Here is a 72,089-nt window from a genome sequence, read left to right on the forward strand (position 1 = left end):
TAAAGCATCCCACTCCCTGTCTACTCGTATACGGTAAGTTTTGTCCCTTGGTATAATAAAGAAACCCAAGATGCCATAACTTTGTTGAGTTTTCTTACAGTCTCCCCAAAATGAGAGCTATGGACACAGTACAATCCTATCTTCAGGCCATGAGCCACGTCTCGCACTGGGGTGGGTGTCAAGCTTTATAGACATCTGATGCTATCTATCTGGTGCTTTCGGAAAGCCTTCTAAAAGGGCTTTTTTTTCTCCACTGCTGTGACCCTTAAATAAATATTTACTTCTGCTAAAAAATGCATCTCACAATGGTTATTTTCTGTGAGTCCATTACACAGGTGTAAATAATGACAAAGGTGCAAGACAAAGGAAGAAGCTACTCCAATACCTCTTATTTTGTGTAATACCAAATTTGCAGCTACCAGCTGCCCTACAGCATGCAAGTTCTCTGTGTTGCAGCCCAGAGCAGTCTTACACTACAGAGAGAATTATGATGGCGTATAGGCCACTAAATACCATTAGGCTTCTTGGCATCTGGTATATGACGCCACCATAGGTTGATCCCACATGCTGAGACTTTTCCTTCATCTAATATTACCTTTTTTCCCACTGCTGCCTTTGTAGAAGACAACTGATCTTAGTGCAGTAGCTGTTTGCATTTGTTTTGCCAGCCCTATTTGCTGCAATGGCATCATTATACATCTCATTAAATAGGCAAGGTCAGCCCAGATCTCCTGTATGTGGTTCTCTGTGAGTGGCACAATAAGAATAGCTAAATAAATGAAGATTTCTATAAATATTTGATGTCCTCCAAGAGATGAGAAGTAGCTTTCTTTGTTCTTACAGAAGGTTTTATGCTAGCACTGATTTTTAAGGAAACAGCCAGCTCATAAGATGTGTTGAAAGGCAACTGTCTTGAAGCCACATGCTACCCGAGTGCAACACTGGCAGACCTTGACTATAATGACTATGTTCTTATTCATACAATTTGTGGCTCCTGATTCATAAAGTAATTTTACTCTGGCAGGAGCATTCCTATTTCTCTACAGAGGCAAGACTTTCCACTTCATTGTTTGCATAAGATCTTGTGTGGCTGATCATCAGCTCATATTAACATTCATCTCATTAATAGGTAATACTTGCAGACCTGCTACTTGCAGAGTAGCAAAAATCCCTGAGCAGATATGTCCATGGTTATGTCATCCCACTTCTGTCCTCAAGGACCCCAAAAGGGTACAATCAGTTATCTGGGAATTCCCTTGCCTTGCGGGAATTCTTTGATAGCAGAGACATGGCAAAATCATCTCCGTGATACCCAGTCTCTCCTGCCCAGCCCTCTGGGTGTAAGCCACTATGGCTGTGCCTGAGGCATTACTGTGACTGTAGTCCTGCCATACTTACAGGTCTCTGGTCATTGTGTTTCCCAGAGGGAACCATTATTGGGTGAAAAAAGCTGGAGCAGCTTAGGGCTGCTTGGATTTAGGTGTTGATTCGAACCATTTGTCAAGGGTATGAAATGGCAGTGTACAGTTGCCATTCTTCCCCTTTCTTCCCTAGTATGCTTTGTCCAGGCTGATACAACAGAGCAGTGTCAGTGGGTTCTGACCATGTCAAAATACAGTCCTGGCCAGGATAAGGATTAAAGATTAGTTTGATTTCTACTGTGCTATCAGAAACAGAGACAGAGCTCTGTTCAGATACAGAGCGTTCTGATAGATGTTGCCTGTTCTGCTTGATAATTGGTGGCAAGAGGTGGCCCATACCGTGCATAGAATCAGCAAGATGAAATTCTCCAAAATACAAGTAAGTTTCCACTTCTCTTCTCTCCATCCTCCAAAAATAATGGATGTAGAGGGTCTGTCCACTGGCAGATTACAAGACGCTAGATGACATAGCTGTCTTTAGGGTGCAATTGTTCTGAATTTCAAAACAGGACAAAAGGTGCTAATTGGATGGAATTTGTAGTTGACCTTTGTAGCAAGAATACCTAAAGTAGGTCAGTAAGAGGACTCCAGACTGGAGCAGAGGAACTCCAAAAGTGTAACATATGAAGTAGAGAAGACAGATAACAAGATTTCAAAATATCTGAAGCATATTTATAAGAATGCCCGATATATTAGGAATCTGAAAAGAAATGTAATGAGCTGCATGGAAAGACTTGCAGTAATGTCATGCCCTTTCCGTTTGTTCAAGCTGAAAGTGTTGTTCCTTTCATTTCATGTTTATTCCATTTCTAAAAGTAGACTCCTTGTGCCGATTTACTTAAGAATTATGAGATTTTTAATGATTTCTGCATTGATACATTTCTGAAAATTGCCGTTCAGCTGCAGGACTCAGAGTGAACTGAAATTGTTTCACAGCCTCCCTGGTGTGTAGGTTGCAAAAAAAAAAAAACCTCACGCTGCAAAAAGGAGGCTGAATCACAAGCAATATCAGGCAGCTTGTAACAGACCTTTGAAAATGAGAGACGTCTTGTACCACTTGCCAAACAGTGGGGAAAGTGTGAAGATGACTAAGACGATTCAAAGCCCTTTTAAAAGCTCTCACATGCCTCATCATGTTTAATTTTACAGAGAGTAATTTACTCCCACCACAACTTTTTGCTACATTTAAATGAAAACTTGAAAACTAGCGTTTAGTCAGTGTAGTACTAGCAGAAGATACTAGACCTAATCTTGGAAAGCTTCACTGGGCATGAAGTCTGAACAGGATTCTGGGGGGGAAAAGTTTGTTGTTAGCAATTGATTTTATGTTCATCTCAGGAAAACAGGTGATGAGCCAGTCTCCATTTTCATTCAGAGTGAGGGCACAAGTCTACTTACTTTAATGGATTTTTGAATTAGAATCTCAGTCCTTGTCCCACCTCAGGAATTGTCATCATAGATGTGAATTAATATCAAATAGGATTATGGAAATTAGTCTAAGTGATGAAGGAGGACCTGAAAAACTGTAAGATGACAAAAAATGGTGTTGATTGCCAATCTAGACTATATTTAAATTGGTAGTTTTCAATAAGGGCTACAAGGCTATATTGCTCGTTACTACATGCCAGTACAGCAGTTACTCCAGCTCATGCGTTTTTTAAAAGATAAGGACAAGTAGTATGGACAAAGCAATTGATAGATTTTGTTATCAGCTCAACACATAGGGGCAATATAATAGTATCAGATTTCCCACTGAAGTCAATGGGGAACTCTTAAAAGCAGGTAGTATGATAAGGTCCTTTGCAGTTTTATTCTTGATTTCTGGGATCAATGCCATCCAGTACTGATGAACTGTTGAAAGTTAGTCTCTTGAGCTTTTCACAACTCTGGTAACGTTTTCTCTTCATGGCCAAAAAAGAATAATCTCAGGGTAGATATTTTCCTGTTGGGCATGTTGGAAAAGTAATGCAGTTATTACCATTTCTTTTTCTTTTTTGATTCCTTGATGTTTGGCGTGCTACATTCGAAAGCTTTTATTGTATAACCAATGCACTTAACACGTTTCTACTTTTCTCTCTATAGCATACATTATTCTTTTGTTGACCTCTTGAAAAAGGGGTTTGAAGTTGCTGCAGTGTAAATTTTTTGTTCTTGATGCTTAGGTATAGGACCCTCTCTAGAAAGAGATTTAACTAGATGGGTTGAATGTGGGAGTGACAGTGGGGGTGGGTGGCAAAAAACACTCAAAAAAATATTGGCAGACATGCATGACAACACAGCTCCTACCAGAAGATCAGCAGGAGCTAGAGCAGGAACAAAGCTGCTGTCATATGATGGCCTTAAGATGTGTATGTTTCCCTGACCATGTTTTAAAGCCCTCATGCAGGAGTACTGCGAATGGCTCTCTGTGAAGGAATTTTGTAGAATCTTCTTCTGTGGTTTATGGTCATCGGAAAAGGGCCAGAGTTTGTATGCAACCCCCCCCCCCCCCCATAATTCATAACTGGGGAAGGACTAAATAAAGGACCTTTGATTGAGACGTGGGAATGGAGGTAGACAGAGCTTTGGGGCTAGTGACAAAAGTTAAGGTTGTGACTTAATACACTAGGAAGTTCCAGATAATAACTTGGACTCCTTGCTTATCTATTAACCAAAAATTTCTGAAGAAAGTCCTGTTAGCCTTACAGCACCATGATGTCTCTGGACCCAGGTGCTCAGAGGAAAGGTTAAATCAAGTCAGAGAGTGGCTATACTCACAGACCTCTCTCTGAAAAAGAACCTCTTTAAAATATAGGCCTAGGCCCTGGTATTGCAGATAGGAGCACCGATACTTAACTATTTGACTGCCAGTTGTCCCATTATTTTCAGGGGACCTTATCTCTCATATAAAGTCACTTGCCTGTGACTCTAATTTGGCCATAGGATTCTTTATTTGCTGTCGTTCCTTTGCTACAAATCCCCATTGTGTATCAGTTTTTGCTGTTAAATCTGCTTTTATTAACATGGAAAATGAAATAATCTCAGGGCCCTGGAATAATCTGTCCAATGTTTCACATAAACATGTATCATATTTTCAGATTTGCCAAAAGAAAAAGAACATGTACTTATCTGGAATGCTCTCTTGCCTAGCTTCATCCTGGATGATTAATTACAGCTGAATTTCAATCTCTTGGAACTGAGGATTTATAATAGAAATACTGCATAGTGTGCTACTCCCGTCAGCTCTGCGTATCCAGACTAGACTTGTTGCATTAGGTTTCACTTGCATCTTAAATGTCTTGCAATAACTGAAGCTGTTGAGGATATTTTCAGCCTCAAAAGTGTGCAGAAATCTTGAGTCAGAGTCTTCATAAGCTTGGTGGTCCATACAGCAGCATGCAGGAGAAAAGCTCTGTGCTGCAAAGCTGACTGTTTAAGTGGAGGCTGCATGAGCTGTGCAGCCTGACTGACTGTCTGACTGTCTGACTCCAGCCCAGATTCCCGTGACTGTTTCAAAGGGCCGAGAGCTCTCATTCTCTCAGGCATGTCTCTATTATTCTTGCAATCAGTAACTCATTTCTGAGTGCTGAGAAGTAAGAATAGCCTTGTAGTTAATGTATAAGACTTAGGTTTTATTTCTGACTATGCGGCATGTGACTTTGGAAAGTCTCTTTTATTTCTGTGTTTGCTTTAGTTGCCTCCTTTGTAAAATGTTCATAATAGGTGTCTATTCCAAATATTTTTATTTCATCTACACTACTGTCCAGAGCACTAAAGACACTCATTTAGACAGGAAAACAGAAAAATGCAGCAAAACAGACCAGGAAATCTGCCAGCTATGACACAGGAGGAAGTTACTATCCATCAGCTGCTGGATTGTAGGTTGTTTCTGCATTGCTTTGGCAGCAGCTCTTGAGCTGTAGCACACTGTGACAGCTGCTCCACAATGTCCCAGCCAATCCCACGTTCTGTATTTCTCAGACAGGGAACATGAACACTAGGTTGCAGACACGGGGATCTATATTGAGTGTATCTAGCTCACTGAACTGGGGTTCTAAGTGAGGATGGAGGTAAGCGGTAGGAGGCTGCGGGAGCGAGAAAGTGAGGGTTGTTGTATGAGACCAGAAGAAAGGTGCAAGGAGGACAGCGTCTGTGGTATCTGTTGTATGAATTTTGCACATAGCTTCAACGACGGAGGGATGAAAGACCAAGGTATTGAGAGAGACCTGAAAACTGCGGATGGCAATCATCTATCTCATGAACACTTCTCTGCCCTACTGGTGCCTTGACATGTAGTCAGCATTAAATAAGTTTCAGCAGTTTCCCTGCTGAATCAAAAGGAAGGTGCTAGAGGGTTTTTAAACTTATCTGAGAAAATTGTCTCTTAAAAGGAAATTATTTTTCCCAATATTAGGAGAAAATATTTTGGGGATTTAAAAAACTGAAAATGTTCTATACTTCACTTGTATTTACTTGTATTTCTTTAGCACTCTTTTACTTGGCTTTTCATACCAATGTAGGTCAAAACCAATTACTGATTCACAGAGGTCACTGTGAATATTCACTGATATCACCGGGGCTCCTCAGAGGCGTAAATAATCTGTCTGCCCACACTGCACAGTAGAAATAATGGCTTTAACCAGTTCTATTTCTTTCCTAATTATTTTGTAGCCTCTGCTTACACGATAGCATAAGTTTTAACAAAATGCTAAATTTTCTTAGCTGAGGGAACAAGCCGACATCAGATTTTGAAACTGGATGGAAGAAGTGTGACAACTTTTTCAGAGACCCATAATTAGCTAAGTCACAAGACATGCACAGAGCACGTACCTATTTCTGTCCCTACCCTGCTCCCTTAACTTAGGCTCTTAGAGTTCTTCCTGCATCATTCATTAAATACAGATTAGACTTGCTGTCTTACCTAATCAAGTTTGCAGTCTGTGAATTTCTTAAGAGTCTGGTGTCATTAGCTCTTCAGTCACTGGGAATGCAAAGACTAGGAGTGATGGCTGTCTACGACAGGCCTGCTTTTTACTTGGCTCCATATCCCTCTTGGGCAATTAGTTTCATCTGAGTCCTTAAGATGCCTTTTAATAAAGCCTTTTTCAACCGTAGAGGGAATATCTGGTTCCTGTAAGCAACCATGGGCAAGGGTATGGTTTTTGAAATGAGCAGTATTTTTTGCTGGAGCACTCAGACATATGACCCAGTTTTATGTTTTTTCCATTTCAATTATTAGCAATGAACACTTTGGAGGGTATCATTTTGATCAAAGTGCAAATGACTGAAGATAGAAAGATAAAGCAACTACTAACTGAAAACAAAATATTTTTCTTGGCTTGATGTGCATTATTTCTTTTGGGTGGTAATTGGTATATTGGTTTTCTGTGTTATATTCTCTCTAAGTCAGATGTTCTCAGAAAGACAAAAATAAACACTTTTCTAAAGGTTTATATTGCTGAAAGCATAACACACTGAAGGATGAAAGGCTTTTCCTTCTCATGCATTGGGGCTGACATTTATTATACAGTCAAATACATTGCAGAAGATAGATATGAGGCCCAGGTTCTAATAAAACAATATTACTATATTATTTTATTAACATGTAACTTTATTAAATACAGTATGGTGGTTGTGTGACAGATCAGGTCATTGTTACACTAAGATAATTATTCCTCAGTATGAAAATCCTCTCAGTATGCCGAAGGCTTAGAGTTTTTTCCTGTATGCTGTTTTTCTTTCTGAAAGGTAAAGATTTTCTTCATTGTCAAATTCACATCTCTTTCTTTAACCTAGATAGCTGCTCGGTGCTTGCGAAGTCCTCCGAGAAAAAGGAATGGATTTTCACATGGGAATGAACTGTCATTTCCATTTACCTGGGGATTTTCCAAGGTTTAGACAACTAGATGGAAATAGAGCTTTACTCAACAAAAATTAAGGCTAGCTCCCACAGGTCACTTAACAGCATGGTGAGCTTCCTTCACAGGAACAGTCCCACCAGCTCCTCTTGCTCCCATTCAGACAGCCGCACTGTCTGCAGAGAGGGAAAGAGACTGGGGCAAAGAGTAGTTTATCTTGCTACCTGTTAGACTGTGAGCTTGGAAGATACTTGGAAAGTCAGGGTTCTGTATGGAGGCTCAGGCCATGTGGAGATTACATTACACATCGCTGCCTCGGCAGTCTCGCTGGTGACTCTCTAGAGCGCTCCTGCAGCCTTGAAAAGCAGGAGTCGGCACCATTTATCATTTTCTTGCCCCTTAGCCACTATAGTGGTTGTAAACTTAAAACTGGCATTTAGTACAAGTCCTGAATATAGCTCTCTGTGCATCTGCCTTGGTAATATGAATAGTGCCATCCTAGCTGCATATTCTTATCTTTAGAGATCTTTTGGGAAGTAGGAAGAACAGCAATAAAGAGCATTTCCTCCATCTGTGATTCCTCCATCCTATCCCCTTCCAATCTCTTCCTTGGGATAAATTCCTAAACTGAAATCCAAAGATGGAAAGCTGACCTTTCAGGTGTTCAGTCTCCTAACTCCACTCCCACATGGAAGCAAAATGGCCTTCCTGTGCTGGAGTGTGAGAAGCCAGTTGAATTTCAATTAATGGATGGGATTACTCATGTCGGTGATTACTCACATATATCAGAGTTTTCATAATTAGGCCCTAATTTTGTATATGCCTTCCCCCATATCCTTGACAAAGTGATGAGTTATTCTCCAGAAACAGAGAACATCATTGGGGAATGTGGAGAGCAGAACATGATATTTAAGAAGTCACAGCAGGGGCAGATTCATTCATTCTAGGATTACTGTAGGTTTTATCATTCACTGAGTGTTTGCCTATGTCTCTAAAATCACTTAAAATACATCAATTTAAAAAAGCCATTTGGCTGTGATTTCCATTACTAGTAAAAAAGTATTTAAGCGAGTCTGATGCACTTCTAGAGAGAGTAGGAGGAAATTATGTTTATCGCCTTCTTTTAAGTTGATCTGCAAAGTGCTGTCCTTTCAAATCTCTCCCAGAAATGCATTCTGAGTGAGATGTTATTTACAGTTGTTCACTCAAGCCTCATGTTTCTCTTTTGTCTGCAAAATGCTGCTCTTGTTTTCTTTATTATTTCCAGCTTCCTTCTCTGGGCATGGTTACTAATGGCCCTAAAATCAACCAAAAGACAGTTTTAGTGTGGATTTAGAGGCCTTTCAGTTCTAATTTTGATTCAAGGAATATATTTTTTAACACTGGCATTTGAGCATAATGTAATCAGCCAGATTATTTATAGCGACTTTTTGAAGAAATACAATTAATGAAGTGTGAAGAGATGCATCATCGAAATTGCGATATTTATCATAGCATCGCCTGATGTATTGTCCCCTTTAATAGTCTCATGTGCTCTGGTATCAAGTCCAAGTCAGCTTGCCGAAGAGGCATTTAGCAGAGGAACGAAGTACTTCCCTGACCTTGGAGTAACTACAAAAAAAAAAATCTACAGCCACACAGTTTGGCAAAAACAGGGTTCCTGGCTATCCTTCCTCCTTTGTTTTGGAAAGGGCAGTCCATTTCCACTGTCCTTGCCTCCTCCGGGTGCACTGGCAGAGTCTAGCTGTGGAGCAGGGTGGGACAGAAGATCCTGTGAGTCCTTAGGCTAGTCTGCATTTGTCTTTATATATTTGGTGCCACATGATCAGCTAACCGTCCTTCCTTGAGCAGGCCAGGCCTGGGGCATGGGAGGGCTGTGGGTTGCAATTCTAACACTGATGAACTCTGCAAATGAAGTCCTCCCATGTTACTGAGAAGATGGTAGAAGATTACTGCTACTTTGTTTTCTGGAGTGAGCTTGTCCTTTGGACCTGACCTTTAGCTGGTTATGGGCTAGGAGGTTAGTGCCCAGAAAAGAGAGCCTAGCTCTGCGCTCTGTGAAACGATCAGCCTTGGCATGCCTGTTGTGCATCTCAGAGGCACCATTTGTGTAACTCTGTACTTTCGTGGTAACTTTGCAGACAGAAGAAGCTTTCTGTCTGCATTATACCCAGGTCCATGGGACTTCTTAGCACCCACAGGAACTCCTTCCATGTGAGCCTAGCATGTGAGCCTAAAAGTGACTACTGCTTGCCATATACATATACAATGCCTCACACAATGCAACATTATAAAAATAGTGCTTAGATAGTGCCTGTTTCAAAATATCCTAAGGGTATCTTGGTATTGTGTAATATGGTGCAGTGCAACGATAGCCTAGGTGAACAAAATTTGGTGTATTCTAGGATTAGGAGCAACACAGCTGCACCATGCTAGCACTAAGCCCTGCTGAGAATCTGGGTCTATCTGGTCAGGTAATGTAGCTATCTTGCGTTGGCAACAAGTAGGCATGCCTTTGCCCTCACACTTTTATGCTGGTGGCTGAGCAGTTTCCTAGCCTGAGGGAACCGTCCATGGAGTCAAGGCAGCAGAGTTGCCCTTCAACCCATCCCTGTCATACTGAAAGAGGAAGGGGGGCAGCATTGGAGCGTGTGGTTGCCAAATAGATTAAAAATACATCAAACACTCACAGTAAGCAACTGTCGCCAGGTGCTATGTGACTGTATGTGACACTGTGGTTCAGAAAAGGAAGTGGCTGATGCTAGCGGGTCCATGGGAATCTTTCAATAAAGCCATTGCCTGTACTTTTATGCTTGTGCTTCCTTCTACAATACTAGATTTGAAACAGCTGTTGCTCACCAGAACTTTTCTTTGAAGGGTTAGAAAATCCTAACGCTGTCATTTAGTGAGTAATACTCTTCTACAAACTGTCCTGACTTCTATAAACATTGCAGACTCCACGTAGGGAATTATTATCTAATCCCTCTGGGAGCATCTCTAATCACAGTCTACTTGCCCATGTCAATCTAGGATATATCCAATCCTCAGAAATAGCAGTGGAGAAATCAAAAATGTTCTGACACATGGAGCTGGCAGACAAGCGCGAGACAAGACCACAATCTGTGCAAAATAAACAGTTTACGAGTGAACAAGCTTCTCTCCCCCATCAAAATGGTAGCCTAGTATCTTACTATGGCAGCATTAACACACAAGTCTTCTTTCTCTCTTTTTCTTATCTAAATAAACTGCCCTTTAATCAGAGCTGCCTACTTGGCAATAATATAATTTATCTACACTGTGTGAAACACCAGCTTCTGCTTTGTGATTCAAGTGGTCTCTTTTTTTTCCTCATGAATTCAAAAACAGTTCTCCAATTGAAATAGGTGAGACTGTGATGTTACAATGGGTGGTGATTTGAAGTCTACTATGAAAGAATTGCAAGACATAATTATACTCTCCTCATATATGCAAATAATGAAGGAGAAGAGAGGCCCGAAGATGAGCTGGATGGCTGCATTCACATTTATCTTGATCAAATTTGTCATTCAGGAAATGACAGGAATGCCAGGAAAATTGTTTTCTTTCTCTCCAAGTCGGCCTTAGCAAACAAGACTTCCTTGAAAAAACTGCACATTGTGCAAAAGTCCAACTGCAAAGTGGTGTGAGTTTGTGTACAGCCCATATGCTCTTTTATGTTGTAAAGGGTTTTTGAAAGGATTTGAGGGGGAGGTTCTCAAAGTTTCTCCGCTTAAAATAAAAGGAAAAAAAGAAAAACAAACAGCGAAGTTCCCTGGTACCACACACAGGTAAGAAAGTCAGCAGGCTCTTCATGTGCACCATGTATATGACTTATAAACACCAGCTTGCACATTGTCAGGCTGAATATAAAAGTACCTTATATTCGGCAAACATATGCTATTGGCAACATTCCAGGTAAACAGGCTCATGCAAACAAGATGATAAATACATGGCTGATGTTGATTGTCGTTGCTAACTGTTACTTATTTATGGAGCAACCTTGAAGTGTGGTGGCAGTTTGTCAGAGGAAGTACAAAAACGTGGAGCTAGATTTTCAAAACTTTTTGGTTGTTTCTGTGCAAGCTAGACCCACCCCTCACCCCTAGTTACCTTTAGAAACCATATACTCAATATTCCTGCCCTGGTGAGCTGATTTTTGTCATGATGCAAAGGATGGGCAAAATAGATATGATCTGCCATGATGATGGATGGTTACAGAAATTGAATTGTCCAATCTTTCATTAGAGGCAAAATTACTTTCCTACACACCCTATGGGAAAAAAATGTTAGTCAAAAATTACTAACAACTATGGTGCCCTCATTCTCAGTGTTTAATTCTGCACCTTGACCTGGAGAAGCTGCATTACTACCCTTGCAAGCAACAGCTCTGTGGAACAACTGTTCTGTGTTACATCACCCATATTGAACTCAGTGTCATGTAACCTCGCTGATTTGCCCCAAGGGCACATTCCACAGTCGTCTTTGTACATCTGCGCCTGAGCTACAGTCTCTTCGGTTCCTCATCACCTCTTTGGAGTAGCTGCATGCAAGTCTGTGGGAAGGCCCACTCCAGTAGGATTTTTAAATAAAATCCTTGTTGTTGTTGTTACTGTTTTGCCTAACATATTAGAAGAGCTTTCTGGGGAGACTGGAATACCAGTCTCTGCTACAAAGAATGTGTAATATAAAAGACTGAACTAGTCATTGAATGGAGACAAGGATTTCCAATTTTCACCTTAACACCCAGATTAGAAGCAGATAACACTTAGCATAATATTTACAAAGCACCCAAGCTTTGATACTGGAATTCCAGCACGGTTCAGGCCATGGCTTCAATTAATATTTGAGTATTAAATAGGAAGCTTTCTATTGCAGCAGTGGTTAGAACTTCACAGACATTCCCAGGTTTTTACCCTGGCCTTTTGGAAGAAGTTCACATTCTCTATCATATAGTAGCCTGGATACTATTTAAGCAGCACAGGTACCACTGGGAATACCATCTCTCAGTAAGCCCTATTACCTAGTAATCAGGATATCATATCTGTCAAGATATAAGTTCAAATCCCTTAGGCAGAGGAGAGACTTGAAAATCTAGCGTTCTAATATTTTTTAGGACTGCCATAACATGTAGTCTTTAAGAAGAGAACAAGAGAACAATCCTCTTGGATTGCTTCAGCAGCATGAGCCACAGTGTATTGGATCTATCATTCACATTCTTAGAGGTATAACCTCTCCTGCCTTTTTAAGGGACATCATAAGTGCACAACTCAGGCCTGTGGATGACATTCAAGAGTCAGAAAGGTATTCAAGCTATTCAACATCAAGAACCTAAATTAGCCAGTGTAGTTGGTTTGGAAAGAGATAAGCACCCCCAGAGATCAATTCAGGGAAGCTGAACTAATGACCTTGGTGAAAGACAATTTTGTTTTTCTATTTTGTTTTTTAAACCAGTGGAAAGCTTCTCAGGCAGATCTGGCGGAATTTTCTGAAGATTTCTGGACGCAAAGGTCACCCGCAGGCTGAGAGTGCTTCATTCCCATCTCACATATTTCAAGATCCCAGCTTCAGGACGCAGCCTGCCCAACTGATCTCTTATAGACTACAAAGTGAGCCTTGATGTGGCAGGATCACACTGATGTTGCATCAATTAAATGCCTTAAAATTTAGGACCAAAATCTTAATCTCATATCAGAATCCAATCAGAAGAGAGATTTGAAGATGACTTTTCTCACAACAACCAGGAGTCTGGGAAGGAGGACAGCCCCTTATGGGATTGCTTGGATCCTGTGTACTTATATCAGATATATATTCAGATACCTATTACATACGTGTTCAGGAAAGCACAAGAAACCAGCAGAAACAGATCCAGTAATGGAAGTTATTGGAAGCAACTGCCTGCCCAGCAATTTCTCTGTTTAAAATTTTTCTGTTGAAATCATTCACAGAGATGCCTTACTGTGAGGCTAAAAAACAAACTTTGGACACACAGTCTTAAAAGATTTGATTTTGTTGGAGAAATGGTTTGGGTAGATGTTCTGCATAAACATATGGCACTTTGCTTTTGGGCTGTCACAGAAAGGCAGTTTTCAAGCAACCATTTTAAAAAAGCTCATTCTTCAGTATGATTTTGTTCAACATTCTTGTGAACGTTTTTTTTTTTTTTTTTTTTTTTTGTTACGTAGTCAACTTTGACAATAAGTTGTAGTGGTTGCTCAAAACCAATACTTCCTTCTGTTGTCCATCAGAGAGATACTTACGGAAAATTCCCTAATATATCCTATGGGTTTGCATTCATCTTCAATGTCATTGAAATTGATTTCCTTTATACTGTATGTTTACTAATTGTGTTTAATATGCAAGGATATGAACAGGTCAATGACTCCTTTCCTGAATTAAAGTAACAGCTTGGAAGCAAAAGAATAAGTATAGTTTTATTAGAGAATTTATCTAAAATACAATATTATTCTCCTTTTTAAATTAGAGCATATATTATTTCAATGAAAAGATACTTTATTATTTCTATGGCAATAACAATTTTTAAAGATAATATTTAATTTAGGCCATTTTTTAATTAAAAAATCCAACACACTACCATTAAGACATAATCGAGGCTGTTGATAGCATGGGTAAAAATGTAAAACAACCTTAAAAATATTTACATGTCAGTTTCTTAAAATCTAAGAAGACTATTTCGCAATATTCGCTTTGCTTTTCACTATCGCAACACACTTTTTTTTCCTAAGTCATACCTATGTTCCGTATTCCCGTGCTTTTGTGAAAGCTTCAAGTTATCAAGTTAGTTATGTATCCTATGTATGTGGATGAGGTTTCTTAAAATGGCTTATCTTGCTATCACCATATCCTCTCCCAAAGAGCCAACATACTGTTACACCAAAGTGTCAGTCGCGGTAACAGTCATCAAAACGCACACAACCCCCCCCCCGCCACCTCCCCCAACCCCACACGATAAGAACCCCTCTCCTGTTTGGCTGAGAGCCTTTCACATTCCATTAGCTGGCATTTTAGACACAGAGCAGAAGAAAATCATGGATCTGGGAGACAAGATGTTGCCAGGGCACACATGGCAAAGGTTTCAATTGTGCTTAGCAAAAGGGGCTCCTCGTAGACACACTCAATTTCTAACACGCTCAGTACGGGCGTTACTGGAATGAAGCTCTAACTTCTCTGCTCTTCAGAGGCTGACATGGGCGCCAGTTGTCCACCATGTGGCACACAGGCTCATTCTCAGCACTGAAGCAAAGGCCACGGAGTTTGCACATCTGTGGAAAAAAGCACAGAGATCCTCAATTGCATCTCCCTGTTTCAATGGGACTATTTGAATTATTCACCTGGGGCCAGAGCCAGAGGTTCAACTTAAAAGTTTTGCCAGCGTTAATGGGCTAGAGACTTCATCACCAGCCACGTGATGCACCATCCACAGCAGACTTCATGCACATGTACTGTTTTGGCTCTTTTGAAGGCTGGACTTTTTTGGGCACTTGATATTTTGAAATAAAATTGACCTGATCCTTCGGTACAAATTAAGATGGCCAAATTCATTCAAGAGATCTTGATTTTCAAATGGTGTGAGAGGGGAAACTCTTCAATATCTATAGGAGCATGCTGTAAGGTTCTAGTGCTTGTTCCTAAAGTAAAATTGGTGCTCACAGAGTCTAACGTAGTAACACCATCACATTGTCTAAGGGGGAAGCTGCAAAGCTAATAAAAAAGACTGTGCCAAAATAATAATCTGCTCCAAATGTGATGTCACAGAGCCAACTGAAACTGCAGACATAAATACGTAGGAGGGAAACAGGCTTTGTAACAGGGTGCAAGACAGGCTTCTTTATCCAGGGAGGACGGCCACAGGCAGCGGCCAGCTCAGGAGAGGCCTTACCTTCATGAAACAACAAGAACAAAGTTCAGAGCTCGACCTCTTCCAACAACTGCTGTGTCAGTATAGCACATGATAATGGGCTTGCTACACCCTGCTGTAATATCCAGCTTTTATCTATCTTTAAAAAAACCAATTCACCTTAAATCTAGTGGCAATACTCTGCTTTATGGCTTCTTGTTTTGATCCATTTTGGAATGAAAAGGCAAGCTGCCACACACACTGTTTTGATCTCGAATTCGTCTTTGAAATGTCGATTGTAATATGGAAGGGTGTGTGTGGGAGAAACAAGTAGTGCCTTTTACCACTTGTAGGTGGTGAAAGTAGGTGTAGTAGGAAAAACAGTCCTACTTTGATGAATATGCTCCTGCTCCACAAAAAAAACTACATTTGCATACCTTGAATTATCAATAACAATGCCAATAGTATAAAATAAATAAATAGTATCAACTTTAAGGCTCCCTTAAAAGTTACAGTTTATTAATGGCAATGATTGCTCTAAATTATGATTACTTCCAGTAGTTCTTCCTCTTCATTTATTCTACCTTTTGTTATATTATGTCCCGGAACAGATCAGTTGCATTTTTTTCATATCAGCTGAATAAACCCCCTAGAATTGTGTTAATACCATTGCCATTGATAAAAGATTTAAGAGTTTGAAGGGCAAACTAAACCCCTTTAGATCTAGTTTATATGTATAAGCTTTATATTCTGTTTACAACTCCCAAGAACACAAATGCAGACCCAAGGACGGAATCTTGCCTCTACATAATTTCATTAATGGATGGGGCACAGAGCTAGGACTGGAAATGATTCAATCTGCAAGAGCTCTGTCCTACTAGGAAGTTCCTATGCTCCGCAAGCTGCACAGTGGAAAGAGGAGTGTTTTTAGATAGCAGACAGACTTCTGGAATTTGCAAGTTTTCTCTCTTCCAACAACAGAGTTTTGTTAGAGTTATCACATTACTGTGTGGGATTTCCCAGTCCATTCTTTTGGGCTGAACAGTCCTTGCACTACAAGCTGTGTGTGTCCTGGAGGTGCTGGAAGATCTGGTAGAACTACAGAACATCTACAGAGCTACAGTGTGTGTGCTCCAGATGCAAAACAAATGCTCTTCAGATTCTCAGTAAATCCAGTATTTTCAGGGTAAATATATCCAGATAGGTGGTTTGTGTGTGTACAGCAAACCTACTGATGCTTAAAATACATGTTAGACTTACTGTGCATGTGCCACACAAATGGCCTTTTCATGCACTCTACAAACTTCCCATATTTTTACCACATGGCAGCTCCAGCCATGTATCTGGAAATCCTGATCAAAATTTTTAAAAATCCTCAAATTTTTCCTGGACAATAGTCCAAAGAGAGGACAGCCTTACATGTTACAGTAAACTCGGCTTCCACACACAGAAGCACAAATCTTGCCAGAAGAAGATAACCACTTCAGATATATATTTTTGACATCTGACACTAGCTAATACTCTGTGTAGCTCTGCAGCAACATAAGCTGCCAGTTCAGAGAAAGATCACCCTGAGGGCTAAACCAGAACAATCAGTGTGATTCCAACACAAATCTATTGGCACTAACCACTGAAGACCTACCTGCTCTGCACTGACAGTGATGGGCTCCTTCAGAACATGCCAGACAACGCACTCAAGCAGAGGAGGAGTGGTCAGTGAGCCAGGATATGTCCAATACTCTCTAGATGCAGGAAGCAGTCCAGTAGGGTCAAAGTTCGTGAAGGAAGCTTGTTTCCCCTACAGTAAAGAAAGGAGTTGGGTTAAGGTCCCAGCTGGCATACACACACTTGGCTTGTACTAATAGTCTCTTGTGAGAGGTTCTGTGTTTGGAGAAAGAAAGAGGACAATGGAGTTCGGCACACAGTGTTGGGAGCCTCCTACAATATATTTGAGGTTAAGAACTTTCAGCACCTCATTTCTTATTTTATAGGACTTTCAAGGCCTTCTTTCTCGTTTCAGATGTTGAATTCACATCCTCCTCTCTTGGAGATATGACTTCTCTATAGAAACCATGTGATTGATTTCAGATGCTGTGTACACTGATCACAGGGGAAATATAGAAACTGCAAGGTCTGTGGGAGTGTCCACCAAAGTAAATGGCAACAGCCATTGACCTCAAAAGGAAGCCTGATGACAAAAGTGGCAGCGTAGTCTCATTCTCTACCATTCTTATCCGCATTTCTCACTGGCATGGGCCTTTACTGACTTTGAGGGTACCTGGTTACTCAGTGAGTATTTTTAATTACTCATTACTCAACTCATTAAGATCATATATACATTTCACACAATATTTAAAAAACAGAGAGGCATTTTTTTCCCTAAAGGTTACATATCCTGTTCCAACTTCTTATCTGGACTCTTTCTGTAAATAGCCAAGAGGGAGGCATGCCCAGAAAGAAATTTATCCCATAGGCGCATTTTGCCTCTCTCTTGCCACTGACTAGAAAGGGTGCATAAAAGAGTAGTTCAGATCAGGAAACTGAATGCTACTCTATAGGTTTAAATGCAGTTGAAAGACAGATAAATGTAGTCACAGAGATATAAAACGATCACAGTTTCTGAGTACTCCCTGCCCTCTACCATAACTTCATCTGAATCACTTTCACATTTAGGAGTACCATGGCATCAGTGCTGATGGCAGCGAGGCTTGTTTTACTCTCATAAATGTAACAGACTGGGAAAAAGTAAATGATCCACTTTCTGGAGAAGATGACACAACACAGTTGTAATTGGAGGCAATCGAAACAGATAGCATGTATTACCTTGGTTTGAATGGAGTTCAGAGCATCAACAACTTTCTGTATTTCAGGCTTGGCATTCCCCACCTGTAATATAAACCACACAAAAAGAAAGTAATCATGTGCTCTCATATGTTACAGTTCTTGAGGAAACTTTTTACAGTGCCTTTTCACAGCACCCGTTGCTTACATAACAGGAGTACTATGGTGAAGGGACTGGAACAGGCCCTGTAAATAAAAACATGCCAGCTGACAGTCAGCACAAATGGGTCAGCCAAGGACAGTGGACAGAATAAAGTTATTTTCATTTACAGTGTGGGGATTTATTTTTGGACTTGACCCATTCCTTTTCCGTAGAAGTCACCCTCCTAGCAAAATACAGCGAGGCCAGAACACAGGGCACAGTGCTGGGGCACAGTCACCTTCTTCAATGAGCTCTGAAGATAATTCAATCAAGACAAAATACTCTGAACGTTTAACAACGACAGGAGCGGGAAACAAAGGTTATTTAGGCCTATCCTACCTGCATATTCATACATATATAACTGTGCCGTTATGCACATCATCTTTTACTGGGAGAGTTATGGCAGTACCACTGTTATAGTGGAGGCAAGTATGCTGGAACAGGGCAGCCACACTGATGAAAGGCAGTCATATACCACTGGTGATACAAAAATGTACGATTTTTGTATGCAGAGGAAGTCAAGAATTTGGAGGATCATCTAGTTTGCCCTGGATTTATATAGTGTAGCATGATGCTGCCTTATTCTATATTTTTGGCTCTAAGGTCCCCCTGCAACACAGCGAGCATACTGGACTAATCCAAATAATATAAAAAAGAGTTTAACTAACCTTCATGAAAATGCCTACCACAGCCAAACCATCAGGATGCTTCACAGCTTCAGCAAATGTACCATATTTTGCATTCCAGTGAACAATATGGAGCTAGGAGCAAGGAAACAAGAAGCATTATGAAGAATATATTCCATCCATAATATTTTACAAACAAGGATGCAGGAAAGTCATTTATTAAACATTAACAGCAGATGGTGTTTTACTGCTGGGATTTTTACTGCTGGAAGTTTTGTGTACGGTTAACAATTTGTTGAATCTACTTTCAGGTTTCATTAATGCAAAGAGGTTTCTGTCATGCATTATATTTTGCTTCTCACTCTTATTCCCAGATGAGTTTTAAATGCAAACCGTGGGCTGCATCCTCCTGCTTTTAGTCTGGTGAAACTCCTGTTTTCTTCAGTATGAGCTTTCTCTGCACGCAGTCTGCAGGATTTTGATATAGAATTTCAATGCTATGTATTCTGGAGTTCTTGTCAACCTTGAAAGACATGTTTGTCCAACATCAGGGAAATAATGTCAGATATTAACATCAGCGTCTACAGGTCTGACCTGCAATCTAGAGAGTTTTTAAAAAAACAGTCCTATCCTTTCCTGAAAAACCTTTGGAAAGAATATGAAATGAATCTCCAGGTCATGTTAGCCAGGATGTTCCTTTCTTTTTGGTTTCCCAGGTATTTCCAATTACAATGAAAACAGGACTTTTTTCCTCCTCTGAAAGTTCGTTTGCTCTTGCTGTTCCCCCTCTTTTGAAATGAAAAATATTTGTACTATCGTAAGTATTTTCAAGTCAAGCTGAGCAAGTCATTATGATACTGGGAGCAGATACAAGGTGATGGCAAGTTTCTTGGATAAGATAAAAGATATCCTTATCTCAGTAAAAAGCAGCAAAGCAGGTGAATTTATAGGGCCATTTCTTCTATCTGTCAATGCACATCACACCTATGTTCAGTTAATGTGTGCATTTACGGCAAAACTTAAAAAAATCTGCCACTGCATCCAGTGAGAGATTTCTAAAGAGGGGACAAGGAAGGGTGGGATGCAAGTCACTAAAGTCACTCCATTTTTGTGCTAAGATTACAATACAGTCTTAAGGAGTCCAAGGCATATCCAGAGTCATAAGGATATTCAAAGAGGTCAGCCAAAGTGCCTCCTTGGTATCACTTGGCTACCTGCCTTTTCCCTTCCTTCTTTGCCACCAAAAGATGAAAGGATCTACTCCAAAATAATTGTATTTTTATATAAATGTCTCTGATATCAAAAATCGACGTGAGGAAAAGTGCGCATGTATGTACAGAGGCAATGCAATTCTATTTTTTCTTAATTTTCAGGAATCACTGAGAAAGCAGGAGAAAAACAGGGACAATTAGTGTGGGCTTTTCTGCTTCTGTAGTTTCTTTGACATGAAGTAGCTGAAAAAAATTACAAGGAGTGTTGCATTTCTAATCTCTGCTTGTGGAAGAGGTAGCTCCTGAGGTAGCATTTTACCAAAGTCTTCCATAGTAAATCCCCCCCCCCCCACCCCACCCCAGTCTCTGGCTCTATTAAGATTTCTAGGGCTGCTGCAACCATGGTAGAAGATTAAAAGAAATGAAATGCTAATATTACTCAGAAGAGTGAAGGAGGCAAAGCATGTCCTACCTCTGCATCATACTTCACACCATCCACAGTGTGCTCAGACCCCTGGCCCTCACAGGATCCCCAGTGAATGTGAAACTGCACCAGCCTGTAGACTCCATCCAGCGCTCCACCTTGCAGCACTGCAAAGCAAAGAGCCTGCATTAGCATCTCCCACAGCCTTTGCTACTGAGTCTCACTTCGACTGGAACACCCATCTCAAGTCTTCCAAGTGAATGACAGGTTATTGCTCTGCATGCTGCCATGCTACTCCAGTTCATCTTCAATGGTACATTGCTGCAATAAGCCAAAATCAATAACAGACATATAAAAATGTAAGTGCCTTTACAGTGGGTGTCTCATCAGCAATTTAACAGGCATGCTAATACTACAAGGTAACAAGGGTTTTAGGAAGAGCTGAGGATGTAACTTTTCTGTCACCAAATAAATAAGAAAAGCCAAGCAAAAGAACAGCCATTGTGAGAGGCCTACGTAGAGCTATTCTACGAAAGTACACTTGAAGACCAAGTCATCTTTCACTTACTTATATACTCTGTCCTCTCATTTTAGGTACTTTATCCATTTAGGCCTTAATCCTGCAAATCCTGTAGTGGACTGGATTGAGTAAAAAGCTTTTGGCTTCAGATTAAACCTAAGCACCTGCTATCCATGGGTTCCTGCAAGGCAAAGTGCTGGGCACAGCGCTACGCACTGCAAAGACATGAATTTAAAATCTCTTGTCTGTCACATCTTTTACTCCTCGAGAATGAGTGGCTTAAAAAAGGGTAGTGAGAGCGGTAACACCTACAGAGACAGATTTTTAAGAGCAATCTGGTCTGCAAATGAGGTGTTTACTTATGTTCTCTGCTATTTGGCATTATTCCTGCTATGTGACTGATGTAATTGGAGTGCCCAGCCACACTTTCAATTATACAGGAGTGAGCTCCCCTGAGCGCCCTTATTCCGCTTGCTAGTTTTAACCTTGTACTTAAACTGAGACCAATCACCATTACGATATGCAGGATCAAGACCTAATACTGCCAAATGCTCAGGGCACAGACAATGTCTTCTCCGGTGCGTCATAAAGCACAGAACAATGACAAACGGCCCTATTAAAAAGAGCTATTTGTCTAAATTATTAGAGCAAGGTTTCACACTGGGTTTTTTTTGCTTTGGTTGAACATGTCAAATTCATACTTAAATCTTTGTTTAGGGTGTTAATATTTGAAAAACAAATATATTTTTAAAATGTAATGTGAAGTGTTAAGAGATCAATCTCTCTCTCTTTTTCTCCCTATATAAACATATACATAAATATATATATATATATATACACGTAATAAAGTGACAGAAGAGTATTGACATCAGACGTTACAGGTAAGTGTGCTCTGGGTATGTGCCACAAACAAAATGGTTCTGTGGAGTAAAGATGCTTTCCTCTCAGTCTGCAAATAGTGTAGACACATAGCTATCACAGTACGTGCATGTGTGAAAATGTGAATCAAACACAAATAGGAAAAGTTCACTGACTGTTCAGGTTTGAATAACCCTGATTATATGCAAGCATGGACAATAGCCATGGATACTTGGCAATGGGGGGAACTCGAACTGGCAAGAAAGATTTGACTAAAAATTGAAATATAAGAAAATTAAATGCAAGATACATAAAACACATTAGTTTCCACTGCTGTGCCTTATACACACAAAAATTGAGTTTGGTGAACAAATTTAGCATTTGCCTGGGTGTCCTTCTTTGGCAAATAAAATTAGAATTAGAGGTCTCCCAATACGTATTTCTCTTTGAACAATGTTAATGTATGTTATACTACAGTCTCTGCAATTTCAGACACCGTAGCCAACATCAAACAGACCAAGACTTACCCTACCTATTGCCAAGCTATCTAATGTGAAGAAGAATGGCTGTTTAAAGAAATTAGACAGTCACATATGTTATTGTACTTTTACATTTCTACATGTACTATATGCCCAAGAAGCATAGCTGTTTCAAGTACAGCACTACAAATGAGAATAATTTTTTTCATAATGGCTACTGCACATGTGTATTGGTTTCTTTTTCAAATGAATTGGTTGCTATATCTTCACAAATGCAAAATCATTTAGTCCACACAATATCATATTTCATTTAAAAATGATGCCATGGAGTTTTAATGTTATAGTTTCAGTTCCTTTGGCTAATGGACTAGCTGTTGCAGAAATAAAAGGACCGAGGTTTTACCGTCCCTGAACCTCAGAAGGCACTAGCATAGCACACATTAATCTGCCATTATTAATCAATGGAAAGCATGCTGAAAAGCAGAACCATGCAATCTTCTTAAATCCGTTTGCAGTGTTATTTCTACACAAAGTTTGCTATACTTTCATAAAATTAAAAAAATGCACAAAAGTCTCTTTGCAGTTTTTGCTTACTTTTCTCATTCTGTGGTTTTCAAATCCAGCACTATTTTATTTTGACTCACAGCAGAGCATTCAAAGAAAGTAATAATTAGATTAGTGTGAATGAATACAAATTCAGCAGGCTTAATTATACAACAGCCCTTCTTATGCTAGCCTATATTAAGCAGTTATTATTTTTTCTTAATACTGCTCAGCTTTTCCAAAGAACTAAAGTTTAAAATTAAACTTAAAAGGCAAAGCAGAAATGTTGGAGCTTAATTTTATGCAGAACAAGCTCTTTTAACCATGAACAAATATTACCAGCTTTTGGAAAGTAACAAGTCTTTGAGAAACAGAGCAACATTCACACTGGGAACCTCCCTATCCCTGTCCCTGTCACCTGCACATCGATTCAGCCTCCATTAAAGACAGAAGTCCAGCCTTTATGGAATGTACTGTTCCATTAATGTCTGTGGGATTTCTTGGATAAAGAAGATGAACTATATCTGTCTCCATTACACTTTCTTAGGATATTTGGCAACGGACAGAAATCAAAAGGGTGTTTTGTTGCATCTGGGATGGCTGTTTACTGAGGCACACCACTTCACTGTTCTATTAAAAGGTAAGTCACTGGGCAGTTACCTTTCCCTTGTAGAACAGAAACAGCTTTGAAAAATATACTGTCAATCACATCATATTATTTTTAGGTGGAGGCAGCATCTGCATGTGTGAAGTTTTGCAGGAATACTGTGGAATTACTGCTATTATAGTTACTTCCCAGGGGGTGTTCTCTCTATACAGAGCAGAAGACTAATGTACTCATCAAGGCAATAAACTCGTCAAAGAAATAATCCAAATGGCTACACTACAAGATTATTTCATGAGTTAGAATGAATTCTTCCCCGCCATAGAAACTAGTGTGATAAGAAAAATCACTCTGAGAAAATGCAGACTGAGAAAAGGTTCTTGAAATGGAAATCATGACAATACAGCTCCTTCTAATAGATGAAACAAGGTATCCACTACAGTATGACAAATGTCCACAGTTCAAAACTTATTAAATTTAGTTCTAATTCAGATACCTCTAAAAAAAAATATCTAATGGCAGAACAATTCTGGTGTCCACTGTTGAGGACACTCCTCTTGCACACACTCTGCTTGTGCATATATATGCACAGTATATACATTAGCGTTAGTGTTGTGCAGGCATCTGTTTCTACAGACATTTACATGACAGAAAACAGGCTTTGATGAGATACAATAAATAAGCATTACTTGGAAAAAAAAAATCCTGAGCACCATGCACTATTAATGGCACAAGGAGAGCTCTTATGAGGATGCTGAGGGATTAGCCTTGTGTTCTTATGCAAGGTTGGGCTTCCCCATCTGACAGACTGGGGAGTTCAGCCAGGGTGAGCTGTCATTTCTGTGAAGCATAAAGTACAGAACGTCACGTTTTGGGAGACGTTTCCTTCTTTACGTTATCTCTTTCAAACACTCCTCTGAGGACACTACATCATGACAGGACCCAAGTATCTGACTGTAAGGATCATACTTGTAGAAAACGTCTGTAACGGGTTTCACCAAGAGAAAAACTACGTAATTGGTATCTCTTAAGAAAAAAAAAACCTACTCTGACCTGGCTAAAGGGGTAGCCTGATAAGGCACCAAGGATGTTCCAGAGAGATAGACCAGAATGAAACATCTGTCAAAATGTATCAGGCCTGCACAACGTGTGCCTCAGCAGCTGGTACGTGATTCTAGCTCAATCCACCTGAACTATTTGATATAGACTGGGTACCAGCCAGAGAGACTGACCTGCCTAAGGACACAAAGTTATTTAGGTTCTTGACCTTCCTCCGCAGTCCTTCACACCATTTGTAAAGGTCCATTGTACACCTCTCATTCACATAGGTATATATGTGGGAATGTTTGTGGCACATCTGAGTGTAAGTGTATGTTGTAAGTTGTGTGTATGTACTTGCAGGAACACAAGCAACCACTGACTACTTGCAGTGCATTAAGGGGTGATGGCAAGAGAAGTTGCTCTTTGTGCATGAAGAGCAGGCAGAGAGCATTTTATTCTTAACCTACTAACAGATGCAGCTTATGAAAATTAAACAAACATGAAAAATAGGCATTAAGTTATAAACAATTTGTTCACATAATGATGCAGGCTGGGAAATATTGCTCCTAATATAGAAAGGGAACTATTCAGTATTCATTTCAATCAACCACAGTGAAATACACTACTCCCTGACACCAGTGGAATTTTATTCTCATGTAGTCCCTTAATGGGAGATTTCTGGGGGTTATAAGGCGCTGTAGGAGTCCCTGATGAGCCTTCAATCCTGACAAGTTTCACCCTGGAGGATCCATCAATGACTTGGTAAGTACCAAGCTGGAAGCATTAAGATTCTTTTAACAATAATAATAAGCCATTGGCTTCACTTGTGGTGGTGATAACTTTCATATTAATTGCAGTGACAGCTCACAGCATTGGAAATTGTAGTGGACATGGTCCTAATATTACTCTGAGATCTAACAGAGGATGAATAAACTCAAGGAAGGTATAGGAATTACCTTTAAGTACACACAAGTTCCTCATGCTTGTAAGTAAAGGAATACACACAACAGTTGGGAAAAAAAATGTCAAATAGAGTAGTTACGGTGATGCCTGGCACATAACTTCATTACATTTTAAAAATAAATTTTCCCTTAAGGGGCCCTTAACGTAGCTGATAACAGTTGACAACTTTCTCCTGGTTTTGTAGTAAGTGTCTCTAGAACCGGAACTAGGATGAAGGCATGGAAGTCAACGTGCTTTCTGTATGCACAGTCTGAGTCAAATATCTGCTTGGAAGTCATATTTTAAAAACAAAAAAACAAAAAAAAAAACCAAAAAAAAGCTGCTGCTGAAAGTGAAGAAGGTGTCCTTTGAGCTATGCAAAGAAATGAAGGCCTGAATCACGCAGGACTAATCTCAGGCTTGTCTTCCTTCTCAGTTCCTTGAAGCACTAGAGCTACACTCAAGCCCCCTACTCACTTAGGCTTTGTAGCTTCTAGTGATATGCGTTCCACAAAGAAATGACTGAATGTGATCTCACACCTTCTGGGATCTCTGACTTTCTAGTAAATTAGTGGAGAAAAGTACTCGTGATATACAAGCAGGTGACTGAATGAAGTCCCCCAAGGCTATAAACAATCAGTTCCCTGGTTTATAATTCAGAAGGGTTAGAACATTGGTTAGGCTATACAGTATTGTGGAGCTTCAACCTCTTACTGTACACCGGTAAAGTGCAATATTATTCTGGCATAGCTAATGTTACATTTTGAAAGCTGGGAAGCCTAAAAATAGATGTCCTGTGGCAGTGGCTTTGATTAAAAGTTCTGCCTTAAGGACAGCAGATCGGCATGGCTTTTCCTCAGTTGATCCACTGTGGTGGAACTGTAGTAGAGCCACAGTGGCACAAATGTGCACAATGAGTGCAACTCATTGCAAACCAAGCAGTGCTAACACACTAACTGTTGGATAACCAATATAACAAAATATATTGGTCTGTCTATAGTGAATCATACTTAAAAGACAGACTTTTGAATAGTATCCTTCCATTAATATTTACCACTGCAGGAAGAATCAGGTGGAAAAATATTTGATTACAGTTACTGAAAGTCTCCTAACTGGTGCTAGTGCCAAGATCAATCCAGTATTTTGATTTCCCAATGTCTACTCCTAATTTTAATGGTCCATTAATGTCAGATTTACTTTAGACTCTATCATGGATTTCAATATTATTTCTAGCTCAACAGCCATGGAGGAAAAGGAAACAATTAAGAGACTCAGCCATGAGGATAAATTACTAGTATATTTAGTAATGGCTTACATCATAAGTTGCAATTCACTTCTGTTAGTCTACAGCTAAAATATGATATTTAAATATTCTTGTTTTAAAATAAATTGCTGATGTATTTTTTCTTTTTATAAGCTCAGCAAATACATGATCAGAAAACCCAGAATACAGCGCTTACCGCTGTGAGCACTTCCCAGTTGAATTTCAAGTTTTGTGCGAATCATGGAAAGTTTTCTGGGGAACTTGCATAGAGAACAAACATATGCAAGTAATAATCTTATTTTGTGTACTTCGGGCCTTCCTGAGTGAAGTTACTTCCTGTGTTTTTTCAGCTCTGATAAGCTGCTGTTTACTTCTATCATTTATAGTAAGTGAAAGTATAAATATTTCCTTGTGGTAGACTTTAATATAAAATGTCTAACATAGCTAAGTAGTTACCATTAATGAGATACAAATCTCTACTTTACTAAAAAGTTCCTAAAATCAGGTGCGTTTATTACAGTTCAGTGGTTATTTCTGAATGCACCATTTGCTTCATGCGTGTGTGGAAGAGTCGGGTCCCAGGATATAAGAACGGACAGACCTGAAATTGTACTTTTATTCTGGGTGACGCTTTTATCATACAGAATTTGTGTCCTTATTTAAAGTCACAGACATTTTAAACACTAATGCCTATAAATACTTACATTTTCACTATTATTAAAAGATAGTGGACATGAGAATTTAAAAAGGAACCACAAGAGATGAAGCAGATGAAGTGACACTAAGTAATAATTTGCTTTCTACAAATAAGTCTAAGGAAGCATTCCAAAAAAAATGAAAGGGGGAAAAAAACAGAAGACAGCCTTTTACCTAGGAGAAAATCATGGAATTTCAACAAATAAAAGGTCACGAAAAAAATGACAACACTGATTTATCAGTGTTTCTTTCCTTACATCACTGTTACCAGCTAGCAACTGCTGAATATGAAGAGAATACACTTCATGAATTGGCTTAGCCTCTGAAGTGTACTCTGGCACATCAGAGCTGTCACATAACCCATGAAATTCCAAGACTGTACCATGAAAACCGAAATACAAGATTTGGGTGTAATTGCTTAGGAAGAGGGTTTTTAAGCGTTACGCTCAGTACTTTGTAACATTTAAGTAGATAAAAAAATTAAAAAGAAAGAAAAACAAAGTCAGGTTCTAGAGCTGTCATAAAGATCTTCATATCATTTCACTTTTGAAACATCATTATAAGACAAAAATCACATAGGTGATAGGGTATAGCTGGAATAATTATAACCTGAAGCAACACTTAGGTGTGTAAAGCTCCACCGGTTAGTATAGAGATCTTCTAAAAGGGCAGAGAAGAAGAGAGTTTCTTCTGCAAAAATACATTAGTCATACAAGCTTTTATGTTCAAAAAGCTAGTTTTTATTTTACATCCTTACTATGCTAAAGAATATAGACTGGATATTATTTTAAGAAATACTATTTTTTCCTCTTAGATTTTTCATTTCTCACTGATACGAGCAGAAGTTAAAGAGCATATATTCTTGTGTGCACATACATAATACAACAAATACACATTCCTTAATTTGGGAGGGGAAATATTTTTATCTCAAAATTTTGAATATTCTGATATCCACTTATTGTTACTTCTGATCACATTATTTTCTGAATCAAAGAAATAAGTAACAGTGACTTTCACAGGGTTTTATCCAGTCACGTATTTTAGCTTTTGTACCTATTTTTACTATACTATTACTACCTGTATTTTTATTACAGTAACTCATTTTATAAACCCCTAAGAACCAGAGTCTTCAAATAGACATTAATACTCGGAGCTATAGTCCAATTGACTTTGGTGTCATTATATATGTGTCTGAAGATTCTTAATGAATGGATCTACTTCTTTGTGTAGAATTACTCATGTGTTCAAGATTATTCATGAACAATGATCTTATTACTTCATTTTGTGCCTACTACTACAGATAATTCATTTCTGTATACGGGACAGCTCAGGGGATAAGGACTGTGCTTTCCTGTGGGAAGTATTTACAAGATTTGGTTTGATTGCCTTCTGTAAAACATAAGAGAATATCACATAAATTCATACAGTTTCTCCTTGTGACTGTTGCATGATGTCTAACCATGGTAGATACATTACATTGTTAGCATCACAATTCTGTAAATAAGAAGTGAATCAAGCACAGTCAAGTCAAGGACAGCTTTATTCCGTGCAATGAAAGTAGGTTACCTAGTTAACTGCAGACAAATGAAGCCATTAAGTGCGCTGCCAGGTAGATTTTATGCACTGTGATTTTCAATAGGAAGAAACATACTGAATAATCCATCCTTAGGTGGACTCAGAGATCTCTAATGCCTTTTTTTCCATTTAATATTAATCTGTTTCTGCTGCACTAATGGAGTTACTGTGAATATTCCTACTTGCATTGCCTATCCTCCCACTCTGAGAGCTGTATCTCTGCATAGCTGTCAGAGGATCCCTGTCACAGATGTTCTAGTTCTGCACTGACTTTTCTCCTTAGGAGCATTCTTCCCACAGACATTTCTTCAGATTATTATATGTTCCTGCAGTTTTTTTCCCCTCCCAAGTAACCAGATACATCTTTCCAAACATATGCGTGCACAAAGTGGATCCTGATTTTCATATGTGCTGAATATCTTTTCTCCCATGAGAACTGAAGTTGTACATAACACCATTAAAAATCAAGACCAAGGATCAGAGCCTGTAATAGTTTTGTATACTGTGAGGACCTGAACCTGTTTCCTTTGGGTTCAGTGAGAGCTGACTCGCATGTATCTGGTGAAAACATAATCCATTTCTTCTATATTTAGAATCATTTACCTTATTCCTCATGACATTGTTATAATTCACACACTTTAACTTCAGCTCCTCGGTGCTTCAGAAAAATAAACACTATGAAATCAGAATACCTTTTTCCTTTCTTTTTCCAACTATACAGCTCTTTATGTGGATGCTCTGTGTAAATCGTATACACAGACCTATGCACATCTATAGAACTGTGAACTACTTAGCTGACCATTTAATACTGTTCAGTATAAACGTCGTCACTAAAAATATGCCAAATTCATACAGTGATGGTGAACATGCTGCTGTTATACTGTTACGTTACTTGTATTTTCAAAAAGAACAAGATTTCTGTAGGCATAGTTAATTTGTTTTCAGCACCATTCCCTAAATGACATTGCCAAGGAAATGCTCAGGAAAAATAGGGCACTTGCTCAAGCAAGTTAAATCAGGCAGTGTCTAGAGAAGGCAGTGACTATCTCTGCAATGGGATTGTTCTTACTTTCTAAATTAAAAATAGAGGCACATTCATCGTAGTAGGGTGATGATTTCTGCAAATTTAGCCAGCTGAGAAACTACAATTAAAGACTGAGCCTACAAAACCCTTGTTCTGACTGTAGCCTTGATTCACATCACTTGTCCCCTCAGTGCAACTATTCCTCTCAGCAACGATTATTAAGAGGTTTGCAGGACTTGGTACTTAAATTGACTGTAGAGTACACTGAATAGTAAGACGCTGTAGAATGGCTGTCTATTAGCAAATTTTGTAGGAATGCGTCACATACAGTCCTATCTTTATCTAGATAGTCCAGAGTCCAGAAATGTCAGGGACTATGCTTCTCTAAATTACCTAAGAGCAAAGCAGCATTTTCCGATCAGTCCTCTGGTCCTGTACTAAACCTGGGAGGATGTCACATTTTGAGGCTTATGGGCATCAGAAGTATGAAACAATTTCTGATAACCAAAGGAACTACTTCCAAACTGTTTCCATTTCAAGTTAAGTTTAACCCTTTGCTGTTCTAAGGCCAATTTCTTCCTTTCGTCTCTTATTTTAATAACTGGCATATAACTTACAGTGAGTTACAATATTTTACAATGCCTAAAGTCATTCTTGTCAAATTATGTTACTTTTTTCTTTTGCACATCTGAGCCCCCATCCAAATCCTTCTGATTTAAACCAAAATAAACCAATTCGCTTCTCTGGCATTTTGAGCTGGGTTGCTCAAAACTGCCCAGATTGGCTCAGTTTTCTTCTAAGAGGAGCTTGGTTTTCTGAGCACGAGCAGTGTGTGATCCTGATTCCTCATGGGTTGAATCCTGACCTTTCTGAAGCCAAAACACCATTGTCTTCAAAGAAGCCTAAAAGCTTCACTAGATATTTGAGTTGCAGCATTTAGTACATTAGCAGCAGTTTTTCCCATCCCTACCCGGCAATGTCAAATATAGCATCGAAGGGAAGACACAAAGATAAGGTCTCACCTGACTTGTCGGAAGAATCGTCAAACTCCACGTTGAATGAGTGCCCATTATTGACTATGTTTCTAGCTGTGGAGGCATCATAGCTGAAGCTGAGAGGCTTCAGTGAGGAGTCGTACTTGGCAGACTTGCTCTTAATATCAATAGGGGACTGGCGCTCTCCATTGGCAATGGGGAAGTTCTCATGCCAGTGAGCGGGTCCTGCAAGGCAGCATAAAGCAGCTCAGTAGGAAAGGACACAAAGCTCAGGGGATATAAACGATAGCCCTCACTCTAGAAACCTTAACGCTTTAAATGCATGAGTGAAGCTTTAACACTAGCATCGGTGTTTAATAATGTACCATCTGTACGGGCTCTTAGAGCTGGCAACACAGATGAGGGGAAATCCCATTGGGGGCCAAGGCAGGCATCAGTCAAGCCCTGAGCATTAGGGGTTCGGGCTGGGGTGTATTGCTGGGGTACCCTTCTAGAGGCCACTCCATCCTGCTGAAGCAGCGCCCTCTCCTCCCCTCTTCCTTGTGTTGCTACACAAGTAAAGGAATGACAGCAGGAAGATGCTTCAGGCAAATTGCGAGGTGCACTCGGCTCGGTGCTCAAAGGCAGGTGGCATCTCAAGGTTAAAAAAAAGAAAAAAGAAAAAAGCCAGGGAGCCAGTTCTCAGCGCGGGAAAGGGCTCGGTGCGGCGCCGTGCGCCCCCGCGCCGAGCGGGCCCGCCGCCGGCTGCCTCCGCGGGGACGGGCCGGCAGGTGTCCCGGGCCCCGCCGCGCACCGCCGCTGCGGCACTCACCGTTGTGGCTGTCATAGCCCCAGTGATGGGACATGGTGCTTCTGCCCCGGCGGTGGCGGCACCGGGCGCCCGGGTGTCTCTGGCTGGCTGCCGCAGCGCCGTGGCCGCGGCGCGCTCTCAGGGGCTTTTATAGGCTCCCGCCAACTCCATGCCCTGCTCCGCGGCCGGAGGAAAGGGGTGGGAGCGCGGCCGGGGGAGGAGGGAGACTCCGCTCGGGGGCGGAGAGAGCGGTCCCCTTATAATCCGCCAGCCTGCGCGCGCCAGCCCTCCTCCGCGGCCGCGGAGCTGCGGAGCGGCCGGCCGGAGCGGCGGCGGCTGCCCCCGCATTGCGCCCGGCGCCGCCGGCACCTGCGGCGCGCCCGCTTGTTCTGCGGGGCGCCGCGTAGCGCCGTGACCTTGGGGAAGAGGCCGGAGGAGCGGGGAGAGCGCGGCGGCCCGCGGCCGGGAGCCGCTGTGAGGCGGCGGTGCGGGGGGCGGCCGGCTGCGAGCGTGCCGCGCGGGGGCAGCGGCGCGGTCTCCTGCTGCTCCCTGCCGGGCGCTGCGGGGAAGGACCCGCGCCCGGGGCCGCTCCGGCTGGGCGGGGGGCGCACGCCGCCCCTGCCGTGCTAGGAGTTTGTGAGAGATGCCGGCTTCTGAAAGGGATTAACGGGGATTTGGGGGCGGGGATCAACTCACTGCGCGGAGGGCATCTACGGTCAGGTTTCAGAGCAAAGAGGACATTACTATTACTTCCTCCTGTATTCTTCTAATCACACTCACAGAAGGAAGCAGCTCGAGCTATGCTTATATTCACTTTCTAGCGTTCAGGAAATGCATGCGTTGAGAGCGGTTAAACTACCACCCCAAGGATGCGCTTGTGAGAATAAAATTGAGCAATACATATTTTAAATGTTTTTATACGCTCAACGCTCTCATGTTTTCCTGCAGGACAGGAAGGATCAGACCTTGACGGTCCTTTCACAAATGACTAAATTTAGTCATATGCTGAGTCTCATTGTCCCTGCACTGCAGTGAGTCTGTTTGTATACGTGTGAAGCAACTCATACACAAGTGGCTTTGCAGGAACCCTTTATCATCATGAATGCTTTTCTGTGTGCTCTTGCTCTGGGCAATTTTTTTTATGGGAATGGCATCGTAAATGTAATATTATTTTATCCCATTTTCTTGTTGAGGCAGTTTATCCAAACATTGTTCTAATTTTATTATTTTCTGAATAAACCACATGGGTCCAAATTCTGTTGTCCATGAGGTCATTGTAAATCTAGAGTAACACCACCAGAATGACTCCATCATTTATATTCAGCATTGCAAAATGTGTGTCATCTGTTTTTATTTGTTAAAAGGAAAAAAAGTCTATTCATGCAATGTGATTACTACTGCTAATAGCAAAAGGAACCATCTGGGAAACCGCTTATAAAAACTGCGGGCATTTCTCAGACTTCTTCAAGTATAAGCAGAATATATTTAAAGCTTATTACTGATTAACACAGTGTGTGTCCTCTCACATTTACATGCATCTATTCAAACTGATTTAGCAACCATGAAATGGAAACGTGAAAGCAAAACCATACACAGAAGTTATTTAGAAGTGGCTGTTGTGTGTGTGATATAGAACAGCAACTGGAAACGTTAGAAATTTATGAGGAATCCCTAGTTTGCTCATGACAGACCCTTTTCGGCAATCACTTTGTACCTTCTGATTGTGTTTTCCAAGTATATTGACAGTCTCGCATAAACACACACATATACAAATCCATATAGTTGAGAATCCTTGAGGAATAAAGCAGAAAGTATTCATTTATGTTGTCATTGCCCGTGAAAGGGAGGAGTAAGATTTCTGTACATTTCAGAAGGCCTCCTTCCACTTAATCCTGTTATAAAAAAAAAAATCAATTCAGCCCAATTCCTCTATACTCTCATATGTCAAGTTTCCACTGACGTCAAAGGGAGCACCACATAAAGAACAAGGGCAAGATTAAAAACGACACAATGTTTGGCATGGTAGGCTTCCTCAAAGATCTACCTAGGGTTCTTACCAGGGAAATGAAGTCACCGAGGGACTGGCATTTTAATTATCTGATTCTTCTTTTTATCACATTACTTTATCACTTTTTTATCATATTACTTCTATCACTGTGCCTGCAGCACCTGCATAAGCATGCAGACATACAGCCACAACAGAAGGTCCATAGTTCTCACATATCCATTTCCTTGGATCCTTCAGCACAGCTCGCACTTGCAGGATTGAGCCCCATGCGAAGAAGCTGCTACTGAGAGCCTGGCATTGACTTGGACAGGTATTTCCCATGCTTTTTCTTCCGTCTCCTGCCTGCATCAAACTCAGATTCCTCTAATCAGTGAGTGCGGCTTCATGGCATAACGCAACGCCTTGTAGAACGCCGTAAGCTAGCTTTGAGTAAAGAAGTTGGATACCAGAAATATATAGTCAAGATAATACTACACACTGCTGAGGCTACTTAGCAATGCCACAAAGTGAGGTATGCCAGCAACAGTAAAAAGCATAATATACATACAATGCCTGGACAAGCTTCAACATCTCACACAGAGCTACACTGTACTGCATAAACCTGCCCCTCTCTGCTACAGTTCTGCTGAAATCAGTGCAGTGACGCATACCAGTAAGGCCTACTTGCACATACAAAATGTGTAGGAGCAGTTCCTAAAGCAAATGTTCACAGATCCTGTGGCAATAGAGGCATTATAAATACATTTCAGGCAATACAAATACAGGGAACAGATTAGATAGTTAATGTAGCCATTTGATTACTCACGACTCTGACATTAACATATTGGGTAGAAAATATGTCAGTATAATCTCATCTCCCATTTCTGTCATTACTGGTACCACTGTCAACAACTATTGAATGTATTTGTTCTTTTGATTAAAGCAGTCCCCACATATTCCTGGGAAGGTTTTTAGAAACTAAAAAAAAAAAAACAGTATTTTCTTCAGCTCTCCTATTTCTTTTGCTTGAATATACCTGAATATGGCAGACAAATATGGGTTTCTAGATGTGATGGTACTTTTGAATCTTATCAGTAAACAGAAATACAACCCGAATAAAGAATAGTAGGTAATTTCAATAAGTGCAAACTGTTCACTCAGGTACCTCCAAACAGCTTCTGATATTCATTCCTGGACAAAGGACAGTGCAAAGCCTATATATCACCCATTTGAATCCTGCTTTGAAAGCTTATGTGTCACAGTACACCGTTGACTCTGTGTGCATGCATTATGTTTGCCTATGGCCTATTATTAGCGAAGCACCACAAATGTCAACGCAGAAGAAAAAATGGCATATATCCTTCTCTATCAAAACTTTTTTCTCCTTTGTAGTCACTGCCAAATTCTGTTAATATTCTAGCTGCAGAAGTAGTGCTGAAAGACATGCATCAACCAAAATAGGATGTAGATAAAATGATTTTAGAAGTAGATAAAGATATTATACATCAGAAGTAGATAAAATGATTACCTTGTAAATCAATCTTTTAATTTTTATGTGAGATTTTCAGCTCTATCTGAGAATCTACTTGCAGTCATTTTTTGACATACTTGTTTCTGTCCCTGCTCAGTACTGAACAAGATCCAGAAGAAACTGTCTCCCATCACATCCTCCTAGGGAAGCTCAGGAAGTGTGGGCTAGACGAGTGGACAGTGAGGTGGATGGAGAACTGGCTGGATGGCCGAGCTCAGAGGGCTGTGGTGAATGGCGCAGAGTCAAGTTGGAGGCCTGTGGCTAGTGGTGTCCCCCAGGGGTCAGTCCTGGGTCCAGTCTTGTTCAATGTATTCCTCAATGACCTGGAGGAAGGCACAGAGTGCACCCTCAGCAAGTTTGCTGATGATACGAAACTGGGGGGAGAGGCTAACACACCAGAAGGCTGTGCTGCCATTCAGAGGGACCTGGACAGGCTGGAGTGGTGGGCGGAGAGGAACCTCCTGAAGTTCCACCAAGGCAAGTGCAAGGGCCTGCACCTAGGCAGGAATAATCCCACGCACCAGGACAGGCTGGGGGTTGACCTGCTGGAAAGTAGCTCTGCCAAGAAGGACCTGGGAGTGCTGGTGGACAACAAGTGAAGCATGAGCCAGCAGTGTGCCCTTGTGGCCAAGAAGGCCAATGGTCTCCTGGGGTGCATGAGGCAGAGTGTTGCCAGCAGGTCGAGGGAGGTGATCCTGCCCCTCTCCTCAGCCCTGGGGAGGCCTCCCCTGGAGTCCTGTGTCCAGTTCTGGGCTCCCCAATACAAGAGAGACACGGCACTCCTGGAGAGAGTCCAGCGGAAGGCTACAAAGATGATGAGGGGACTGGAGCACCTCTCCTATGAAGAAAGACTGCAAGAGCTGGGCCTGTTCAGTCTAGAGAAGAGAAGACTGAGAGGCGATCTCATCAACGTGTACAAGTTTCTGAAGGCGGAGTGTCAAGAGGATGAGGCCAGCCTCTTCTCCGTGGTGCCCAGCAACAGGACAAGAGGCAACGGGCAGAAACTGAACCACAGGAAGTTCCATCTGAACCTGAGAAAAAACTTCTTGACTGTGAGGGTGACAGAGCACTGGAACAGGTTGCCCAGAGAGGTAGTGGAGTCTCCTTCGCTGGAGATCTTCAAAACCCGTCTGGATGTGATCCTGGGCAATATGCTCTAGAGGAGCCTGCTGGAGCAGGGAGGTTGGACTAGATGATCTCCAGAGGTCCCTTCCAACCTAAACGATTCTGTGATTCTGTAACTCTGCCTCATTCTGATTCATTTCAGCTATTCTGTCAAAGTTAAACAAAAATATGAAAGTTAAAATAATATTTGGTCCTTCAGTGAGGTCAGGCTAGAGCCCTTCATTGTATTACAGAAATGATCATTTGTTACTAATTTCTAATGAGAGAATTACACAAGTAACAACAATGCAAACTTCATAATCTATCAGTGCACTAGAAGAAGATTGCCTGCATGTCTGCCGAGTTCTGGCTATTGCTGATATTGAAACACACATTTCGATGCACTCCATAAGATACAGTACTTAAGTAACCTGATAAGCAAAAATGAATGGGCTTGACTACATGAACAAACTTAGTTTCCAGATTCAAAAAAAATACATCCACATGCTAAAACCCTACGTGGTGGAAATCTGATGTCAGTAAGGGCATTTTATTCTTGGTTTTAGTTAAGTCCAACAACCTTAGGGAAATATTTGTGTTCACTGCTTGTCATTCCAGTCTAATGTATTGGCTCACCAACCGCATTGCATGATATTCTAAAGGCCTCACAACCTGCCCTTTACTCGTCTAGTCTTTACAGCTCCAGATGTTATTTCCCTGCTTATGTGCTAGTCTGTGTTCTCATCCTTCCTCTTTTATCATGGATGCGTCAGCAGTCATCATCCTGACTTCTCATCTGTGTACCTTTTTGCAAAACTCTTCATCAGTCTTACAAACTACCTTCTCATGATTTCTGCAATTGACATTGCACAGTGTGGTGACCTTGTATCAAATCTCACCGGAAGTCTTTATTACCAAGAGGTATATAAGAATGTTGCAAGGAAACGGCAGCTGGTCACCAGCACGGCTCCGTACATCACTGCACAAGCACAGGATTCAAAAGTGGCTTGTAAGCTAATCGAAGTCATTAACTTCCAGCTGGCCATTGGGCAAATCACTTCCTATTCTTCTGGGGACAAAATCATGGCAAAAGACCAGCACTTTTTGGAAGATACAGGAGATAATTCACATGAGGTCATGGTCAGAAGGTTAGAGATTTCTCCTTTAAAGAAGTTCCCAATAGCCAGAAAGTCTGCTGTTTGCCTCATTGACTTCACTTGGCCCAATGCACAGCCCCTGTCTTGAGGAAGCTGTGCAGAATGCAGCAGTGTTAGCTTTCTGGCAGAAGAGACCCTGAAAATTTTAGCCTCATGTCATTCTCTATACCCAAGCTGCAGAGCTGACAACATACCTGACAACAGTAATGGTTAGCTGGGATTTCTGCACAGAGGAGAACCACTATATGTAAATACCATGTCTTGGTTTAGGCAGAAAGAGGGAGGGTTTTGTCAGTAACTGATGCAGTGTAGGAATCTCAGGCCTGGAAAGCTTTTCTCCAGCTCCAAAATAGTAATCTACAAAGTAAAGGTGCCTCAGCTGTAATAACTGTTGGATCATATTCTGGGTACGTTCTTCTTAGACTTCTTTTCTCTCATCTTTTTAGAGACTCCTTGTGTTCCTAAACTGTGATATAATAGATAACGTCTGTCCTACATGTGAGCAATATTAGATACCTCCCAGTCCAAACATGACAGCGTGGCAATTGCCTCACAATTATAGGGTGAGACTGTCCCACACAAGACTGTGAGATGTCTGTTGTTTCAGTATCAAGAGGACAAAACCTATTATATGGAAATAATGAACTGTGTTGAGATAGCAAGTAGCTTTTGCCATGCACTTCCATCAAACTGCCATGCACTTCCATCAAACTCCAGACTCCTAATGCACTGTTTCCAACTGCAAATAAACTTGTGCATGTAACTAAATGCTAAATTACACACATTATCCAGAGCTGGAAAATATACCAGATCCTAACTGCAAGGGACGATTTAGGTAGACCATCTAAATATCTAAGTGAAAATTTCAATAGATCATCACCTATATAAAAAATGGAAAAAAAAAACAAATAAGCAAAGGAAGCTGTGAATTTTTCAATGGACATCCAGATCTAAAAGTTACGTCTTGTTAGAACACAACACATTTTTACCATATTGGTACACTGAGTAAGCTTGGGTCCATATGAAAATAGGCAGCCTGTTTCCACTAGTCAACAAAGTTTCAAGCAGCACATAAATACACATAGTTTGGGCTCACCAAATATTTCTACTATAGGAACTCTACAGTAAGGACAGCATGAATTAAAAAAGAATTCTCAAAACAGAGAGTTCTCAAAGAGGGAAACTTGCAACAACAAAGGAAAATGTGGGAAATCAGTTAATGAAATTGAATTACAGAGTAGAGAAACAGAAATGAAACAGAAGAGTAACAGAAAAGAGAAACAGTAGAGTAACAAAAAAGAGAGAAGTACCTAAGAATAAAAGTTAAGAGAAAACTGTGGAAAAAAGGAGGATCTAGCCTTACCTCTAAGCACAGATGAATGACATTTTAGAAAATACAGTTTATGAGAAAGTTTAGTGTATACCATGGTATTAACTGTAATCATGCAAACATTCATATACTTGAGATATTTTATGCACATGAGTAATTCCCCTGGGTTCTCTGAAGAGTTTACTGATGCCATCTGCATGCTAAATCTAAATCAACCTAAGCACCTGCACTTAATAAAACCAAAAACATCCCTTTCACTGCAAGTAGAAATGTAATGCACAGCGTGACAACTCCTTACCTTTCTTTCCAGCTAAAAAAAATGCCACGTGAGGTATTTTGTTTCTATTATTACATTATTACATTACTACATACAGTGACATATTCTGCTTTTGTTTGCTGAATGCATAAAGGGAAGAAACCAGATAGCAGTCCCTGCTATGGACTTTCCAAGTTGTATTTTATATTACACCAACACTAGCTCTGTACTTTAACACAGGGATGTTGCTTCTCAGGATAAGGAGTGTAAGCAAAGAACGTGATCTGCTCCTCTTTTATTCAGTGGAAGAACTTTCCACTGCAGACAGTTCACAAAGAGCTCAGAGATTCAGAAAAATAATTCACAGAATCGTTTAGGTTGGAAGGGACCTCTGGAGACCATCTAGTCCAACCTCCCTGCTCAGGAGGACATGCAAAGGGACTGTGATCTCTATGTGTAGAGCAGTGACCGAGGAGAGACTGCACAGGAGTTCTGTGAGTTCGCCCACAGGATAGGAGTTAAGATTGAAAGCCATAGTTCACTACCCAGAAGTGGCTTGTGTCCTGCACAGAGATGGACTGAGGCTAAACAAAACTGACTGGATTGTTCAGACCTGCCAAGTGCCATGTCACAAGGTAATAAATCCTCAGTTGATTTTGTTAGATTCTTTTATTAAAGTTCTGCATTCAAATGAGCATGAAATTGCAGAGTAAAACTCTTTCCTAATAGCAACAGACCTTCACCAAGCTGGAAGTTTCACCAGTGGAAAAACTATTCACACAAATCTAGGATTTTTGCCATTGATAGGTGATGGATATGAACCCTCACCTTGGAGCCAAAACTTACAGCTGAGGTCTCTCTCTTAATTCTCATGAAAAAACGTAAATTGGACTGGGTGATCGCAGCAGATTTGTGAACCTCTCACAAAATTGGATGTAGTTTTAAAGTAATACTGAAACCTGTCAGGGTTTGCAAATATTTCATAAATCAATAAAATAACCACAAAATACTTATTTTTTATCTACCAGGAAAATAATTAAGCTTTGTTCTGACAAACTTTTCATTACTTTGTTTAAATTCACGTTTAGGAGTAACTAATAGTAATTGTGAAGTCTATTTTGTTATATATTTCTATCTCAAGCTGCTGCCAAATGACAGCTTCCACATTCCCAGGAAAGGGAGAAGAGGCTGAGTTATTGGGCAAAGGATCTTCAGATTTTTAAGGCTAAAATATATGTCTGGATTCTAACAACAAATAGTAAAGTGATCTCAAGTCTCTGTCTCAGAACTAATCTTTCTGTCTTTACACTATTGTCTGCTCACTCATTCTTGCCTTCTTGGGTAACATATTAACATTATTACTTTACTTCTATTAGTATGGTATTAGGTGGCTTACTCAAGTATAAGAAAATAAGCTATTGACTTCAGAGAGAATGCTTTCCTGTTCCTACATTTACATACTGATTTTTGGATTCTAAAGATTACAAAAACCAATTGGAAATAAGACTGGCATCATAGTTTGGTTTCATTTACATTTCCTGTCATCCACTTCATCCTCCTTTTTCTCATCCCAGAAACATGTCTCTCTCTCTCTCTCTCTCTCTCTCTCTCTCTTTCACACACACACAGAGAAACGCACACTTTTCAGGTTGTATGAATCTACCGTTATTTTACTCTGTTTTAGGGAGGGAAGGGGCACATTGCATTTAGCAGTAATCAACAGTGACTTCATTCCCAAAAAATGAAAATAAACTCACCTGTTTCACTTTTCAGTTCTCCTTTCTTAGCGAGATGCTTTAGTAACTGGCAATGGAAAATATGGTATTGGGAAATCTGGCAGTGAAATATTTGTGATTAAAAAATAAATAACATCCACTGAAATTCAAAAAGGAAAGCTCATTTATGGGTACTATGTATGGTTAAGGCTTTGTATTTACTCAGCCAAGGTTTAAGACTAAATTGGTGGTCTCCCTTTGCTGATGATGTTCCCTTACATAACTACAGCCAGGAGCACAGAAGCTTTTAAAGAGCTTGCAATAACAGCTGCTAGCCATCCCACAAAGTTCAGATCAGTTCAACTTTTTCACTAGCATGTGGAATCAAAGTAAACTGTAAGATTAGACCTGTAGATCTAGCCAAACTGTTTTCAATATAAACTGTGAAAAAGAAAAGCAAAGATATTTTCATATCACTTTTCTGATGTTTTGATCCATGGGGTTGGGAGTGGATAACATCACTGATTAAACCTACCTGTGGAAGGCTTTGTATTGAAATACATACTCTCTGCACTTCGCTCTATTCCTTTCTATGAAAATCTTCTCTATGCCCTTATATCCTGGAAATCAGTGATGCAGATTTTCACAGTGACATCACGTCTACTTGCTCAGGACGAATATTATTTTGTTTGCAGTTATGTCGCAGACAGCCAGGCTAACCAAAGATATTACAGTGTCATCCTCCCATACTCCCTGAAAAATATGAAAACATACCTGTGATAGAGGTTACTTTTACAACAGTCTTTTCTACAGAAAAGATAGATAGTTTTAGGCAAAGTGAAGTGGGCTAGCTTCTGCAATTAGAGGAAAGTGGTAATAATCTCCAAACACAAAGCAGGGGGGTAGTGACAGTTTCAACCAGTACAGGCAAATGCAGAAAAGGGTAATTGTGCATGGCTTTTCACATTTTTAGCATTTTAAAATGTTCTCTTTGGGCATTCAAGTAAACATGTATTAAAAACATGAAAATTTCCACGTCAGTCACGTTTCAGTCCCTCTGCAAAGTCAGAGAGAGTTAACTGCTTCTTTGATGTTGCCTTAACTTCATGCTTCTTCATATCTATACAAGCTATACATATTTTAGAAGTAGAAAATGGAGGAAATTGAAGAATGACTACAGAATTTACTTCCGGTTTCCAGTCAGAAATTGTATTTTGATTTTTTATTATGTATATCTCACAAAATGGACCTTTCAATTCAGAAATCAAAGTTCAGTAAGGTATCTATTATTTTCATATTTCACTTTGTGTTTTATATTTCTCACACATGCAGCTCCGAGAATCTCTATTCACTAAGCATTAGCATCGCTCAATCCTCTTAAAGATTCTCATCGGATTAGTATTCTCCCAGGATTGATACACTACTCAGAACTGGTCTGAAAACACAACTCATTGTAAAGTCTTTCAAAATGTACAAGTAACTGTGCATTGTGTACAAAACTGTCTGCTATTACAGATGCGAACGGCAAGTAAATGATGTGCATCTACGGCCTATTTAATAGCAAAACATTCCATACACTACTTTGCTTTTAAATTCTAAGGCCTCTTCCTATATTGGACTGGCAGCAGGATATAAGCTCTTTCCCACCTCTTGTTTTGATATGAATATTCTTCAAAGAAAGGAACTTATACTGACTTCACACCATAGGATTTAACTGCACTCCACTATCAGAATTCAGAGAAGAAATAGTCCTGATCACCTGAAATAAATCATGAAGATTTCTAGGAAATAGGTTACCAGCACTGAGAACAGTTTCATCTTCTTTGTCTTGTCGCTTACAAAAGCTGATTTCCACATTTCATTCCATAATCAAGTACCTGACTTCTAGTAGCCATGATTTTGCCTGTCAGCAGCTCCCTGGGAAACAGACTTGGCTGACCAGTTAAACTACGTGTGTGGCTTTGTCAGAACGCATAGCTGACATATTTTTGAATAAGTCCGACTTTAGCATGTAAATTGTTAGTTATGAAAACGGTGAAAAAATCTACGTAAGTTCACAGCTACTGAGACACTTAGCACAATGGTGTACAGAACCACAGAAAGGTCCATGACAGCGTTGCATATGCCATAATAATCCTTTCAGTGGCACGTTGGGGAGAAATCTTGTAGAAAGAGATGAGTGGAGGAGGAGGATAAAGCTGCATGTACGCAGCCCAGAATACAGGGTGTTCACCAGAAAGACTGCAGCACTGTTTTGTGACTTAGCAGATTACTTAATATTGTCACTTAGGACTACTGAGCAAACATCCAATAACGGAAAGAATTAAAAATTGCTTTCCTACAACACATCACAGGCTGTGTCTGGTGAATTCTTCCCTGATGTGGACAAAAAACAGCAATTACGGCAGCCAATTACAATTATCATTTCGAATTTCTATACATAGAGGGAAAAAATTATGAAATAACCTTTCAGAATGAAAAGTAACCCTGAAGGGAATCTGACATAGCTGCACTGAATAAAACTAGCTAGTGAGGATGATTTTGCCAAGTCATGCAGGATGTACTTTCTTTGAAGAAGGTGCTCAGCTGAGGATTGTCATTTACCTGGCATTGGTTTTACTATATGAAATTAAAGCATCCTGGCTGATTTGGTAGCAGTAATAAGGCCAGTCAGCTTCTGCTTGAAGAGGAAAAGAGCACTCCTCCCTCAGACTGTTGCCTTGGCTAGACTTACCTACTGACATTCTGGATTAAAGACAATTCGCCAGTGAATCCAGATCAAGTTGTATGAGATGAAAGATCTGGGGGACAGCACCAGTGTTATTGCATTCATATGTACCAATACCATACACTTATTGTAGGCTTTTCTGAAGGCAGTTTACAGGACAACAAAGGACATGACGGTGCCAGTTACAAGCAGAGGTGGAAATATATCCAAGACTGGGAAATCGTAACTTCCCCATACTGGGTCACACATTTTCAAGATCTGATTAGTGTCAGCATGGTTGTCAACAAAGACATATTGGATTAAATCTCTCCAAGATACTATTGCTACCTTGGAGGAACTCTCAGCCATAGCTGATGATGCAATAGCAACTGTGAAAAACAGCAAAGCATATGGTCCAGATGGTACTTTTGCTGAAATCTACAAAGTGGCTTGCACTTTGGCTGCACCAACTTCCTCTTGGATTTCAAATATAAGATTTGCCTTACACGACTTGAATAATATAACTGCTTTTTAAGTGCAAAAGATCAACAAAGACAAAGAAAAAAATTACAAAGAAGAAGATTACAAGACCTGCTCAAGGATCTGCCTCTAGGCCATAGCTTTTCCTTGGATTCGCCTCATTTAATCATTGCAGTATTTTATAAAAAGTGTTTCAGAAATCAAAATGCAGTTTTCTGGCAAACAATGGTGCAACTTCCAAGTCATTTAACACTAGACAGAGGCACAAAAATGATGAGGTCCAACCTAGACTTACATAGCTTTCATGAGCTTACCAAAACCTGTGATGCAATGACTCCGATGCCTCCTGTAAAGTCCCTCTCGTCCAAGAGTAGCTGTTGATTTTTAAGCATCTCCATGATAAGATGCAAGGCAGAGTAAAGATCTGTCAAGCCTTTCCAAGCACTTTGCTGTTACGAGCAGAGTGAAAAAAAAAGGATGCATCTTAAAGCATGTCCAGCTTGTCCTGCTCAGGACAGGAGGCATGACGACCTGTAAGCCTCCAACATGGGACCTGAGACTCACTTCAAAATGCAAGATTTGTTAAGTTTTTGCATACAGCTTACCAGCTTGGATTATACAGGTACTGTTTATGCTAATAATTATCCCACTGATAGCCTACTCTGAGCAACATTTTATACTGATAGCCTCACTTGCTTTGGAACAGCTCTGAACAAATCGCTAAGGTTATTTATCAAAAAGTTCTGGAAAAGCACATACTTCCCTTTCTGAATCCATCAACAAATGCAATTTTTAGACATTAATGAGTTCACTTAGATGACGAGCACCTTGAACGACAATGCCATTAGAGACATACATGCAATCTCTTGCATAAAGAAAGAAGCATCATTTCCGGAAGCTATCTACTACAAGTAGATACAAGCTATCTACTACACTAGATGTATACAAAACTATTGCACCTATCATTATGCTGGACAATAGCTGGACTGGCTATTGAACAGAAGACACATTTTTCATCCAGAAACAACCAACATGGTATACCTTATTCTTATAAGGTGATACAACAAGCTGATGTGTGATGAAGTCTTGCAGCATACTGACTCCATTTTCACCAAGACGTTATTGATGACAATTCCACCCATAGTCAAAACATGTTTTGATGCCTGAAGGACCAAGCAGCTCTTGTTAGGGAACATGTGAATGTGAAATATCCAAGCATCCTCTCTCAGCCACATACCAAATCTTCATTTGACTGTGGTCCATGAGACGTGCACCAGGTCCCTTGAAAAACTGAGGAACAGAAGAATTCTGGGGGCAGTTCACAGGTGACAGCAACTTCTCACTGTGGACAGGGCCAGGCTGTGTGTGCAGTGCGCACACTTAGTGCTAGTGGGACTCGGGATTCATCAGCCTGTACTATTTCACTTCCTCCCACAGCTAGAGGCTATTTGTCAGCCCTTATGCTGGCACAGACTCATAGCCAGTTAAATGACATACTTCCCGGCACACAAGCTGTGCTTGAACTGCTTGCAGGTTACAAGGAACTTACAAGCCACAGTATGGCCACCTCTGCACCAAAGACCCATTTGACTAGGTGCAGTTAACATCAACTCATTTGATGTATTTGTTGCACACGGAATAATGGAGACTACGATGAGGCAAGGAAGACTCTTCCTCTGAGCAGGAAGAGTTTCTTTTGGGACTGGAAAGCACACAAGGCAAAGGACTGATCAATAGCATCAGCAGAAACAGCAGCAGCAGGGCTCTGAATACCACTGCAGGTTGTGCAATATCAAGTGTTTATTGCACGTAGACCCACACAGTCATTTGTATTCTCACTGACCTTGTTAACTCACCCTGTCCACTTCATGATTATTCTTTACAACAGATGCACAGTGACAACAGTCTGATATTTCAACACAATAAGGGTATTTTTGCAATATATCTGGGGGAAAGGATTACCCAGGATTCACTGCACAGTTACTGATGAATTGAAAGCCACACCAGATACTAACTATACGGTACTTCACTAACAAATTACTGTTTCTGTCAGATTGTGAAATTTGCCCTATTACGTTAATATTTCAGTGACAGCATCAGACCTACATAAATATCAAAATATCTTTATCATCACACTTACAGAACAATCTATAGTTGTGCTTAACAAATAATTCCAATAATGTTGAGTTCAGAATCCATGGATTTCTTAATAAGTCTATTATACTATAATAATATGCTCTTCATTAAGGACAAAAACATACAGAGATAGTTGCATTTCAAAACCTAAACAGTATTACAGCAAAATGTTTTAAAACTGCATCTTAAGCCTAACTTACCTTGTCAGTCTTAGGTTGGTCAGAATTGAGACTGGAGTAGGGAAAGGAATTTGTATTATCAAAGTGTATAATATATATAAGTTGAGTACAGCCAACAGAGGCAGTGAACAGACGCAGCAGTTTGCGCAGCAGTGTCTGGGCTCTGCCTGGGCCTTTTGTGGGCCTTGCTGGAAGTTTCGGAGGCTCTCTGGGGACCCCCGAGGAACCAGACAGTGCTTGCTGCTAGCAGGAAGGGAGAGCTAGGCAAGGACTCCTGCAGGGGACCTTGACTGAACTTCTCCTGGGAAGTTCTAGCCAGGTAGGGCTGCTGCTAACAAGCTCTCTGGGCTGCCCTGGTCAAAGGGAGTTGGGGCTTTTGTCTCAGGTGGCTCCTGATTGGGTGGGTCAAGCACCCTTGTGAGTCACTGCTAGGCAGAGGCCTATATAAGAGCCAGGCCTAGAGCACAGCTCCCAGAGTGCAGTGAACAGATACAGCAGTTTGTGCAGCAGGGTGCAAGAAGGCACCTCTGCATTTTGCACAGTGGTGTGTCCTTCCCCAGGGCATGGTCATGACATGCTGTAGAGCACGTTCCCCAGTGGCTGCTGGAGGTGCTGCATTGGCTGTGTCTGAGGCTTCAACCCAGACAGACCCTCAGACAGCAGATGCAGCTCCGCAGGTGTCAGGCTGCAGGGAGTGCCTGGGGCCTCTCCGTGGGGCCTGGGCTGACAGTCAGCCCTCCTGCAGAGGGTGTGCTGTGGTTGACCAGTTGTGTCACCAGATAAAGGAGTTACGGGAGGAGGTTAGTAGGCTGCGTAGCATCCGAGAGGATGAGCGGGAGATTGACAGGGTATTCTCGGAGACTGTGCAGCTCCAGGAGTCCCCAGCCCTCACTGCAGTGGAGTTGTCAGAGGGCTCTGTACCGTGTGTAAAGGTGCATCATAACGCTGTTGAAGAGGGTTCGAAGCTGGTGACCTCTCGTAGAAGGAGAAAGGCTCCTGCTCCTCCTCAAGAGTTGCCTGTGAAGAACAAGTTTAGCGCCCTCCAAGCTGAGGAGGAGCTGGGCATGGCTCCGAGGGAGGCAACTGGCCTGGCAGACCCTGTGCCGTGCAGGAACACCCAGAAGAAGCGGCAAGTGATTGTTGTGGGTGACTCCATGCTGCAGGGGAGAGAGGCACCTATCTGCCGACCTGACCTCTTGTCCAGAGAGGTTTGCTGCCAAGGCTTGTCCATGCATCGGACTACTACCCTCTGCTGATCTTCCATGTGGGTGCTAATGACACAAAAGGCAAACTGGAAACCATCAAACAGGACTTCAGAGCTCTGGGAATGGTGGTGAAGGGTCTGGGAGCCCAGGTCGTTTTCTCCTCCATCTTGCCTGTGAGGGGAAAGTACAGGAGGAGGAGTAGACGAGTTTTCCAAGTTAACAGCTGGCTGCGCCGCTGGTGTTGGCAACAGGGCTTTGGTTTCTATGACCATAGGACCCTGTTTGAAGATCAACAGCTGATGGGGAGCGATGGGATCCACCTTACCAAGCGGGGCACGAGCGTCTTTGCCAACAGATTGGCCAGCCTGGTAAGGAGGGCTTTAAACTAGGCAAGATGGGGGAAGGGGAGTGGTATAGTGGCAGGGGAGTCAGTAAAACACCGCTCGAGTCAGGAGGCCTCCAGCGGGTGCATACAACCAGGGGAGACAGCATGCAACATGGCTATGGAGGATCCTCTTGCACCTCTCCTGGGAAGCCTGCGTGCTTGACTGGCTCTCTGAAATGCCTGTATACCAATGCACGCAGCATGGGGAATAAGCAGGAAGAGTTAGAGATCTGTGTGCGGTCACAGGGCCATGATCTCATTGCGGTTACAGAGACATGGTGGGATAGTTCACGTGACTGGGATGCTGTCATGGATGGCTATGTGCTTTTTAGGAAAGACAGGCCAGGAAGGCGAGGTGGTGGAGTTGCTCTTTATGTGAGGGAGTAACTAGAATGTATGGAGCTCTGCCTCGGGGTGGATGAAGAGCAAGTTGAGAGCCTATGGGTAAGGATTAAAGGGCAGGCTAACATGGGTGACACTGTTGTGGGGGTTTACTACAGGCCACCTGATCAGGAGGAAGTCATCGATGAGGCCTTCTACACACAGCTGGAAGTAGCCTCACGATCACAGGCCCTGGTTCTCATGGGAGACTTCAACCACCCTGGCATCTGTTGGCAAGACAGCACAGCTAGGCACAAACAGTCAAAGAGGTTCCTGCAGAGCATTGATGATAATTTCTTGACTCAGGTGGTGGAGAAGCCAACGAGGAGAGGTGTGCTGCTAGACCTTGTACTAACAAGCAGAGAAGATCTGGTTGGAGATGTGAAGGTTGGGGGCAGCCTTGGCTGCAGTGACCATGAGATGGTGGAGTTCAGGATCCTACGAGGAGGGAGCAGGGCAATGAGTAGGATGGCAACGCTGGACTTCAGGAGAGCTGACTTTGGCCTCTTCAGGGACATACTTAGGGGAATCTCATGGGGTAGGACCCTAGAAGGAAGAGGGGTCCAAGAAAGCTGGTTAATATTCAAGCGTCACCTCCTCCAGGCTCAAGATCAGTGCATCCCTCTGAGGAAGAAGTCCAGCAAAGCGGGCAGGAGACCTGCATGGATGAGCAAGGAACTCCTGGCAAAACTCCAACAGAAGAAGGAAGTACACAGAATGTGGAAAAGGGGACAGGCCACTTGGGAGGAATACAGGAACGTTGCCAGAGTGTGCAGGGATGCGACAAGGAAGGCTAAGGCCCAGTTGGAATTAAATCTGGCAAGGGATGTCAAGGACAACAAGAAGGGCTTCTTCAAATACATCAATAGCAAAAGGAAGACTAGGGAAAACGTTGGCCGGCTGCTGAATGGGGCGGGTGCCCTGGTGACGAAGGATACAGAGAAGGCAGATTGCTCAATGCCTTCTTTGCTTCAGTCTTCACTGCTAAGGCCAGTCCTCAGGAACTCCAGACCTTGGAGACAAGAGAGGAAGGCTGGAGAAAGGAAGACTCTCCCTTGGTGGAGGAGGATCAGGTTAGAGATCTTTTGTCCAAACTTGACATCCATAAATCCATGGGCCCCGATGGGATGCCCCCACGAGTGCTGAGGGAGCTGGCGGATGTTATCGCTAGGCCACTCTCCATCATCTTTGAAAGGTCCTGGAGATCAGGAGAGGTGCCTGAGGCCTGGAAGAAAGCCAATGTCACGCCAGTCTTCAAAAAGGGTAAGAAGGAGGAGCCAGGAAACTACAGGCCTGTCAGCCTCCCCTCCATCCCTGGAAAGGTGATGGAACAGCTCCTCCTGGAGGTCATCACTAAGCATCTGGAGGACAAGAAGGTGATCAGGAGTAGTCAGCATGGATTCACCAAAGGGAAATCATGCTTGACCAATCTGAGAGCCTTCTATGACGGGATGACTGGCTGGGTAGATGAGGGCAGAGCAGTGGATGTTGTCTCCCTGGACTTGAGCAAGGCTTTGGACACTGTCTCCCATCACATCCTCCTAGGGAAGCTCAGGAAGTGTGGGCTAGATGAGTGGACAGTGAGGTGGATGGAGAACTGGCTGGATGGCCGAGCTCAGAGGGCTGTGGTGAATGGCGCAGAGTCAAGTTGGAGGCCTGTGGCTAGTGGTGTCCCCCAGGGGTCAGTCCTGGGTCCAGTCTTGTTCAATATATTCATCAATGACCTGGAGGAAGGCAGAGTGCACCCTCAGCAAGTTTGCTGATGATGCAAAACTGGGAGGGAGTGGCTAACACACCAGAAGGCTGTGCTGCCATTCAGAGGGACCTGGACAGGCTGGAGTGGTGGGTGGAGAGGAACCTCATGAAGTTCCACCAAGGCAAGTGCAAGGGCCTGCACCTAGGCAGGAATAATCCCACGCACCAGGACAGGCTGGGGGTTGACCTGCTGGAAAGTAGCTCTGCCAAGAAGGACCTGGGAGTGCTGGTGGACAACAAGTGAAGCATGAGCCAGCAGTGTGCCCTTGTGGCCAAGAAGGCCAATGGTCTCCTGGGGTGCATGAGGCAGAGTGTTGCCAGCAGGTGGAGGGAGGTGATCCTGCCCCTCTCCTCAGCCCTGGGGAGGCCTCCCCTGGAGTCCTGTGTCCAGTTCTGGGCTCCCCAATACAAGAGAGACATGGCACTCCTGGAGAGAGTCCAGCGGAGGGCTACAAAGATGATGAGGGGACTGGAGCACCTCTCCTATGAAGAAAGACGGCAAGAGCTGGGCCTGTTCAGCCTGGAGAAGAGAAGATTGAGAGGGGATCTCATCAACGTGTACAAGTATGTGAAGGGGGAGTGTCAAGAGGATGAGGCCAGCCTCTTCTCCGTGGTGCCCAGCAACAGGACAAGAGGCAACAGGCAGAAACTGAACCACAGGAAGTTCCATCTGAACCTGAGAAAAAACTTCTTGACTGTGAGGGTGACAGAGCATTGGAACAGGTTGCCCAGAGAGGTAGTGGAGTCTCCTTCCCTGGAGATCTTCAAAACCCGTCTGGATGTGATCCTGGGCAACATGCTCTAGGTGACCCTGCTTGAACAGGGAGGTTGGACTAGATGATCTCCAGAGGTCCCTTCCAACCTAAACGATTCTGTGAGTCTGTCTGTGCTCTACCTGTTCCACAGCCTGCATGTTAATATTTCTGTGCCAGCATCAAACCTATATAAAGGCTATGCTGCTTTGATTTATCCTTACCTACCAGGAAGAATTTATATAATGACTTGATTGCGCATGATTGCAATGACTTAATTAAAAAGGATTTATGATTCCTTAGGAAGACAGAAGCAAGAAGATTGGGCATCCTTTACTATTAATACAATTCTAAATAAATAGTACTACGTGGGATTTGGCTCTGAAACAAACTATTTTCTTTGATTATAAGGTATATAATAGCTTGCAGGTGTAGTATCAGTACAAGATACTGTTTATTTTACGTTAATAATGATTGGGGTTTTTCATTTAAGTTTCTTTAATGAAGAAGTCAGGATTATTAAGATAATAGTATAGGTATACACATTTGTTACTTCTCCTCCTAACTGGTTCCTACTTTACTTTCCAGGATTCATGACCTACTAGGTCATTCATAATAATACTTGCATCAGCATTTCATGTTTTCCAGCCACATTTTCCTTCAAGCCAGGTTTCTTTCTGAGCCTCTTGCAACTGTATTTAACTTATAAATTATGTTTATTCCACAAAACAATTTTTTTCTCCAGAAATATCCACATTTCTTCTGAAGCATCTCAGTTTGTTTTCTGGTCCCATTGCTGAATCAATCTTTCTGGACTCCTGCTGTGTTTTATCCTCATTCTAGAAGCTACAATGGCCATTTCTGAAGCAGACATAACCCTCCAAGTAACAATTTTCCTTTCTCCAAATTCTACACTATAGTGTTATCACTCTCCCTTAAGAACGCTTCTCTTTCATTTCCCATTCCTATTCTCCTCCTGTGGTTAACTCATGCAAACTACCCAGGCCTTTTCTCTCTGTTGTTCTGCAAACTTTTAGCAGTTCATCTCGCTCGGTTCTGCACCGCAAATTGATGCATCCCTCATAATCCTGGTTCATACCTTATTCTTCAAACATTCTTAGCTTAGCTTTTTTCTCCCTGGCTGTTTTCCAGAAAGGTCCGTTAGAAGCAAATATGCATTTCTACCTAATTTCTCCCTTACATTTTCCACAAGGCAAATGCAGCTTCCTGCTGGAAGGACATTTAAACCCCTCCACATAAAAAATTGTCTACATTGCAAGCACTTTTCCTATTCAGTGGCATGTACGCTCCATTCCCACATCTAGGATTTCAAAGTCTTTATGTATCTACAGTAATAATAGCCTGAGTTAGCAGATTTATCTTACGGGATAGTAAGGTCTGAGGTAGCAAACTAACCTTACAAGAACATATATGAGTTAAAAGCTAAAAACTGCCATTTTTCCTATAATTTTTCAGGTTAAATATAACAGAGAGAACAGGCTTATGTAGAGCCGTCCATGACAGCTGACAGTTCATCTTTCTGTATCCTCCAGGCCTCATCCTACCTGACAATTCATTATCCCTCTTTTCCTGCAATCAGTGCAGCCTGCTTATACTGTGCTGGTAGCTAATCTTCATTTTCCTCAAATACCTTCAAGGTTAATCGAATTCTTGCTCTCTCAAACGAAGGAAGACTCTCAACCTGAAAATGACTGTGGAAGGTTGCTTGTAAATACGACGAACAGCTCTGGAAGGATTACATTGGCAGAAGCTCCATGTATCATCGCACCCTGACCTTGCAACAGCAACTGCAGCTGGGTGTCTACTGTTCTCTTTATCAATGTCATGAGCAGATCAACATGCAGCAGCGTGAAACTAAGGATGTCAGTCGAATGTTTGTTTCTCACATACGTCATGTGCCTCACAACAAATTCTTGGGTCTTTTCTAGTGCATGGAGCACAAAGCTCTCTCTCACTATCCCATCTTCTCTGGCAAGCTTTAGAAGACACTGTTTCTAAAGAACAGACTGTGATGTTGTGAGATCAGAGTGTGGCTAACCACGATCTGCTGAGCAAGTTTCTCCAACAAACTTCCTGCTCCAAAATGGACATTTTGGGAGGTGGGGGTGAAATTGGAAATGACCCACAAGGGGATGAAGTACAGGAATGGGAAAGTCCCTCCAGCATTATAGAGTCAAGTTTCCTGCTTTCACGTAAGTTGCTTGTTATTTCTGTACAAAAAGTTTTGACACACAAAGGGATGAGAGCATACTTACTAAATATTTTCATGAAAAATACTGTTTTCTATATCGTATAGTCAGTCTTAGCTAAGAGGAGAAAACAGGTAAGTGATTTCCTGTGCTTGTTTTCTTTTCCCTTCCCTGCTGATTCTCCCTAAGCTACAGGCATTCCTACCAGAAAATGGAATACCTTTCAGCAACCAAGCCCTTCCTGTGTCATACCACCACTGTTACAATTTTATAAGAATAAGCACCTCACAGGTAAAGACAATCATTTTCTAAAACTGGTGAGAGCAAATGGATGCAGCTGCTCATTTATACCTTCATGCAAAAACTCACGCAGCTGTGTAGGTCTTTAATGTGCCACAGTTTTTAGTGCTACAGTTACCGGGCACCACAGTCTTTAGTTCAATGGAAAATGTTCAGGAATATAGGATAAATAGAAGCAGGATAGCACTGTTAAAGTGGTTCCAAACTTGTACTCCAAAAATAACCATGGCTGAAATGTTCCTTGTGTTCCAATCTTATGAAATCCTGGTATTAAAGTACCCAAGTTTCACTCCTTTTTCTCTTTCTGTCTTTTTTGCAGGTCCAAGCATCGTAACTCTTCCGGGCTAAGACCACTCCAGATCATGCAGACATTATCACACGCTGCAAAGGGCAGGCAGGACTTGGAAGCTTTGGGGGTTGCTTGGGTAACCAGAAATTCCAGGAATTTGGGGAAGGAAGGTGCAAACAACAAAATGAGTCCATGTGCTCAATCTCCTACTGGTCTACATAAGGGGTGCTAACCATATCAGGGACCAAAAAAATACAGGCTCGGCAGACAGACATCAAACTATTGCTGTTACATAACCGCCATTTGACAGGCTGCCTGCAAGGTTTTGTTTGTTTTCTCTGTTGAACCTCAGATTTCATGAGCTTACGGTTAATTGTTTCCATCTGAAATTACATTCTGAAACTTCTAATGGGCTCAGATCTGCTTGTATTATTCTACTGGTTAATCTTGCTATATTTATTTAATACTTTTTACTTTCCTGTATGATTTTGAGCTTACAAAGAAATAAATACCCATACGTACGAAAAAGGGCTTCACGAAAATTTAAGGAAACATCAATGCCTTGGAATATACATTTAGAGGTACCTCCACTATACAAAATCCAGAAGAGAATTTAACACAAATTGATTATAAAAGAAAAAAGCAATTTACAGATACACAAAACAAAGAGGAAAGCCATTTGCCATACAAATGGAAATGCCCAGTCATGATTACAGCAATTCCATTTTCTACGTTTCCTACATAACTTGAAAAATAAGCAACATACAGATAAAATAATGTATCAGATGTTCAATGCAAACATATGCACTTGCATATGGCATCCTAGAAAACTATTGGTGTAGAGACCCCACCTGAACAGACCCCCCCAAATAACAGAGCAGTTTCTCTTCTCAAAGGCAAGGAAAGGAAAAACAGTGATTGTCATACAGAAATAGCCATTAAATACAACATTAGAAAAAGTGTATAGAGCTCCAAGTCTTAAGTTTTATAGAATGCTAACGTTTCCTCTTGATTATATAAGAAACCACAGTCACTTGAACAGCCCCAGGCTGCAGTCTAGCTCTCTCTTTTTAACTCTGCCTGCCTGAAAGGCCTCCTAAAATGAGGTAACAGTTGAACATTTCTCCATTGGCTGTGTAAAGGTAACATGGGGACAGCTTCTTTAATCACCCTGCTAGTGATGCTGGGGTCTCCCAAATGAGCAACTGGAGCGAAATTCTTCTTATATCCTTACTAGAAACATTCTTCAATTTACATGAAATTTAAACCAATCAATATTATGCAAAGTAGATGGTGAGTCAGAACTATTCCTGAGGGTACAGAAAATATGATTTATCTCATAGAAATAGTTCCTCCAATATTTTGGGATTCATCTCAATTCCTTTTTCCCTCTTTAGGCCCCTACAGATGAAATGATTGGGATCATTTTGACAGATACAGCTGAGTATCGGAAGCTATCTGAAACACAGCAGAACATGTTACCATACCAGAAAGCCACCTCTGGATGTCTGACATTACTACACATACAGTTTGATTTTAGGCATTACTGGATGTCCGCGACTTGTTGGCCTTTAACCTTTACTCGAAAAGACTTGACAGCCCTTCTACTGATTAAGGCTTTTCATTTTAAGCCCTGCTATCTAAAGAGTCTCACTCCTGCCTCTGACACAGCGTATAAGGTTTATTTGTTTCATCAAATGATTTAATTACTTAGATGTATATGCACAGCACATACAGGCTATGAGAGTGCATCTGAAACACTACAGGGAAATACGTAACAGTGCTAATCCTAAAAAGACCCCCCCCCCCAAAACAACAGAGCTTGATTTCATACCATATTCAGAAGGCAGAAGCTCAGCCTCTTTTGCCTGTGCACTGTGTTACTATAGTACAGAGGTCCATATAAAGGTGGCTTATGTTGTTCAACATTGGGATTGTATAGAGCTGTGTCAGTGATGAAATCTCGGGGTAGTAACGAGAAGTTTCTCCAAGAGGTGAACGTAAATGAGTACATTCGTGTAATTAAAAGCAACCTTTGTACAACAGAGAGGAGGAGAAAAGATTATATCAAACATCAACGCACTGCAAAAGCCTGTACACATCCCCCTGCAGTTCCTTACTGACTTCAAATCCCTCTTAATCTGCTCCTTGCTTTCAGCTCAGAGTGCAGTTTACCTTTCCCCGAGTCCCACATTTCTCAGCCTGCAGGTTCACAGGGCCCGGGTGCGCAAGCGGGCACAGTTCGGTTTCACTAGGGCTCGCTCTGATCCCCGACTTCCAACAGACCCCCTGCGCGATGGCAAAGCACGTACCTCAGCACAGGCCAGGATTTAGACATTCCTGCCCGTCCACTGCTGCGGCGGATGCAAAACTGCACAGTTTGGCATCAGGCAACCCCTGGGACACAACAGAAATTGGTAAAAAAGTGGGGTATATGAAGCGCATGTCTACATGACAAGATACTGCGTGTGCGTGGCGGGGGCGGGCGAGGAGGGAGGGGGGGGTGTCACGCCGGCCCTCACGGCCCGCTCGGCGGCACCACGGGCGCGCGGCCGTTGCGGCGGCCGTTAGGGCGGCCGTTGCGGCGGCCGTTAGGGCGGCGCGCGGCTCTCGGGGCGCTGCTGCCCCCTGGCGGGCGGCGCGCGCCGCTACGGCCGGGCCTGGCGGTGACCCAGGGGCGGCCGCGGCCTGAGGGCTGCCGCCGCGGGGTTTTCACACCCTGCTATGGAGTATAGCAGCACAAAGATGAAACAGAGCGTGACAGGAGGCTTCTTTTAAAGACAGCATTTATCTCTTTCTGTGGGAATTGCTGGCCTCCCGGCTCTCTCCTTAATGGTGTAACTTGTAACTTGGCTTCTGGCTGAATCTGTAGCACATTCTAGCTCTCAGAAATACCAAGGCAGTGCTATGTTCTGAAATTTAAAATATCAGTACATAAACAATGGGAAAAATTTGGAGTGAACTTGGTTAAGAATAAAAGAGCACGATCAAAACGCTCACATTTGCATGTGTGGGATAAGCAGCCATTTGCAGCCAGAAAGAGGTGTTTTGGTTTGTTTTTTTTTGAAAAAATAGCAGACTCTGTTACCAAAAAAATATATCTGCACTTAGAATAACTCCTTTTCAAAATCAGTTCATCAGTTAGATCCAAGAGAGTCTCTGTTGCTGGGTTTTTGCAATTAGATTATGCATGAAAGACAATGTTCATCTATGAATCCTCTTTCCCTCCTGCAGTATAGTACTTGTTCATCAGTGTTGGGAGTTGGTAGGTTATCCTGGGAAGTGCCCTCTGACCTTAAACGTGGCATACAAGGCTTCAGTGCAAGAAACACTGCTTCGCCACAAGAAATGAAGCCACAGTCTGCAAACGTAGGGTTCAGGGATCTAATTGTGAAGCTTATGTGCTAGTGAATAATCTCTTCCAGAAGCCAGGGAAAATACATGCAGGTCAGTGTGTTTCAAGGTCTTCCGTTATGTGTGTTTATGAATAGATGCTAATTCATGAGAATAAATTACCATGCTGCATTTATCAAAATTAAAAAAAATCACCCTGCAACAGAAAATGAGGAGCAATTATTTTCCTGTTCTTTCAAACCATTTATTAATGAGTGACAAAGACTAATGGCATTCATATGACAGATAAAATCATAGGATTAAAAATGGTCTTGACAATCTAACACAGGCATTTTGTATATATGATGAGGGAGCTGTCATGAGCCATACAGCACTCATCCTCATGACAGTTCACAGGCAGGATAGCCTCTTCTACTGATCTGTGTAAGGAAAAGGTTGTGCTTTTTCTCTAGGATGTTGAACTCTGAAAATTACATTATCTTTGACACACTTTATAAAATATTTTCTTCTGAAAAAAAATGAAAGCTGTGTCTCTCTAAAAAGTGACCAGTTAGTATTAAGACTGCCATATACCAGTGGACAGGAAATTCCCTGAGCATGACCACACTTATCTGTATGCTGAATGCTCTTGCAAAGATCATTTTTCTAGCTTCATCGCCTTGACCACATCATTTCTACTTTTATCTACTCTGTTCAGTTTCACCATCTATGAACTGCTAGTCTACACATTCAAAACCCATTACATCTGTCTCCTGTGCTTCTTGTCATCTTTCATTCATCATTTAGCATCAGCTCCTGCATGCCATCAGGTTGTAGTACTGATCTGCATCACTTTCACATACAAACACTTCCCTTTTTTCTCCTATATTTGTCCTACATTTGGAAGGAGTTCCATAGAAATGTCTGCAGAGTAGTTTCATTGCTCTTTTTCAGATCCCTTCACAAACTTCAGCTTTGCTGTGGTGCGTAAAAAGGATTTGACAGTGGTTAAAGAGCTGATGTGCAGAGTCTGTTGCTTTTGATGGTTTTTGAACTAATACCACTTCATAAAATTTTAGTACCTTACCGTGAGCTTTTTGCTTTCCATTTGGATTTACTCAGAAAGAACGCCTGTGAATCCTTCATTTCATGCAGAAAGCTTATGTAATCAGTCTTTGTGTGTGCATCTCTCTTTTTCACCCCAATAATATGTGACCCTGGGGACCAATTCCGATCTCATCTACCTAAGAAATTCGTAGTTTGTGGTGCAGGAGAGTATGTATTAGACCCACAGCTAAGGGAAAAAAACACAATGTGAGGTCAGTCCTTTTGAGGTTCTAGAGAGCATGCATGGAGAAAAGATATATTAATGAGAGCTCACATCTTAGTAACCAAAGATAAACCTGGAGAAATAGATCCATAAAAGACAGACTTCCATGACTACATGATCAAGTTAACTACTTATTTTCTTTATAGATCTGATTATTAGCTGTTTGGAGTAGGGTCTGTCTTTTCTTTCTGTGCTTGCACGTCACTTGGCACTCCTGGGTTCTGCTCCGTGCTCTATGATTGGGGATTTCACAGTCAATTATTATATGCATATCATTGCCTGGTATACGCTAGACTTGTAAGACATTGTAAAGCAAGACTCTAGACTCCCCCACAAAACCATGAATTAACTGTGGTCAGAGTAATGTACTTACTACAAGTTTCTGTGTCTTCAGAGTAATGAAGTCCGTATGCGCAATCTCAAAAAAGATCAAGATACTGTGCTATGGGCTACATAGGGAAAGTAAATGTACTAGTTACATGTGCTGTCTTACATGAAAAATGTGACTCAAGTTTAACTTAGAGATGAGCCAGAACAGTTTCAGAGAAATTCAAGCAGTGTATGTCTGAATGTATTGAGGCTGGAAGGACCAAAAAGCATGTACAAGCTATGAGAAAATGACATTCTGATTTAGGTTTTTCTTAGAAGTAGAAGCCATCAAATGACATCAGTGAAGAGGCAAGTTTCCCTGAACACATGCTTAAGATACTATTTCTTTCACATCACAACAGCACTGAATACCTCTGGAGATAAGTGCTTTCTTTCAGCACCCAGCCCTTTCCCAAGGCTGGGAAGTAAAATAAAGTGAGTCATGAAAAAATACTGCTACATAAAACCGTCTCCCAAAGCGGCCCATGAAGCACTGAAGGAGCATACTGTAACTTTCTGGGTCACCTCAGGAAGAGTACTAAAATTTTGCATGCTGAAAGAGTGTTATAATAGTTTGGGGCTGAGGATCACCATAACCTTGAGAACAGAATACCCGAATGTTAACCCATTATTTTGCCATCATCTTAATTCCAGGCAGGTTCAGAACAAAAAGTAAACAAATATATCTTATTTATACAATTAAAAAAAACAAAATAAAAACTAAGATGGGGAAATGTGAAAAGGAAGCCTATATCTCCATATGACCTAGACCAACTCCAGACTGCTGATGTCCATCTTAGCCTGTATAGCCTACCTGGCAGGGTGTTAAACACCCACAGCCTGCTGGCTGAAAATCCAGTTCTTAAACAACTCTACAAAATCAGGTTGTATTCATGTAAGAAGATCCGAACTTGGAGATCTTTCTGCTTCCCTTTGTTCCTTGAGGTCTGTGCAGTCAGAAAGGAATTTTGGCTTTCCCATTGTGGACTTTGCAGTTCTGTTCTGGAAATGCAAACAAGCAGGTTCAGGTATGACTATCGCTTGATCAGATAGCAGTTGCCTAATGACTCTGGTGCTTAAGTTCTGTAAACATAATTAGTACTGAAACGTTGCACACTGAAGAGTATTTTAATAGTTTGGGATTGAGGATTGCCATAACCTTGAGAACAGACTACCCCAATGCTCTTTCCTGCCAGTGTGATATTTTCCACTTTAGAAAGCTGCAGACCTATTGAACATTATACCCCAGTGGAACTCATGATTTGCTAAACACAACAAATCTGGGATTAGGGCTTGCAACACTGTAGTGGCACTTGACTAAAACTAGATATGAAGGTAGTAAATGAGTGTGCTGTGATATGGAGATAAGAGTGGCTGCACCCCAACTCCGGGGCACTGATCATCTGAATAATAGTAATTTTGACATTATCTTGTAATAAAAAACAATAGCTGCATTAGGTTGGTACAATAACGTTTGACTATCTCCAAGATAGTTGTTTGGGAGGAGACCATGATATATGGAAGGTGCTAACAAGCCCTTCTGTTGGTTTGTCTTACTATATTCTGCATTTGCAACACTGCCAGTGAAGTAAGGCAGAATGCCTTACATAATTATATTATTAGAATTTACTCTTTTAAGATGAGAGTACTGCTACTCAAAATGAAGTCTTAGTTTATTGCTCTTGCCAGTCTAAGTTTAACAAGAAGAGAAGAGGACCTCCACATCTATTTGCTTTTACATAGAAAAAATCAAATTCTGGTCTTGGCTACTGGTACTCAAATCTCATTTACACAAAGATCATTTGCACATGAGAACAGGGACAGAATTTGGCCTTAAGACGTATGAGAAAATGAGTAAAAAGAAAGAAGGTTATATAACTCATAGATTACTTAAGGACTTTCTGGAAGCCAGCTATTTTTGTCCATTAAGTAGACTTACAGATTCAGAAAAATAAAGAAAAACTGAAGTTTCTAAAAGTGCATGTGATTTAATGTCATCCAGCATATAAATGAGATTTATCTAGTACCAAGTCAGTTTTTACTGTAAGGTAACTCCTTTCTTCTTAATTCTTTGCTCATATTTTAACCAAAACATGATTTTTGTCTTCCAACTAACATTGCACAGGTAAGATTGCTAAAAAGTTTACATTTTTATCAGTGGGAATTTAGAGATTTTGTCTATTCTTTCTATGAATACAAAGAAATTCACCCTCCACTCAGTTATTTCAGCATGCTATTACTGGTTCCATCAGTAATTATAGTGGTACAGCAGTATCAGTACGGAATAATACTAGCACAACTAGGAATATCCATGCTTTCAAGCTAAATCAGCATATTATTTCTATTGGTTAAAAACATCTGTGGGAACAGGTAAGTGCTAAAGAGTATCATGGGAAATGAATATCCTAGGAATTGTGGGCTTGCTCGCTAGTCGAGTTTGGTGTCTACTGTGCTAATAAATGCAACATTAAAACTCTGTCAGGGTTCACAACGCATCTCTTGTTTCTTGGTTTCTACATTTTTCATAGAAATATCTCAAATCACACTTAAGTTTCTGAGGCTGAATAGGTATGGTAGAGGCATATCTTTATGCTATACCTTATTAACATGCTCTAACTTTGAAGCTATCCCTGCTTTGAGCAGGTTGCGTGACTAGAGACCTCCACAGGTCACTTCCAATAGAAATTATTCTATGCTATGATTATGTGCATTCCTATGCCTCTGTAAGATTTGCAAAGTGGATGCCTCATGGGGTAGCGGTGTTCAAAATACCTGTCTCCAAAAGCATTTACTTTTATCCAATAGCCAGGGATTTCAGTCATCTTCTGGGAAGAGACAAGGTACACCTCATACTTTTTCCAGGGAGGATTTCAGCATTTGAAACCATATTCTCCATCTCCAAGCAGAGTATTTGAACCGACAGACTATATGATGGCATGCTCCAACTCTCTCCTATTGCAACCATTCTACTTTTATAACATATATAAACACTACTTGGTACCAATTCTCCTATTCCCAGAAAAAAGATCCATGTCCTAATTATCACACTAGAGTAAATTTACTCTTTCGATAGTAAAATAAACATGTATTAACGCTATATACACCCACCAGAGGAGTACTGGACCAACCCTAGAACACAGTGTAATTTGGTGCTCGGGTCATTCTCCTGGAAGATCAGAAGAGTAATTTTACTTCCTCACACAAGAAGAGATTTGGACAAATCTGGTCTCCCACTCACTAGGTATCTATCCTAGCTCTGGGCTTGTACATGCAAGTCAGGCATGAGATCTGTTTTTCTGCCTTCTGAGTGGAATAGGTCACCTCTTTTTTGAAAGAAGTTATGGACAGATACCTAATTCTAACACAGCATTCACATTTGCAGGTCTGGAGTGGAGAAAGGTATCTCCTAGCAGGGGTCTGATTTGTCAGCAGGGGTAGGATCAAGGCCCACAGCACTTTCTGATAGCCAGCTCAGGAGACTCCTCTTTCATGGGCTGGCTGTTGTGAATACCACTTCTGAGTATTTAAATCCCTCTAGGACAGCAGAGGAAGGAATGCAGGAATCTAAGTTATGAATTCAGCTACCAGCATGATATCTTGAAGTTAGGCATTAAATGTCCAGCAAAAATGGGCTCGTGTTCCCCTTGTGTATTTAACCTCTTGCTTTCTTCTTTCTTAGACATGCTACTATCAATTCTAATATAACAAACGAGATAGTTATTCTAAAAAGCTGAATATAAGCTCTTCATGGTAAGGTTAGGATTTGCCTTAAGTAAATTTTGTCCTCTAAAATCAGATTCAGTGCTCCATCACATTTCATTATTCAGTATTTTAGGACCACAAACACGACTGTGTATCCAGAGGAAAAGAAAGAGAAAAAATCCACTCAGGTTTTGGATGCTAGACCTCAGATTTCAGAGCGTAGGGATACTCAGTTCCCTGAGGAGGTGACCAGTTTAGCCACGACAGACAAACTGAACAGGTTCTCTGCAGCTGTTCCAAGACTGAATACAGACTGGCACCATTTGCAAGGAAAAAAAATTGAAAAAGTGATTTCAAAATAGTAGAATTCACTCCAGGGAAAATGCTTAACCTAATGCCTATACCAGATAGCCAGACAACTCTTGGAATTGTGGACTAGTCTTCCAATGAAAATGCAAGGATGTTTTCTCCAGTTCTTGCTTCACGAATGAGATCTAGGGGGACAGTGATACAAAACTATAGAGACATTCGAGGAACAGAATTTTGCAGAAGTGTGTCAATTGTATCATCTCTCTTTCTACCCAAAAACCTGCACATTACTTTCCTCATATGAAGACATAAGTTGTGGAAATAGGAGAAAAACATCGATCCCTTTTAAGAAGAATTAGGCCGGATTTACCTAATAAGTCTTTCATTTTAGTGATGAGCAGAGACAGAGGTTCTATTCTATTACAGTGTTGCAGGTATACCCAGCATTATTGACAAGAGCATTAAAGCAAAACAGTAATTTAAGCCTTTGAGCAGCTATAAACAGGGCTACCAGGTTATTTCATCTTTACTGGAAAGCTTCCTGACTGGTATGATGGAAGCCACACATAGCATTTTGAGTCGCTTTCTTAGGACTCTTACTACTTTTTTCTCAGGTCTAATTTTCCATGTAATCTGTGTCTGTTTTACCCACTTGCCACCACATTTATCTCTATTCAGATGTGTGTACCTGCCACTGTCATTAGTGCCATACACAGAGATGGAACTGCAACATACAACATTAGTATTTGACACTGGTGGAACAACTGATCATGGCTGGTGTGTAGACATTGCTCCAAGGGTAGCTATTGCACAGCTCTGAAAATCTGCCCCAACATCCCAGCACTACAAAAGAAGAATTGTTATCTTATTCTCTAATGCAAAGTCCTGAGCACTTAAAAATATTACCAGAAAGTCTGCTATTAGAAATAAACCAGGGCTTGGTCTTAGAGTCTGTCCTTTGTCCTAAAAGGACTCCTAAGTCCTTTGAGGGAAAGGACCATATTTTTATTTCATGTCTATAAAATACTTAAGTACCTCCTATAGCTGGGTTATGCCTCATGATTGAAGGTGTTGCTGCCATGCACATAGATAAATAAATAAATGCCAGATAACTGTCTCTGAAACAATGAAAGCCAACATAAATGTGATAGTACCACCTGCACTTACTAATGATAATACTGAAAAAGAAGAGCACTGCCTGAATTCCAGCAGAGATCAAAAACAAGCTGCAGAAACCAATGCAGAACCAATGAGTCAGCACTTATCTGCTGTATTCCAAATGGATTTCACACTAAAAGCAACATACTAAGGTGGGCAAGATGACAGGATGCTGACAGTTTTATCCCTGAGGCAACAGTGACTCGGTAATGACTGTGCTTCCCTCTGAGCCACAGATAAACGTGTAGTTGATGCTGTGCAACGTAAATAGCTGAGTCAGAAATGAGGCTCTAACCAGACCTGTGCTGTGGAGCCAAAAGCTGATGAGATCACACCTGCATGCAAAAACAAGCTTCCAAGTATCAAGTAACTTCAGTACCAAGAAAGAGAAATGGAGAAATTCATTCCAGAAAGCTCCACATTAAAATGAGCTACATGAATACAGATATTTTAACACAGCTATGCAGTAGCTTGTGTTAACTTTACTCTGAAGACGATGGTTCTCATCATATTTTCACTCAAGTGCTATCACTGTCATCCATTTTTCATAAAAATAAGCAGACGTAAGTGTATGTTATACTACTGCGAGTCAAGATTTTTAAGCAGACATAAGTGTGTGTTGCGTTAATGTGAGCCAAGAATTTTAAGCAGTGACAGAAGTGCTTACTCTGACTTACTTGTACAGTACTCATTAATTATCATGAGACTAGGTAAGGAGGCTGAGCCTCGTTGCCCCATGGGGCGAGGCTGCCGCAGCTCCATGTTCCTAAGTCCGAGCAACAAGGCTGAGCATATATTCCTGTTAGGAATCTACACCAGCACACATACACATGTATAAGAGACAAAGAGAGAGAGAAAGCACTATATATACATGGGCAGCCATACAGCTCAGCATGGACAGACACTCTCGGCACAAACAGTACCAAGGCTCATGCTGTTCCCCTTTCTGGCTGATCAGGAGAAAGGCCTGTTAGTGGGACATATGTGTATATTTATACACACACACACACACACATATATATATGTATACATTTGTACAATGTGGATACCTGCAGCAGCTCAGTCTACCTGGTAGCTGGTCCCTGGATCCCCAGTGTCCCCGGTGGCTGGGGGACAGCCCTACTCCAGCTGCTGGTACAGGCCCATCACTCACATACACACGTACACACACACACACACACACACACACACACAGTGGATCCCTCCAGCAGCTGGCCTTGGGCGCACAGTCCATCTAGTAGCTGGTCCTGGATCCTTGCTCTTCCAGAGGCCTCACCGTTAGAGAAATGGAAATGAAAAAATGGAAGTTCATTTTTCCACTGTACCACAGTATTTAAATTTGAAGCATTTATACAGTGCAAATTTCAGTTGACAAGAGTTATCTGCTTAAGAAAAAACAATTGTGAGAAGTTCAATTTAACAAAATTTTAACAATTTCAGTATTCCTGTGAATCAAAGATACAATGACTGATTTTAGCCAAGGAGGGGCTATTCTCTGTAGGTTATAGTCCTTTAATAGTATGTGGAGAGAGACAACGTCCCTTCAGAGTAAGTTAGAACAGAACTTTATGACCAAGTGCTCTGCATAGCCCAATTAATGCTCTCTCGACTGAAGCTATGTTTTGTGAATTCTTCCATGCATGCGTACCAATAGTCAAAATTTACAAACACTAAAAAGGTATGTTCTGTTGTAAGAGAGCCATGATGGGCAGGGTGGAAGTTGCCCAAAAGCATTGCTTTGGTGAGAGTTTAGTCAAGATGATTTCCAAATCTATATAGAGCATTTTATCTAATAAAATGGGCACTGATTTTAGGATGGAACCTTTTAGGTAGAACTTCAGCCATCTCCTGGCCTTCCCCTGCCTTGGATGACTGAACAAAACTTCAGCCCAATCCCCTTGTCTAACCCTAATCCTGATCGCCGCTCTTGATGCCTTCTGACTTGCCCAGAACTTCAGTCTCTGGGACATCGTAAAAGTGCTCAGCTCAAAGTAAAGCATCCCTTTCCTAACCTCCATAATCCATTAAAACCCTGCACTCTAGCCTTTGTCTTTCCTTCCGTGCTAAACTTAGCTGAGACCCTGAACCCTTACTCCTCCTGGGCACGGTGAGAGCTGCTGTCCCCAAGGCTTTGTGTGCTCCTAAAAGAACATTACCATTGTCCCTGGGATGACCTAGCAGGAGTCCAGGCTCTAGCCCCTCTCCTTGCTCATCACTAACCCCCAAACCTTGATTCTCCCTTACCATTGCTCACAAATCTCGTCCCTAAATTATGGTATGCGATAACAGTTAAAATCATCCTTCATCTTGTCTTCACGCAAACCCTGTTGTCTCAGACTACAGCAAAGAAAATGTTATTTAGGAATTTTATGTGACCTGGCCACCTTCTGTTTTCTACTGACCTCATATTCCCCAGCATTCCCAGTTATCGCATAAATAACTTTACAGGAAGCATGCCTACCAAGTCCTTTTACTGTCTTTTTATGGACTTGCAGTCCATGAATTTGTCTATCTGAAACTCCTGATAGTGTCTCCTACCACAAAATCCTGTGACAGTAAGTTCCAAAAGTTATGAAGATTCATAGAACTTTACATCAACCAACAATAACAACAAATAGTTGTATAATGATATTAGCAGTTTTGCTGATTGCACAATAATGACAAATTTCACTTTGGACCATCTGTCAATTTGCAAAATCAAGACATATTTCTGCTGCATAGTTCAGTCCAGCCACAATGCGATCAGTATCATCATCTCCAAAGAATTCCAACAAAAATAAACCTAATATAACTTCTAGGTTTCTGGATGGGCCTACCATTATGAAATTGCTGTCTGAGCATCTGGAGGAGAGATTTGAGGTAGAAGAAAGTTCTTCCAAAAGAAGGATTAATCAAGGTGAAACAACAAAGACGAGATTCCTTTGTGCAGATTTCCTCACTGAGTATTTGGCTGGAGTAGAAGGTTGTTAGGCACAGACATGAAAAGCCATGCCCATCCTTGCAAATAGGTGTTAAAATCTCCAGCAGATACCACCAGCTCTACAGACTGAGGTGATAGCCCACAAATTAAACTAAAGCAGCATGGTTCTTCAACATATAAAATGTTGTCTTTGCACTGTTCCTTTCAGTGTGAAAAAGGAGCTGCAGAGTTAAAAAATGTTAATTAGGCACAATTAAAATCTAGAAATGAATAAGCATTTGTTTCAGCATGATCACGTTGTAATAATGAACATCTCGGGGGCACTTTGTCTCCCAAAGACATTATAAAAATTAGCTAGCAAAGATAAAACAAAAGTAACTTGAAATGTCAAAGGAGCTACCAAATACAATTCTGCAAACTTTCCTGTGTTTAGTATGGCCTTAGCTGCACTGGGATCATAATTAACCAAAGCACGAATAAAGAATCGTACCATACTTCTTTGTAATTGAACTGAACACATGACATTGTGGTAATGGGTTAAGTTTTTGCCACTGATTACATGCAAGAAAAGGATAGAAAGGACTAGTTAGGTATAAAGTTGACTGTTAATACTAAGTGCAAACAATGATACAAATTAATTGTGTGGTTAGGCTTTTTTTCACATATGTGTTTACTCCTCATGAGCTCCCATGTCATTTATTTTCAAACAGATGCCGCAGAGGTTTACCTGTGACTTTGTGACCTATGCTTAATATTAATGTTTTACTTGGCTATATATGGCACCAAAATTTGGTGTTATATTACCTCTTGTAGTTTTTCAGCTTTATAATGATTAAGGGAGCATGAAATTATTTCTGTTTCTTGGGTTGTTAATATTGAGCACAGATTCCAAATACTTCAGACTGAAGTCATCAAGAGACTAAACTGCAAATTGCATGTGTCTCACCAGAGCACTGGCTTAGCATCTCTCTTGTCATTATCCCCAGCTTTGCTGAATTTTTGATGCGTGAGAAAAGAAATAAGGCAAAGATATCACATGTAGTCAGCAAAGTCCAATTAATCTGGTCTACCACATGTATCCATCTGATCGTCTGCCTCTTCCTGGAGAAAAAAGAATGACTATTTCCTTAAAGACCTCTCACATCTAACTGGGAGTCATTGCTTCTTCTTTCAAGTGGGGGGTGAGAGACAAAACTGAAGATTTAGCTCCTTCTACAAAGGAGCCCATGAGGACGAGTGGAGCCCATGAGGGAGATACTGGAACTGCAGTTTGGTTCCTAAAGCTGCCATTGCTGAACCACCTTGTCATTTGTGCGCTGAATAAAAAGAAAATCTTCTAGTCCCCAAAGCCAAAATGCTGAGGTCCTCAAGTATAAATCTTGATCTTAGTTATGATCTCAGTACACAGCTCAAAACAATACCAAGTAACCCATAACTATTAGGACAAAAAACATGAACATATTCCTCAGATACACAAAGTCTAAGGCCAGAAGGAGCCTCTAAAAGAATATACATATATGAAAACAAACTCAAAAACACCCACACATATACAAATGCTTCATACATGATTTTTCTGACAAATGGAATAATGCCAATTATTTTTAATAAGTGGTGACAAATTTAGCTGTGATTAAAAAGAGCAATGCACAGAGAGCTCCCACTTCAATAGGAGCTATAAGCTTTGTCTCTTTGCCAAGACTAAAACTAGCTTTAATGCAAACCCTAACCTTAACCTTCCTGCCAATGGAACGGATAGACTGTAAAAGGTTTTCTCCCCAGAGAACTTTTTTCCACTGGGCTCTGAGTCTAAGGCTCAGCTCAGGCCAAAGGCTATGTTTAGGGTTAGAGTCAGTGTTGGGAAATAAAGTGTAGCGCCTTCATTGAAGTGCAGCTGCATAGTGGGCTGCAACAGGAGAGGGCAGGCCACAGAAAGATTTCTCCCCAGAGAACTTTCTCCCCAGCCAAAGCTCAGTCATGGCCAAGATCTAGGGCTATGGCAAGGGTTAGGTTTGGAATGTAGTCTAAGTGAAAAGCTCCTGTTGGGAGGGGAGTTGCTTAGGAAGCCTAGGAAGTTGCCAATGGAAGCTTCTCCAAGAACTATTTTGCCAGGTTCTTGTACACCAATGGGGGCCAAAGTCTAAGCTGAAGCTAAGGTCTAGGGCCGATTTAGGGTCAAGGTTGGGACAGACACAAAGCACAAAGCTTCCACTGGAGTCGAGCAGCACAGAGGCCACCAGGTAAAGAGCAGGCTGCAAAAACCCCTAACCCTAGGCCTTGGCCTTGTAAGATGTTGAGCCTTACACCGAGATCCCAGCAACAGCCATGAGAACAAGTTCTCCAGGGAGAAATCTTTTTGCAGCCCACCTCTTTGGAGCCCTACTTCAATGGCAGCTCTACACTTTGTCCCTTTTCCAGCCCTAAACCTAGCCCATGCTCCTCCTCACAGCCTGCTTCTCCAAATCTACTTTTTCTGCTCTCCTGACTGTCTTCAGGCATTCACCTCGCCAGGCAAGGTTTTATGATGGTGGGCTCTGTGTGCTCTGCTGTGAAGTCTCCTGAAGTTTACAGCTTCTTATCTTTGCTCAGAGCCCCAGTCAGCATCACTTTAGTAGGAAAGAGGGAGAGAGAAACACATTGAGACAGCATGGCAGGCACTAGAGGGCAGAACAGTCCACAGGAATTAAGTGGCAAAGATAGAGGAAGGAAAGGTAGAAAGACACTAATATTCTGTATTGCAAATACATTAGTGACAGCCAGCTGGACTTTCTTCCTATGCTAAACACAAAGGTGTTGACCCTTTTTCAGGAGCTAGTCATGTTTCTAACACAGTGAACAAACAGCAATACCTTTCACTTATGGCTACCTAACACAGACCACCCTAAGATCCTGGTTTTCAGTACTTTATAGCTGCAGCTGCTGAGTATTTCTGTGTCACATATCAGGCAAGCACTGAACTGTTTGCAAAAATTTTGGCAAAACTATTTCAGCCTTTTCTTTAAATGACATTGGAGGACAATACACTTTATACATTCAACAACATTTTCAGATGTCTTGATAAGCAACTCTAACATCTCTGTGCCCTGGAGCCAGGACGTAGCCTGGTATCAGGGAAAATCCTTCTCTAGCCCCGTGATAACCTGCCCATAGCTGGCCAAATTAAAGTGCTGGGGAAATTACAGTTCAGTAGGGGCAGCCACTTTGCAGCTCCTGCCCATGCAGAGCATGCTCCACAGCTGAGGTGAAGGGCTAAGCTGCAGCTTTACAGCCGGCACCTGCCACGATGCCAAACACAAAATTGGTAGCAGGGCAGTGGACACTACATTTTTCACCCTCTCTACAGAGATTTGGCACTGGAACTGGCACCTACTTACCACTGCCATCAGATCTTCCATTAGCTCCAAGGCCAGGAGTGCCATGGCTGTACATAGGCTCTGGATCCAGATCCTTTGATCAGCTTCCCAATCGCTGGAGAAACATCTGCTTCCCTTTCAAAACCAGCTGGCCTCTGTGAGGGCTAGGGGACTTAACCTCCTGCCATCATTTGCCATCATTTACTTCCATTTCTTATCCCTGTGCAGTGCAAGAAGTCACTCTTCCTATTGTACTTGGAGTGTCCTAGAGCTGTGGAACATGGGCAGAGTTTGCCCCATAGTGAACTCCTGTGTGTGTGTGTGTGTGTGTGTGAGAGTGTGTGTTTAAAGGATTAGCATCATGGCAAAGGAGGGTCTGAAACTTACCATGCAATCTCGGACCTCAAAGACAAGCAAAACTGAAAGCAAGAGAAGAACTCACTCAAGTGAGTGCAATATACTTGCAACATGCAATACGTATAGGATAGTACCCAAGCACTCCTCAGACACTATGCTTCAAGCATGGGGCATGTGGTAGTGAGGAGAGTTAATGACATTTGACAGCAACTGGGTTGCAAAAGGTAGGATTCCTGTCCCCTACTTCTACCCGCCTGAACATTCAGTGTCTAGTCAGAATTACTCATCTAGTTTTGCTCAATAGCTAACAATGAGAGACAAGCACGTGAGAAAGGGTGGATTTATCCCACATATACCAAGCACATCTTTTAGGACAGGCTCAGTCTTCTGCAGGTAAAACCCTTTTTGCTGCAGCAGAGCTCCAGCACACTTTCTGTGAATGAAGCAAGGGCTCTAGCGCACAGATTACCGTAGTCTTGTACTTCTGCTTTATCTTTTGTGGTTCTCTGAAATCCTGCCATAATTATTAGAAGGAAAAAGGAAGGAGCAGAATCAAACTGTTGAAAGTGAAACATTATTCTCTTGGGCACACTTTCAGGTATCCTAGTAAAAAAGTGAACAAGGCACGTCCCTGTCTCTTGTCTCTCTCTAATGTATGGACAGAGGACTTGAAATGCAAGCAGCCTAACCTCAAAAATTTCATAACCATCTATTGTGAGAATAATGACCAGATCTTCCAAAAACTTCATATCTGACACACACTCACACAGGGAAATTGTCAGAAGAGCTCATGGGCTCCCCTGCTTTGAAAATATGCACATGGACACTTGGAAATTCTGTCCCACAAAGCTCACTGAAAATGATAGGACACCCTCCTTCTCACTACTGTTCTGCATCTGAAATTGCATTCTCAGACAAACAAATCCCTTGTAGAGCAGTTCGTATTAAAACGAAACGCTCAGCAGCCACCTGAAAATTGCACTCCGAATGCCTAGAAAAACTCAGATTATTGTATGCTTGTCACCAAACCTACTTCGAAAGCAATCTTGTTCTGGCTCCATGCTATGTTAAAATTATTTAGTCTGTAATCCCAGAGTTGCAGCCTGATGACTTAATCTGCCCTGACACATTTGTCCAGCTTCCCAAGAGCAGAGCTGTAGACACAAACCTGGACACCACTTATATTTGATGACCTTAGTCCCTGTTAAGCAGCCATCTGCATCTAGCACTAACATTTTTTCCTCATGAAGAGCTGGAGGGAATAGTCAGCAAACACTGAGCTGTACATTATATTATGTACTTGTTTGAAACCCAGGATCCAGCAACATTTTGAAATAACAAAACATGGCTAGGCCTAAAGAAGAGAACAACCCAGACTTCTAGCATGTAGCTCCTCTCCTGGTGCTGCCCAGCAAGACCAGGTCACACTGCAAAACATGCCAGGGAGAAGTGACCAGGACAGCTGGGGGCCAGGTGCAAGCCTCTCCTCTGAGTGACCCAGTTTCCAGGTCTTCCAGTTGCATTAGGCAGCACAGGGCTCCAGGCAGCTCAGGGCCCTAAAGGTGACTTCATTCCTGATCATTTTTTCTGGCTTTGACTTACAAGAGAACCAAAACATCACAGATTCTGCCCTGCTGAGCTCTTCCAGGACAAAAAAAGTATATCACAGCTCAATACAGCCCATTCATACAAGTCA

The 72,089-nt window shown here is 41.5% G+C and overlaps 1 protein-coding gene and 1 long non-coding RNA gene across 3 annotated transcripts; both read right to left on the reverse strand.

Annotated features, from left to right (window-relative positions):
• Positions 1–13,681: 13,681 nt before the first annotated feature.
• Positions 13,682–32,185, reverse strand: LOC104143953 (carbonic anhydrase 2). Its single transcript, XM_068933110.1, has 7 exons — positions 31,728–32,185; positions 30,944–31,141; positions 20,424–20,542; positions 18,783–18,875; positions 17,955–18,017; positions 16,774–16,929; positions 13,682–14,556 (listed from the first exon to the last, which is right to left on the reverse strand). Exons 1-7 carry the CDS (start codon positions 31,759–31,761, stop codon positions 14,437–14,439), a joined length of 783 nt encoding a protein of 260 aa, XP_068789211.1. The 5' UTR covers positions 31,762–32,185; the 3' UTR covers positions 13,682–14,436.
• A 4,101-nt stretch (positions 32,186–36,286) lies between these two features.
• On the reverse strand, positions 36,287–56,028 carry LOC138066078 (uncharacterized). 2 transcript variants are annotated; one of them, XR_011139293.1, is made up of 4 exons: positions 55,878–56,028; positions 41,322–41,539; positions 40,829–40,874; positions 36,287–36,496 (listed from the first exon to the last, which is right to left on the reverse strand). It is a non-coding gene; the product is annotated as an uncharacterized lncRNA (long non-coding RNA). The 2 variants fall into 2 exon arrangements; XR_011139294.1 differs by having other exon boundaries at positions 40,829–40,904.
• Positions 56,029–72,089: the final 16,061 nt, after the last annotated feature.

This window comes from Struthio camelus, chromosome 2 (genome assembly GCF_040807025.1).
Source record: "Struthio camelus isolate bStrCam1 chromosome 2, bStrCam1.hap1, whole genome shotgun sequence".
Classification (NCBI taxonomy): Eukaryota; Metazoa; Chordata; class Aves; order Struthioniformes; family Struthionidae; genus Struthio; species Struthio camelus.

Excerpts from the sequence above, each read along its gene's own strand:
- LOC104143953 (XM_068933110.1), bottom strand. The coding sequence starts at position 31,761 with ATGTCCCATCACTGGGGCTATGACAGCCACAACG. Across the intron at positions 20,543-30,943 it reads CGATTCTTCCGACAAGTCAG|TGCTGCAAGGTGGAGCGCTG; the intron begins GTGAGACCTTAT and ends TTTGCTTTGCAG. Across the intron at positions 14,557-16,773 it reads TCACTGTCAGTGCAGAGCAG|ATGTGCAAACTCCGTGGCCT; the intron begins GTAGGTCTTCAG and ends TTTTTTCCACAG.